Below are 60,948 nucleotides of genomic sequence, written 5' to 3'. Positions count from 1 at the left end.
TCGCCTTTGTCTTGAACACAACCCACCATTGAGCCTTATCTCTTTTCAGACTTGGGTAAGGTGCATAGTAGACTTGGTTTGCTTGGTAAGAAAGCACAAATGGATCGTACTTGGGGTATTTTTTGGTATGATTGACTTCTACAAGCTTGTATTGATCAATGTTCATACCCCTAGTGGAATCCATCCAACTGCACTTGAAAAGAACAGTCTTATAAGTCCGTAGGGCACCACTGAACTCCAACTCGATGATATCCTCTAGAAAACCAAAATAATCACCACCATCTTCATTGGATACGCTTACTCCATAATTCATTGTTGACTTATGTTTTCCATGGCCATAAGTTTGGAATTTGTATCCATTCACATAGAATTGGCTCCAAGTACGCACTCGCTTAGATGGGCCTATAGCCAAAGCAAACAATATTTCATCATTTGGCTTTTCTTGAATCACCTGCTCATATGGCATAATTATATTAATAAATTGAAATTAGTCGTGAAGTTATAGAAACAAAGTAAGAAAACGTGTTAGATGTCAAATGCGTATCATACTCACTTTCAACCTAAACCACTCGAGGAATTCAGCTTCATGTTTAATCCACACATCTTCTTTGCGAATAGTGGGTTGCATTTGAACAATGTGGTCCTCAAACCCCCTTCCATATAACCAGAGAAAGATTATTAATGAAGGTGGTCGACATTGGATACGATGTAAAATTCAATGAAATCTTAGTGAGTGTGATAATTTACAAATTTAATACCTCTCATATGGTTCAAGAATACCGCTATTTCCCAAAACATATAAATGAGCACGTTGTAGTTCTTTTTCATCCAAATAACGACGAACTCCACCAGTAGAAGCATGTCCATGATCAACCCTAAACAGTTCTGGAACACTATCATCCAAAGTGCTTTCAACATCCTCATGAACATTTCGACCTAAGTCCCGTGTTTTGGTATCCACTCCTTGTTGGAAGTAGTTAGAGCAAAAGTACCCTATCTCTTTCGTTAGATAAGCATTGCATATTGAACCTTCCACACGAGCCTTATTGCCAATTTTACGTTCCAAATGATTAAGGAACCTATAATAAAAAATATTGAATAAGTTATATGTTATGCAAACAACTATAGGTGTATAAACGAAAATGGCAGCTATGAGTTTGTAGGAGCTTAAACCTCTCAAACGGATACATCCAACGAATTGGACAGGACCACATAACCTAGCTTCATAAGGCAAGTGAACTGGTAAGTGTTCCATAGAGTTGAAGAACGCTGGTGGAAATATCTTCTCGAGCTTACAAAGAATTTCTGCAATGTTATGTTCCAATCTTTCCATATCACTCAATTTGATGGTGGAACAACAAAGATCGCGGAAGAAAAGACTAATCTTAGTAATAGATTTCCAAACATGGACCGGGAGCAATTCCTTCAAATCAACTGGCAACAATCTCTCCATGAAGACATGACAGTCGTGGCTCTTTAAACCATGAAGCTTACATGATTGTAAATCTACACATCCACTCAAATTAGAAGCATAACCATCGGGAAATTTCAAGTTCCTTACCCACTCGCATAACACTTTCTTTTGAGCCTTGTCGAGTAAGAATGGGGCTTTCGGCAAAGTGTCTTTGCCTCTCGCATCCTCCGTCACATGTAGTTGTGGTCGTTTGCAATATTTGGCAATGTCATTTCTAGATGCTACTGTGTCTGAAGTATGTTTTTTCACATCCATCACTGTGTGAATTAGTTGGTCAAAGAAATTCTTTTCAATATGCATCACATCGAGGTTGTGGCGGAGTAGAAGAGTCTTCCAGTACGGTAGCTCCCAAAGAACGCTTTGCTTAAACCAACCTAGTTTCTTCTTTTTCAAGCTTGCAAGTGCTTCTGGTCCATCTGTTGCCTTAGCAAAGTGTTGAACTTGTTGCCATAGCTCATCGCCGGACATTATGTGAGGTGGTGTCCCCTTTTCAACCTTGTTCTTACAAAAAGCAATTTTGTTGTTTCGAAAAGGATGTTCGGGAGGAAGAAATTGTCGGTGACAATCAAACCAAGACATTTTACCACCATGTTCAAGCCAAAAAGCTTTTGATTTGTCCAAGCAATATGGACATGCTTTTTTACCGGCTGTTGCCCATCCAGAAAGCATACCATAGGCTGGGAAATCACTTATAGTCCACAAGATTGCTGCACGCAAATTGAAGTTTTTTCTTTGCGAGATGTCGTAAGTTGTTGCACCAACATCCCACAGTTCTTTCAGTTCTTAAATTAACGGTTGCATATACACATCCAAGTTCCCCTTCGGATTTTTAGGACCAGGAACGAGCAAAGAAAGGAACATAAATGGTTTTTTCATGCACATCGATGGAGGCAAGTTATAAGGGGCCAGAATGACTGGCCAACATGAATACTGACCCCCCAAACTTGCCATTAGGAGCAAACCCATCGGTACACATACCAAGTCTCACATTTCTAGGTTCAGATGCGAAATCGGGGAAGGATCTATCCAAGTAAGTGCTTCCAAGCTTCACTATCACTAGGATGCGACATTGTGCCTTGGACTCTTGGATTTTTGGAATGCCAAGTCATTTCCTCCGCAACGTTCTTTGTTGCAAACAACCGTTGTAGCCTTGGAGTGATTGGAAAATAGATGAGTTCTTTTATTGGAACCAATGACCCCTTTGAAGTCCTCTTGTATCTATCCCTTTCGAACACTCTACACATATCCAACTCAGCATCAGCTTTCCAAAATAACATACAACCCTTTGGGCATGCATGGATCTTCTTGTGCGGAAGCTCAAGTCCGTTAAGAATCTTCTTTGTATCATAGAATGTTTTCCCCATCTTATTATTGTCGGGAATCGCTTCGTTCAGTAATGAAGCAAACCCATCAACGCACCTATGGGGCAAATTGTATTTCGACTTCAAAGATACAATTCGAGATGTGATATGTCCATTTTATATAGTGTTTTACCCCCGTCCCTTGGTCGTTATTAGTAGTGTTTTTGGCTCCTTCGGGCCACTTTTATTACTAATTTGTGTGTTCTAGTGTTTTCGTAGTTTTAGTTGTATTTTACAGGAAATTGCACTCTTGGAGCATTTTCCCGGGCTTTATTGGATCGACTACGGAAGCTAGAAGGACACGACCACTTTTGGAGCCCAAGATCGGTGAGAGCCGGTGATTAAGGGCTCGGTAATTGGGATCACGAGACATTTGGACCATGTATTCGAGACCCAAGAGGAAATATGGATTGGGCCGAGAAATCTAGCCCAATCGAAGTCCAAGCCTCGAAGAAGAAGACCGGGCCCGATCGGGTGAGCGTAGGCTCGATCGGGCGCGGCACATCAGTATAGGCGTTGTGAAAAAGGCGGGCCCGATCGGGCGGCCCTTCGCCCGATCGGGCGCGTGTTTTCTTAGTAGATGATTAACATAGTTTTAATTTGTTTTAGCGTAGGATTTTTGTACGGAATATAAATACTCCTCCGTAATACGTTTTTTATCATCTCTCTTCTTCCCTTATCTCCTCCCTCTTAGACTTTCTCTCTCTACTTAGTTTTCTCTCTCTTAAATTCTCTCTAAACCTTTGTTCTTAATTCTTTCTTTTAATTCCAGATTTATTTTGGTAACGATTTCTCTTTCCTTAATCTTAGTTATTTATTTTATTCCTTTGATCATGAGTTATTTTATTATTTTGATTAGTTTAGTTTTTAATATGTGTGAGTAGTTTAATTTCTAGAGTTTATGGGGATCTAATAAATAATATAAAGGGGTAAATTATTGATGATTGACTGTTATTGATTATTGGTATTACATGATAATTTCTTATTGGATTGTTTTAATGTTTTACAATTGCGGCTTGTAAAAGTATAGCAATATTAAATTGATGAATCGAGCAGATGTTAATTTGATATTAAAGGCTATTTTCAATGAGGACTTAGATCTAGTAAATTGCAAGAGCCTGTTAGATCTATGTTGATTAATAAATTGCGAGAGCCTGTTAATCATGTTATTTATGCAATGTCAACGATTGATTACTATGTTTTACCCTGGAGTATTATTTATTGGTGAACCTATACCCTAGATCCCTTTATATATTGTTTTCTCCCTACTCTTATTCCTTTGTAGTTTAGTCTCATACTTAATTATAAATATTGGTTACTTAAATAATTTAGATTATAATAATTAATTGGAAGTAAAAAGACTTGTTTCCCTGTGGAGATCGACCCTACTTCCCTATCTACCTTAGTTAGTGATTTAGGTATTTATTTTTGATTAGGGGATACGACTTTACCCTGTCAAAATTTGGCGCCGTTGCCGGGGAAAACGGTTTTATTTTTTATTTCTGATTGTTTTTGTAGTCTAGATTATTTCCCTTTTCGTCTCAGAGAGCGTTAGTTCTGTGAGACAAATCTCATATTTGCTTCTAGTTTTTGTTTATGCCCAGGTGTTCCAGATCAGGTTATATCCCATTCGATCCTGAGATCGAACGTTCCTTCCATAGACAGAAAAACTTCTACAAGCAAATCCTGGCGGATTTTGGTGATACTAACAATAATCACCGCAATCCTCCAACTGATTCTAGCGATTTAGAGACATCATCAGACACAGAATCAGAGATGGCGGCTCCAAAGAAGCTTAGTGATTATTCACAACCAAAGCTTACGGATTTTCCACATCTCACCCCTACTCCGGCTCTTGATGGGGTTCAATTTGAAATTAAACCTCAATTTATAACGATGATAGAGAGGAAGCAATTCAGTGGAGCCAAGGGTGAAGACCCGAATCTTCACATTGCCGACTATTGTCAATATTGCAACACCATCAGGCAAGCCGGGGTCACTCAAGACCAAATCAGGGAGATTCTTTTTCCCTTCTCTTTAACTGGAAAAGCTAAATTGTGGTTTAATGGCTTGAATAGAACTACACTTGGTATAACTGACTGGGAAACTCTTGTTTTGAATTTCTATAACAAGTATTATCCTGCAGAGAGAACAGCAGTACTACGAAGTGCGATTCAGAACTTTGCCCAAGAAGCCGATGAGTCTTTATATGAGGCTTGGGAGAGGTTTAAGGACTTACAAAGAGAATGCCCTCACCATAATTTAGCACAATGGCAGTTAATCCAAGCCTTTTATAACGGCATTGGAAATTCTTCTAGAATAATTTTAGACTCTGCAGCTAGTGGGAGATTTATGAATCTTGATGTTGATGATGCAGGTCAGGTTATTGAAGATATGGCGATACACAATTCCCAATATGGGAATCCCAGAGGATTTGCTAATAAGGGGAAACATAGTGTCGACTCTGTATCCTTTTTGCAAGCTCAACTGACCTCTATTTGCCAAAAATTAGATAATATGAGCACTGCTAATGTAGCTAATGTTTCTGCGATTAATAATAATTCTAATGAGGCTTTCTGTGAAAACTGTGGTATTGTAGGTCATTGGGAGCAGGATTGCAGGAGTTCCGTGGAGCAAGTTAATGCCTTCCAAGCTTATAGGCAGAATAACCCATACTCCAACACTTACAATCCTGGATATCGGAATCATCCATACCTTTCCTACCGGAGCACTAATATTCAAAATCCACCACCACAAGAACCACAGGTGCCACAGCAACAGCAGCAGGAATATTATCATCCCAATGCTAGCCAGAAGAATCACCCACAACAACCCCCCTCATCTTCCGACCCTTCTTTGGGGGAAATTAGAGCAATGTTGGTCAATATGCAAAAGCACATGGAGAGCAGGGATGCGACAATTGATCAAATTCTAGCGCATAATAAAATTGTAGATAATCAAATTGCGCAACTCTCCGCTACTCTACAAGCACGCCAACAGGGAGCCTTGCCGGCATAGCCAACTAGGCCTACGGATCAAGCATTTGCAATTACTCTAAGGAGTGGTTCAAACTATGAAGGGCCCTCTATGCCCAGAGTTGATGAACCTATTTTATTAAATACTGCTAATCTTGATTCCATTAAACCAAACAATGTAGTTGATAGCCCCGTAGGGCTAAAGGATAATACTAACATATCTAATTCTACATTGCAGGGTAAAACTCCAGAGATGGTGGCTACTCCAGACAAGAATAAGAATGTTCAAAATCCAATCATCAAACTTCCTTTCCCCAATCGTCAATTGAAGACAAACTTGGATAAGCAGTTTGGTAAGTTCCTGGAGGTGGTTAAAGATTTGAAGGTAACAGTTCCCTTTACTGAATTGATCACACAAATCCCCTCGTATGCAAAATTTATGAAAGAAATTTTGACGAGAAAAAGGTCTATTAGTGAGGTAGAGACAGTAGCTTTCACTGCAGAGTGTAGTGCCGTACTTCAAAATAAGTCTCCACCTAAATTAAAAGATCCGGGTAGTTTCTCTATCCCTTGTCATATTGGCAATCTCTTGATTGATAATGCATTATGTGATTTGGGTGCTAGTGTTAGCGTCATGCCATTATCTGTGTGTTCTAAGTTGAATATGGGTAAATTAAAAGCTACCAATATAACTCTGCAAATGGCCGACCGTTCTTTCAAATACCCCCTAGGTGTTTTAGAGGATGTTCCCGTCAGAGTAGGTAAATTTTATATACCTGTGGATTTTGTTGTTCTTGATATGGCTGAAGATATGCAAACCCCAATTATTTTGGGTAGACCATTCCTTAACACTGCAGGAGCAGTCATAGATGTTAGAAGTGGTAAGTTAACACTATCAGTAGGGGACGATAAAGTTGTTTTTAATCTGAATAATGCCCCCAAAAGCTCCATGACTGAGGAGAAATGTTTCAGTGTTAATGTGGCTGTAAATTATTCTAACAAGCCCCAAGCTCTTGAAAAAGATCCCTTGGAGGCAGTATCTTGTGTTGCATCCCTTTCAGATGAGATAGAAAAATGGCAGAAGGAAGTCGATGCAAGAGAAAGAGCACTCTACAATGTTGGTCTTGGTTTCGAGGATGACCAAGTGGAACCGATCGAGCCTGTTGTGCGACCCGAGCCTACAGTAAGTGTTCCGCCAGATCGAGTTGCAAGTGTTGAACGCAATGACAATTTGAAGCAACATTCGATCGAAGAAGGGTTTTTAGTGCGTAGCATTGAAGATCCCCCATTCCAAGTCAAGGAGGATCCACCAGATAAGGCAACTTGGCGTCCCACAGGTTATGTCAGGAAGCCGCATCGCAGCCTAAACATCGCTAGACCGGGTGAGAAACCACCCGATCAAGCGTTAGGCCAAGGGTCCTAGGAATTGTACTTGGTAAGAAGGTCGTGCAGGACCTAGATAAACCAGCGCTTTGCGGGAGGCAACCCGTATTTTTAATGCTTTTTAGACTAGTTTTTCTTTTCGTTTTCTTATGTGAGGAGAGATGAGGGAATTTAATGAGTTTTATGAGTGTTTGTACAGGTTTGAAGGAAAAGAGTTAGACAACTTTTTGAGAACAGAAGAAAATTAGCATTCCCCGATTTAGTCTCGGGCCCGACCGGGCGAAGCTCGCTCGACCGGGCGCGAGAGCATGGTTCAAAAATAAAGAAATTTCGCCCGACCGGGCGAGAGGCGCCCGACCGGGCGCGAAACTTGACGTTTACGGACTTAATTGTCCGCCCGATCGGGCAAGCCTCGCCCGACCGGGCGCGAGAAGGGAAGAATTTTGGCTTAAAATTCGCCCGACCGGGCGAAGTCCGCCCGATCGGGCGCGAGAAGAGAGCTGGAATCGAGCCTTAATTAGCCCGATCGGGCAGAGTCGCCCGATCGGGCGCGCTAGTGCAGTCGAAAACTCGAGCAAATTTCGCCCGATCGGGCGAGGTTGCCCGATCGGGCGCAAATCGAATGAAGGAAAAGATATATCGGGCAGAGCTCGCCCGATCGGGCGCGCGTACGCGTCAGCAAACTTAGTCAACTTCGACAGGCCATAACTTTTGCGTTTCTTATCCGATTTTTGCGTGTGACCTGTCGTTGGAAATCTCTTCAAGTCTAGTTTCCAATGCAATTGGAATCACTGTATTATCATTTATATATCAAAAGTTATGATCAGAATAGTGCACCTGACTCAAATTTGAACTTTTTCCCACTAACACTTTGTTTCTTTCTTGCCCAATTTTGTTCCAAAGAGATGCATTGCAATCCTCGAGGCTTTGGTGACATTGATGTGGTGATGATGAAGAGTAGTCACCTTGACTACTAGCTTCCCTTTAAGACAATGAGGACATTGTCTGATTTAGCTTGGGGGGAGGTTCTCGTGTTCATATGGTACATCTTTCACTCTCTCTCCTCTTTTATTTATTTTTATTTTTTTTTTAGTATAGATTTTATTACTTTCTTAGGTTAGTTTTGTTCCAATGAATTGTAAATCATACTTCCCTGTGCCCCGAACTTGAAAAAAAATATTGTTTTGATTCTTGGTTATTGATAATGAGCATTGTGGATTTGTTGGTCATGATTTGAAGTTTAATTGTTTGGAATCCTAAACATGCGTCAATTTTGTCCAACTATTTGTGAATATAGTGCTTGACTAGTTGATTTGGTTAGGAAATGTGTGATAGTTCTATAGTTCCTGGTATGTCAATGAATTTGAGTATTGGTTTGCAACTACTAGTAATATTTATATGATTCATTATTATGCACATTGTGGAGGACGAAGGCGTTTGTTCTTTTAGGTAGCCTCCAGATGATTGTAGATACATTTGTTCCCTTTTTGCTGCCCATGTTGTTGCCTTGACCCTTTTGTTGTTTATTAGCCACATTACAAGCCTATTTTGCCCCATTGGTTACTAGTCCCAAGCTTGGCTTGGGGGAGCTATTAGTGAGGGAGTTTGTAGTGTGCTTATTATCAGCACAATTTGGGTGGGATTTGAGAAGTTGTTTTGTTGTTATTCATGCTTATTTTTGATGAGTTTGAGAGTTATATTTTCTTGAAAAAATAAAGCATGATATTAAAAGAAAAAAATTGAGCCTCAATGAAAAAAAATTCAAGTTTGGAAAATAAGTTTGTTTATTCACTCTATTGCTCCATTATTATATCTTATGAGTGGAATTGTAAGTGTTGGGATTATTTATTATGATTGGAGTATATTTGGTTGATGTTAGAGTTGGTTATGTAGGAGATGTATGATCATTATTTATTTTGATCATGGGTTTTATTAGGATATGGCTCCTTTAAGCATAGCTTTTCTCTCACTTATGCCCAAATTTATCCTACCCTTTTCCCTAGCCTTACATTACAAGCTTTAAAGACCTTCTGACCTTTGTGCATAGAGTTGTATGAATGTGAAAGTGTTGTTTATCAATGCAAGTTATGATTTGACATATTTCGAGTCGACTAGTAGGTTGAGCTTACATTGTTCTTATACACACGAGAGTGTGAGTTGGGAGGGCATTGTTCACATAAAGGGGTTGGTTGGAGAGCGATCGAGTACATTCTTTACTCGCCACATAAATGAGAGTTGAGTGTGTGAGCACTAGTCTTGAATTCTATATGCTCTTGTGGTTTGCTCTACTTGACAATTGTTGGGGAGGAAGGGTGATTAGATGAATAAGATTGATTGATGTTGAAGCGTGTTCATTAGATTTGCCTTGAGTTGTTGGTTATTGATTTGACTATTAGGGTGAAGTATGTTTTATATGTTCATTGATGAGCTCTTTGCTTAGGGACAAGCAAAGGTTTGGCTTGGGGGAGTTTGATATGTCCATTTTATATAGTGTTTTACCCCCGTCCCTTGGTCGTTATTAGTAGTGTTTTTGGCTCCTTCGGGCCACTTTTATTACTAATTTGTGTGTTCTAGTGTTTTCGTAGTTTTAGTTGTATTTTACAGGAAATTGCACTCTTGGAGCATTTTCCCGGGCTTTATTGGATCGACTACGGAAGCTAGAAGGACACGACCACTTTTGGATCCCAAGATCGGTGAGAGCCGGTGATTAAGGGCTCGGTAATTGGGATCACGAGACATTTGGACCATGTATTCGAGACCCAAGAGGAAATATGGATTGGGCCGAGAAATCTAGCCCAATCGAAGTCCAAGCCTCGAAGAAGAAGACCGGGCCCGATCGGGTGAGCGTAGGCTCGATCGGGCGCGGCACATCAGTATAGGCGTTGTGAAAAAGGCGGGCCCGATCGGGCGGCCCTTCGCCTGATCGGGCGCGTGTTTTCTTAGTAGATGATTAACATAGTTTTAATTTGTTTTAGCGTAGGATTTTTGTACGGAATATAAATACTCCTCCGTAATACGTTTTTTATCATCTCTCTTCTTCCCTTATCTCCTCCCTCTTAGACTTTCTCTCTCTACTTAGTTTTCTCTCTCTTAAATTCTCTCTAAACCTTTGTTCTTAATTCTTTCTTTTAATTCCAGATTTATTTTGGTAACGATTTCTCTTTCCTTAATCTTAGTTATTTATTTTATTCCTTTGATCATGAGTTATTTTATTATTTTGATTAGTTTAGTTTTTAATATGTGTGAGTAGTTTAATTTCTAGGGTTTATGGGGATCTAATAAATAATATGAAGGGGTAAATTATTGATGATTGACTGTTATTGATTATTGGTATTACATGATAATTTCTTATTGGATTGTTTTAATGTTTTACAATTGCGGCTTGTAAAAGTATAGCAATATTAAATTGATGAATCGAGCAGATGTTAATTTGATATTAAAGGCTATTTTCAATGAGGACTTAGATCTAGTAAATTGCAAGAGCCTGTTAGATCTATGTTGATTAATAAATTGCGAGAGCCTGTTAATCATGTTATTTATGCAATGTCAATGATTGATTACTATGTTTTACCCTGGAGTATTATTTATTGGTGAACCTATACCCTAGATCCCTTTATATATTGTTTTCTCCCTACTCTTATTCCTTTGTAGTTTAGTCTCATACTTAATTATAAATATTGGTTACTTAAATAATTTAGATTATAATAATTAATTGGAAGTAAAAAGACTTGTTTCCCTGTGGAGATCGACCCTACTTCCCTATCTACCTTAGTTAGTGATTTAGGTATTTATTTTTAATTAGGGGATACGACTTTACCCTGTCAAGATGCCATCTCTAGAACAGACATGGAGCTACCTTCGTATAGTGGTTGCTCGGCAGCCTTTAAAAGCTCTTGAAATGCTTTTGCTTGAGCATTTGGCTCTTCGTCTGAACCACTAGTACTATCGTCACCTGGTGGTTCATGATTACTCCCAAGAGCATCGAGAACCATTTCACGGTAAGTATTTGGTTGCTCTACACTTGATGTAGGGAACCCTTCACCATGAGAAACCCAATCATAGTAATCAGGTATAAACCCCTTTTTGTACAAATGGAGTTTTACTGTGTTGGCATCATGAAGACGTCTATTCTTACATAACAGACAAGGGCATCTTACTTCATCTATGCCCGGGCTCTCAAGATGAGCTTCACAAAACCGTATGAAATGTTCAACACCATCCACAAACTCTGGCCTAAGTCTACGAGCATTACCGCCATCGTATCTATCGTACATCCACCAACGCTCTTTCCTTTTCATGGTGACAAATTCTACAACACTATGAAAAACAAATCACATTAATCATTCACACTGAACATGTATTCATTACAATAATGGCATACGATACAATTAGAATCGAAATGATATCCAAAGGTCCTTATCATGACTTGAACAGGAAAGCTGATTTCACATTCTTTATTAAGAGATTTAAACATATGTTATGTCACATGCTTCTAACTTGATAAATAATTATAATTTTTACAACATTTTTTCTAAGATACTTATTATTTATATTTTACAATATTGATTAAATTATTTATAACTTACACTAAAAAATTATATTTATACCATTTCAAAGTAAATTGATGTAACATTAATAAAATAATAGAAGCAATATGATTTGTATACTTAACAAAGATGGGAGTTTGATAACAAAAATAAAAAAATATAAAAATATTAAAAAATACAACCACATGTAACCCTTCATGAAAAAACAAAATAATTTCTAATAAAGCCATTGTAATTCAATAAGAATCATTATTTTTTAAAATGAAAACTAAAATTATCCAACACATTAGTTCACACCATCCAATAGTCCTACATTGGACATAAAGCAAAATAAATTTCTATTCCAACCAAAACACATCCAAGTTCTAGCCTACGCATAACCAAGCTATCAATACCAAACTAAAATTATCCAACACATGAGATCACAACTCCATAAACAACTAACATAAATATGAATCATATTGCACAAGTAAAAGAAGTAGATAAATAAGGGAAGAAAAACACACAGCGGAGGAGTTGACCAGAAAAGCAGAGGCGGCGACGAAGGTGTTCCTGGTATATGGTGGTGTTACACTTTTAGGCAGGGAAAAAATAAAAAAATTTAAAATGAAAAAAATACTACAGCCGACTTACCTAGTGGGGGCGATGGAAAAAGATAGAAAAAGGAGGAAGGTCAGGCAGAAGCGGAATCTGGCGACGATGGAGCTGCAAAGGGGGTTAATTTGTGACTCACAATTAGCTATTTCAAATTAAATAACGAAATTAAAAAAAAAAAATCAACCAAAAGGTCAAGACTGAGAACATAGCTTTAATCAAAAGTTCAAGAGTTAAATTTCACCATCTTTTGTGCAACGAGTGTATTTTATACAATAGAATAAATGGTTTAATTTTTAATTTAAGTCGATCTAGAGTTACTAAGCATGTGTATATTATACACCTGTTGTATAAGATTTATCGTTATTGCAAGTTGTATTTTGCTGTTTGTTGTCTTTGAAAAGGAGAAACTATATTATACCCCTGTTGTCAATTTTCAACTTGATAATCAAATGAAATTCGTCTGTTTTTTTCATTTAGTAATATGAGGTGATTAGTAAGACACGATATTTATATCTGGCATGCATATATGAAGACTTGTATGTATCATACATTTAATTTCTATTACCATATGTTATTTTCTATTTAACCCACGCCTCATAAAATCAATTAAATAAATTGAACTTACTTCATCTTGTCTTATTGTATTTATGGCTTTAAGTATAGAGATGTGGTTAGGGGAAGTCACTTGAGATGATATAAACTTGTTTATCACTATAAGCCTCGTGTACTTTAGAGTTTTACATGTGAAAATGCAGATAACCATCCACCAATTTTAAATGGAGAAAACTAATTTAAATGCTGAAAACTAATTTAAATGGCCAATGTAATTTTACATGTGAAAATGCACAAAACCATCTACTAAATTTAGAGTTTTGGCAAAAATTAACTAAATTTCAAAAAAAAAAAAAAAAAATAAACTCAACCACTTACCTGAGTATAATGGACGGAAAACGGAGGAGGCTAGGATTGAAGAGGAAACCGGCGACTTGATGCCTGCGAAGGAGTTGATTTGTGACCAAATTTAGGGTTTTTGCCCAAATTAACTAAATTTAAAAAAAAAAAAAAAAAAAGTAACCAAATTGCATGAATTACCTGGAGTAGGGTGGACAGCTAACGGAGGAGGCTAAGAGAGAAGAGGACACCGGCGACGGTAGGCCTGCGAAGGAGAAGTTTTTTACCTAAATTTTAGGGTTTTCGCTCAAATAAACTGAAATTCAAAAAAAAAAAAATTAACATCGACTTACCTGAGTACCGCCGTCGGAATACAAAGGAGGGAAGAGCAGGAGGGGAATCCGGCGACGGTGGGCCTGCGTGGTGTTGATTTGCGACCCTAAGTTAGGGTTTTCGCACAAAATAAAATTAAAAAAAAAAAAAAAATCAAAACGACATACCTGTGTAGCGTCGACGGACGGAGTGAGGTTGCCGGTGGGAACAGCAGCGGAGCAGCAAGAGCCTTATTGTCGGTCGCTGTTCGTGGTTCCCTTTCCCCCTTCTTCTCTGTTCTTATTTCCCTTTCCCCTTGTTTAACAAAAGCAAAATCGATTTTGTTTTATTTTGTTTTTAAAACTGTTACGACCGGTTCTACGACTGTCAGACCGGTCGTAATTATTTTTTTAAAAAAAAAATTCATATAATTGTAACGACCGTTATAACGGCCGCAATAATAAAAAAAACGGTCGCAATTAATGAAAATTACGACAGGCTATAAAACGGTCGTAATTAATATAAATTGCGACCGTTTTTACGACGGTCGCAATAAAACAGTCGCAATATTCCCGAATTTTAGTAGTGGGCCCAGGCCATTAGCAAAGAAGGTCCCAAGATCAAATCTTATTTGTTTGTTTTTTCCGTACATTGAATTTATTCATAGTACGTATAACCTATTAGCTAACAACATTTGGTTGGTTATATATTAGTTAAAAAAAAAAGTTATCAAAAAAATATAGTCGAAGCTGATTTATAATAATAAAACAGAAAAAAGTTTGAAACTGAAAACATATATAATATTATCTTGGAAATTTTACATTATTAAACCACCTTTTATAACACTTTAATTACAAGAAACCAACTTATAAAAAAAAATTTCGCAAAAACACACCTTAATCGTAAAATTTTTTGCAATCACACACCTTTTCCCGGAAAATACCCATTGACTTGGTTTTCAGGGGTTGACTCGACCATGAGACGCCCTAAAACCGCTAACCCTCCCTTTTCCCCAGCCACCCACTTCCAGTGGCCGGCGACCACCTCCCTCCTTCGTCGCCGACGACCTCATCCCCTCCCTTTCCCAATTCCCGTCCTTAAACCCAACCCTCAAGCCCTAAACCCAATTCTCGTACCTTCGTGAAGTGCAACATCCATGGCGGTTGACGAACAACGGAGTCTGGGCAATGAATCGAACGACGACGCTTTAGGAGGAAGAGGAGGAGAGAGAATTTGTGGGCGGCGCTTTAGGAAAGTGGGTAGTGGTGGTGGTGGATCTTGGGTTCGGTTGGTGAGAGTGAAGGAAGTGATGTTGGTTAGGTGGAAGAGGAGGAGAGAGAATTCGTGGGTTGGGGGAAAGGGAAGGGAGCAAGAACGCCGGCGCTAGGGTAGGGAGGTGGTCGCCTTCGCCGGCAGTGGGGTGGGGAATTTGGTTGGCCGCCGGAAAAGGGAGGGTTAGTGGTTTTAGGGTGTCACGTGCGAGGCACGTGGTCGAGTCAACCCCGGAATACAAGGTCAATGGGTTATTTCCGGGAAAAGGTGTGTGATTGCAAAAAAATTTACAATTAAGGTGTGTTTTTACGAAAAAAATTTTATAAGGTGGTTTCCTGCAATTAAAGGGTTATAAAAGGTGGTTTAATGCAAAATTTCCTATTATCTTAGTTAATATAAGTCTCGTCTTAAGGGATATATATAAGCATTAAATATACTCTTGAAAATTGTATAAAATTAGGAATTCATGACAAAAACACGTATAAATCAGTGTTATTAGTGTTTATATTTTGATGATTTCTTAACTTTTTACGATTTTCAAGTGTAAATTTAATGCTTATATGTATAACATTTTTCTTAATTTATGAGTTTTTTTTTTTTTTTTTTTCGGAGAAAATTAATTTATGTGTTGGTTGACTGTTGACTCTGAAGACTCAACTGATTAATTAGTCAGACGTAAGCAAAAAAAAAAAAAAAAAAAAAAAAAAAAAAAAAAAAAAGATTGATAAGTCAGACAAACAAAGAGAAAGAGAAAGAGGAGAACGAACGAAAGAGAAAAGCAATGGCTTCCCAGAAGATCAAAGTGAACAATCCAATCCTTGAGATGGACGGTAATTTCTTAAAATTCTATCTTGTTCTTCCTTTCTTATTATTTATTAATCCAATCTGCAAATTATTTGCATGTTTAGAATTATGCAAACATCTAATTAGATATTTGGGAGAAAATGAGGAAATAATATGTAATTCTTGTTGTTTCATTCATTTTTTGGTATGAAATGATAAAATCTTGGTAAAGATGATTAATTTGATCATATGAGCTTAATTAAATAACATGTGAAATAAGTTATTGAAACCAAACTGAACAAATTATGGTTTATTGTTGGAGAGTGATTGTTTGGGAATGATTTGCAGGAATTAATCAAACGGTGGTTATGGTTTATTGTTGGAGAGGGATTGTTTCTGCTGTTTCATAGATTGAACTTTGATGTATGCACCCTTATTGGCATATTACTTGGTAACAATTTACTGTGATTAAATTTTGATCCAATCCATTATACTACCTCCGTTACAGGTTATGTGCAACCATTAGACATTTTTCCCTCTCTGCTTTATGTCAAATCGTTGCACATAACCTATAACCTGTAACGGAGGTAATAATTTAAGGTCGGAATTTTAACATTGTATTGGTTCGATTAGCGCGAATTGGGAGAGTCAATTATGTATGCAGCCTCGTTGGCATACTGCTTCATATTTTTTTGCTGGCACTAAAAACATTTGAATTGGCAGACTAGGAAAGTTTAGAGGAAGCTACAATTACAGTATATATAATGAGTCAAATCAAACAAAAATTGTCTCCTAACTCTAGTTGAGATAAATATTACATATCTCATATGACTGATTTTCTTTGTGTATAAATCACATACGTTAGTCAAAGAGAAGCATATAGATAGTGTAAAAGTACAATGTTGCTTATTTTGCTAGCTTTTTGTAAAATGTTAGGATCATAGGCTTGGGCATTTATAGAATTAAGTTTTAAGCTTCTGAATTGTTGAATTTTTGATGTCATAGGTTTAGTTTTTGTTAATGGAATTTGGCAAAATTGGATTTAAATAAGTATGGAAGCCATCAATTTATGCTTACCCAGCATAAATTGTCGACTTTTTACTAGCTAAACCTGCATTTCCAAGCCTAAATTTGAGACCTTTTGATCCATTATTGCTTAGAAAGTTGTAATAGACCCTGTGAGACCTCCAGTGGTCCTCACCTACGCCGGTAGGAAGGAGCGCACTCAGAGGAACACTGATGGGCCTCTCATTGCAGCAGGGCAGCCAAATTCACCTACTCCAATCAGCACATGACAGATGGCAGCACATGATGGGAAAGAGAGCAGCACATGAGACAGAATCAGCAGCCAGTAGTAATCATTTAGGTATTTGCTTGTACATATAAAAAGGGGAGTGAGTATCGATGAGGTAGGCAATTTGTGAGTGAGCTTTTGTGGAGATTGGTAACCTAAAGTTACCCTAGGGGAGTGGCGGGCTGAACCCACCGTTTGTAAGTAACTTTTGGCTTGAGCGATTAATCAAAGATTCAATCTTTCTCCCTCAAATATTGTTATTTGTGTGTCTTAATTGTGAGCTGATCTGAATCCATTTCAAAAGTCTAAAATATGTTGGAATGGTATGCAAGGTTTACAAAATATTGCATCATTTGAGAACGATAAATTGGGTTGATTGTGTGTTGTGGATGATGATTGAGTCTATGGATGACTAATCAAATCTGGTGAATGAGGGGTTTATTTTCATTTACACCTTCACCATTGGAAAGTTTTTGGAGGCTTCTCAATCTACTCTCTGTCTTAGGCTATTCGTCTTTGTTTAAGTTTGAGTTTTAAGGCTATTCAAATTGATATACTAGGAATTTGTCTTGTCTTGTAAAGCAGCAAGTACTAGCATAAGTTATATTTGCGTCGCTTTGTAAGATTTGTTACTGTTTTCTTCATTTCTATACTCCCAATATAAAATGTCGTGGGCTATGTAGCCTCTAATATATTATGTGATTATTTCGGTTTATTTATGAGGAAAATCCATTCATTTGTTTTATTTTTAATTATATTCCTATGCATGTTCATATTGATACGTGTATATTAAAATGGAAGTAGGAATGACGAATTTCATCCTCGCTTAAATGTATTTCGGCTTTTGCATGATTCCTCTACATCGAATAATTCTCACTTATAAAAGGATCAGGGGTGCCCAAAGGTTTTCTATTTAAGGGTTTAGCTTTATGCCTTAATTTCAACTAGCCAGTTCAAAGGTTGGTGTTAATTTTTCAATCAAGGGCTAAAAATTGGGGTTACAAATAAATGTGATACCTTGCAAAGATTGATGGTAACGGTGTGCATTTAATGTGTGATTGATTTAGTTAATCATTAGATAAACAATGCAGCTAATGATGAATGTTTCATTTTGATTGAAGATTGGTTTTAGCTATAAATTAGTGTTATGCTACTTGATCTCTGTTTGTAGTATTGGAGTATTCAAATTGGTGTTGTAGCTTTAATGTTGAACTCTGGATTATTTTCTTTGTTAAACAATAACCAGAAAACATAAGACGAGAAGTGGAGTGAAAAAAAATAGTTTGAGAGAGATCTGGGGAGATAGCAATGAGTTTTAGGGAAGATGGGAGGAAGGGAAAGCGGTACAGTGAAGGAGGGAGCAAGTAAGAAGGGATTACTAAAAGTTACAAAAATCAGAAAATATGGGTGGGGAGAGAGAGGGAGTGAGAAAATAAGGGCCTGGAAAGATAAATAGATAGATTGATGGATATCAAGTAGAAAGAGGCCTTTTAAAATTTACGATCCATAAAAGAAGGAGTAACACAAGGAGATAAAGCCTTTAGAGGAAAAGGAAATGAGAAGGGGGGGGGGGGGGGGGGAGAGGAATGTATCTCTAATGTTTGATTGTGGTTTTTTTGTTTGGTTCTTTTATAAAGGCTGTGATCCTTGATTCCTTTGTGTATTGTTGGACTATGTTTGACGTGGTTCGGCCATTGTATAGTCTATTCCTCTTATTCAACTTATTTTGTTTTTTTGTCAAGGATCAAAGCATGTATTTCTTATTGTTTTGATGTTCATATGCTTGGTAAGATAATATTGGTTGGATCTTGCCTGCTACCTTGAGTCTCTTTAAACCATTGAACTTGTTTTGGGGGGTCTTATAGTTTGCGAATCAGACAGATTAGTGTGCTTTTTCTGCTTGTCATTTAGGACTTTTTTTTATGGTGTTTTGGACTTGGACACAATAAGTCATCCTCATTTGTTCAGTTGTTTGTATCCATCTTCACAAGCATATTAGTGCCTGTGAGTATCTCTGAGCATTATTTTCATCACTGTTTTTTTCTTAGTGTATTATATATTCCTTTGACCTAGCTACTAGATCTTTTACCGAGTTTTCCTTTTTGTTGATCTAATTCGGTGCTTAATATGAGCTAAGTTAGTTATAGTTGAAATGCAACTACTCTTGACATGGTCTGTGTTGGTGTGTTACCTAAGATCAGCATGGAGAAGATCCTCGAGCACTATGAAAGATATTAATATGCAGAGAGACCGCTGACTGCTCGTGGTCCTGATTCCCATGTATGCCAGTTACCTTCTTCCAAGCAAAATAGTTGAGATTTTACATTCAGATGTGCTTCAGCTAATAAATCATGCTTATTACTATTAGGTACGCTGGCTCTGGAGCATGCAAAGCTGAAGTCTAGGCTGGAAATTCTGCAGAAAAATCACAGGTAAAGTTTAAGAAACAAATGTTGCTCTCTACAGAAACCGTCCTATCAATGAAAATCTTAAGCTTTTTTTTTTTTTTTTTTTATCATTGCAGGCATTACATGGGAGAAGAACTTGATACCTTGAACCTGAAGGAACTTCAACATTTAGAGCATCAGCTTGACAGCACAAAGAAGGTAGTTTTCACCAGCATTAGCTTATCTTCGAAGTTCACCAAGTTACCTCTTTCGTTCTTTGTATCAATCTGATCAATGATTCCATGGTATATGACGGTTGTATTCCTCAAGCTGAATAAGAGGAAGGAAGGAAGGAGGGGAGGGTGGCGGCTGATGAAGTGATCAATTCATAGTCAAATTTCATATATCATGTCTTAGACCTAGGTCTAGGATCTTTATTTTGGAAACACATTGTGCAGTAAATTTAATACTTGGTTTTTATACTTTGCTCATTAACCTGCTAAACGCCTTTGTTTTTATGAACAACCTGATTCTTTAGGTTTGATATGTAGTTTTGGCATTGATGATGATCATTTGAAAAATTGCTGGATTTTTCTTTTGATTGCTGTTTTCATTGGAAATTAATTTAATCAATGTTATTTTGTCTTGAGTTTGAGTTAATTTGATGATGTTATTAGAATTTATAGTATGTAATATGCTCATTTATTTTGGAATTGGCGTTTTTGACATTGTTGTGTTTTGTTGTTCAGGACATACAGTAAGTGAGAACGGACACAAGCCGGAGGAGTAGATCAGGCAGGTGGTGAGGAAGACAATAAAGAGGTGGTTCCTCAAGAGGTTACTGAAACTGAACCTGTGGTTGCTGAGCGTGAGAAGAAAATTGATGCCAAATATGGTGATTCGGAAGACAAAGATGCAGAGGTACCTTCATCTGAGAATGTTCCGTTGGAAGGTGCAGAAACGACTGCCACTTAAGGTGCAGAACAAGGTGGTGTTGCGACTGAGCAACAATATTCTGATTCTGGTAATAAACGCATGACTTGGAGGATTAAGATTCCGAATAATAAGGTGACTTTGAGTAGCTTTTCTTTGTAGCGTTTATTTCTTACTCCGTATTATTTGACTGGACTGAGTGATCATGTTTTAGTATTACTGGAATGAGGTTGGTCATTATTTCTTAATTCTACCTAAAAGAGTATTCAACTTTGGTAGGATTTGTGTGTTTTGTTTGTTTAGGCCCCTCTTTTAGACCCCAAAAAAAAAAAAAAAAAAAAAAAAACAACCAACTTTGGTAGGATTTATTGAGACTTTGAGAATAGTTAATTGTTCAAAAAAAGAGTAGTTAACTTCTAAGATATTGGATTGTGCTATAGTTTGTCTCTTCCTTGACTCGGACACAAACAACCTATCTTCTGATTTTTCTTTCAAAGAGAAAGAACGTCCCATTTCAGCAGAATGAGCTCAAGCAGGGGCTAAGAAAGAGCATGCTAATGGCCACAACCACCACTGACCAATAGCTTAGACGGTGTTACTAGGTTACATCCTGTTGAATCTAGGGAGGTTCACACTACTACTGCAGAGTCAGAAAAGCCCATTTTTATTTGGGATGTAGCTATGTGGTTGTACGACTTGTACCACGTAGCTTAAGAAGCAGGAAACCATCTGACAACTTTTGATCGGTTTTTTTGGTACCTTTCACGTCAAACCGGCAGCAGCCACAATCAAACTTCATTGACCAGAAATATGTGCGCTCACACTTCAGAACTTCCTCATCTTTATCTTCTTCTTCCGGCCCTGCAATTTTACAGGCGAGGGAGGACAGGCTGAAATCAAAATCTGCCAACCCAGGGCATTCTAATAGAATGTAGAGGACAAATTTGGATGGGCTTGGTTTCGCAAACTTATGAATTATGCAGCCAGTTGGACCACGGGTGATGAATGGGTTGACCAAGTAAGCTTCCGGCGGCAAGGTAACTGAGAAAACACAAAAGAAATCAAGATAATTCAGTTGATTTCAAAAATATATCAGAAAGATAAAGTAGAATATCATATATTTAGGAGACTATCATATATTTAGAAGAATAGTTATTTGACATGATATTTTTTCATGTTGCATTGGTGCTCACATCATCATCCCCACACAATTATACCAAGCATAATAAGGCTTACATTCACAGCAGAGAATACTTGTGCAATAATCACATGACCCTAAAGAGACTGCAATCTAACATAAGGTAGGAGGGTCAAAAACCTTTAACTTTGGACTGACTTATAACTTTCACAACAAGATGTAAAGCTTTTTCAGTCATTAATCTAGTTATATTGATATAGTTCATTAACATCATAAGTTATGAATTTTCAGTCATGAATCTTGTAAGGGAATTCTAGGCAGTAGTTCCATGTCTTGTAAAGAAAACAGAGTTACCCACGTTTTCCAAGTCTTGCCCGATTTTGTTGATCAATCCAAGTAGTTCCATGATTTCCAAATGTAATATGGTCTTCGGGGCTGTTGACAGTATGTTGAGTTACTTGGTGTGTTTGGACTTGGACTTGACCCTTTGCATTATGTAGGATGAGTGTGACACAACCATCAACAACATAGTGATCAATATCAATATCACTTTGCTTTCTATTGAGGTCGATAACACAAGAGTATGTCCTCTCAAAATCAGACCATCCATGCATTTGATTTCGAGTCGCATTACCTGTCACCTTCAATTGTCTTTCATTTCCTTGAACAAAACTCAAATCATGTTTAGAAGCAATTCCGGGCATATCAACTCTAAGGTAGTAGTCCCTACCTTCCTCTTTCTCTTCCATCGAATAGATAGGCCTCTTGCTAACTTGGAATGGGTGAACCACTAAGCCTATACAAAGTATGAAATTCAAATCAGATTTTATGTAAAGGAAAGCAGAGAGATATTAGTGATAAATCAGATTTTGTGATATCTTGTATTCAGTTCAACTTATTTCAAGTCTTTGATACTTTTTCAGATAAACCAAATATAATATAGATCACATTATATGAGATAACACCAAAATTCAAATCAGATTGCTTTAATGAATCACACATTCATGTATCAACATTGATTCCATTGTTACTGTTTCATTCCTGTTACTATAAAGCTTACTATTGCAATTGTTATGCATTTTACAGCAATAAGACATGATGGTGTATGTAAACTGGATATGCATTTTACATTGGTTTCCTACAATAAGGAAACATTTTGGGAGAGACTTCCTACCTCTTTAAGAGTAGGAATTTGTATTGTATTACCCTGATTTGATCAATACTACGATCTGTTGCCTTAATTGTGTGTGTTCGACTTGATTAGAGCCTTGTCTAATCTGATTCACAGCACGTACTAACATACATATGCTAAAACTACTGGTACGAGACTACGAGTTATGCTGCTCATATCCTTCTCATCCATTCAATTCTGATACATGTGACAAGTTTAATCAACCTTCATTTTTATAAAGTTTGTGAGTAGTGATAATAGTGATGGTGGTGACACTTAGTGGTGTTATTATTAGACACTAATTAAAAAATCAACGATATAAATCATCAAACAATGATAATATTAACAGTTGCAATATCATCTTTAAATTTTAAAAAAATTTAGATCAGTCAGCTTGAATATAGCACATCGTATAATAACTCACAAAGGACAGTCGATGCATATTTATTAATCGTATATTACAGCCCATGTTCCTAACAGGAACCCATAGTATGATACATAACACATTGTCTTAGAAAAATTTCATAATACAATCGCAACAAATAAGCAGATTGCACAACCTTAGCACATACAACAAGCTATGTAATAAGAATCTGTAGGGGCTTAAGAAGAGAAACACAATCAAAATTTATAAACAGAATCAGCCAATTAAACATTACAAGAAGAATATGTAGTAGCACTATTATAGGGCTTAAGCTATGTAATAAGGTACCACAAAAAAAAGTGAGGAAACATTTTGGGAAAGACTTCCTACCTCTTAAAAGTAGGAATTTGTATCTATTGGATTACCCTGATTAGATCAATACTACGATCTGTTGCCTTAATTGTGTGTGTTCTACTTGATTAGAGCCTCGTCTAATCTGATACACAGCACATACTGATACTAACATATGCTAAAAACTACTGGTACGAGTTATATTGCTCAAATCCTTCTCATAAAAAGCTAGACATAGTAATGTTAAACACCATTCAGTTCTGATACATTTGACAAGTTTAATCAACTGCCAAAATAGCAAAAGCAACCGCGGCTGAAGCAGTAGCCACACTAATCACGATCACGACAACCAGTATAAGGATAGGATATACGTAGGCAAGAGGCAACACCACGGTTGCCACAGGAATTGTTGCATTTGCTTCTTGAACTACTACTTCCCATGCATCCATTTTTTTTTTCAAAGAATAACAACTTACTTTGGTATGAATGTATGATAGTATTGCTGTTACAGTATAGTATTCTATTTATAGTTAATAGTTAAAAATAATTATGAGTGAGTTACATGTACTGTAGTTCGTGGGTAATTTAACTTAATGTATTGTATATTTCTAATAATAAAAAGTTAGACATATTAATGTCAAACACCATTCAATTATGAAACATTTGACAAGTTTAATCAACATTTCAATATTAAATAGTCAAGAACAAAAAAACCACGAATAATCATAACCCCCATAAATGCAAAATTTGCAAATTCAATTTAACAACATACGAAGTAAAATTTAACAAAACCCATATAATTTTTTTTTTTTTTTGAGGAAACGATAGAGCAAAAGTAGAAACAAGAATTTGATAGAAATAAACCCACAATTCTTTTTTTTACTGAAAACAGAGGAGATGATGGAAGAAAGAGAGAAAAAAAAAAAAAAAGAAGAAGAAACAAATGCAGACATATTACAACCCATATAAAATTTTCAATCAAACCCAGAAATTTAATTGATTTTAGCATCACAAAATCAGAATTTTACAGGAAAACCCATATCTATATTTTATACGTTTTTCATTAAAGAAGAAAAAAAATGCAGACAAATTACAACCCATATAAAATTTTCAATCAAACCCAGAAATATAGTCGAAGTTACCATCACAAAATCAGAATTCTACAGGAAAACCCATATCTATATTTGGTGCATTTTTCGTTAAAATGTAAAGTTTACCATAACAAAAATGCAAAAAGGCAGAGGAAAAGTGATTCAAAAGTAACCCACAAAATAAATTAAGTATTAGTTCCAAGTACAAGACTACAAGTTGTAAGAAGAAGACAGAAGAAAGTACAAACCTGAGATTGTGTCATATGATGTTGATGGTGATGTGTCCATGATGATGTCTGAAGATGACGATGATGATGACGATTAGTGGACCGACTATGAAGTTGTGGAGAATGATGTGTCAGAAAATGTCTTGTTTTATTGAATTTTATGGAGTAGCAATGAAGTGGGAAGAATTTTCGATGAAGTGGGTACTGTAGTTGTAGTTTTAATAGCAAAAATTACTATAATGGGGTGTCTTTAAAAGTGTTGTTTGTCTTATTAAGAGTCTATGTTTTCTTGCAAAACAACCCTCAATTAAATGGAAATTATTTGAAATTTAAGGTGGTAAAACAAATTGTATTAATTTATCCGCAACAAACTAACTTCAATGAGTGAGTGTTCACATATTTTAAGGAAATTATTTAAGGGTACTTAAAACTAATTGTTCAAGTAATTAGTGGCAGAGTCAAGATTTTGTTAAATTATGTGAAATTAAGTTTAAGTAAGTATAAGTCTCGTCCACTAAGATAATTTTTATTTTTATTAAGAATTATCCTTTCTAATGTTTTCTTTTTTCTTACCCTTTAAAAAAAATATAAGTTTTATTTAGAAAATTTACTTGGATGTATTCTGTCATAGAATAATAAAGGTTGTGACGTATTGAATGCTCGTATTGCATTGTTCGAATATCTAGTGCAATTTGGTTGATTTTGCATAGCCTTGTTGTATATGTTGAAGTTGTATAGCAAAAGTTACTTTGTAAGCTAAATTTATTTATGATTACATATAATCTTCAAAATAACACATGGATTAGCCTAGCTTAGTAACTAGTACCTCGTATGTGTTAGGAAGCCTAAATAGCTTAGTAGATTAACGTATCTAAAGCTATAGGTCCTTTTTTTTTTAAGGATAAAGCTATAGGTCCTTACACAAATCACTATAAGAAAAAGTAGAATAAGTGACTTATTGAGACCAAATTTTTGCGACTACCCATGAAGTTGCTAAAATTTTGCGACTAACATAATTTGGAGACCATAATTTGATTACGAGTTTAAGACCAATATCACTCGCAAACATGAAAATCAGTCCACTAGTTTTTTTCCCCTCTAAATTGATTCGTAAACAAATACATATACAAACTTTAATATTTTTATTAATAATTATTGTAATACTCCTTATTACAATGCAATTTTATCTCAAAGAAAGTACTTTAATTTATCAAAGCTAAAATTAGAATTGATTGCAACATTTAAATGCATCGGAAGCAACAGCAACAACATTAATAGCAGTGACAACAACATTAACAGCATCAGCGGCGGAAACAGCAGTAGTGCGAGGCAGCAGCAACAAAGGCAGAAAGCAGCAGTGGTGAGGCAGCAGCAACAAAGGAAAGCAGCAGCAGTGGTGAGGCAGCAACAGTGGTGTTAGATAGGCAGCAGCAACAGTGGTGTTAGATAGGCAGCAGCAGCAGTGGTGTTGACCAGGCAGCAACACAAGCAGAAGCAGTTCAAATAGCAACAAAACTTCAGCAGTATTAAGAAGAAATAAGATGGGTCATCTGTAATAAATACTCCGTAAAAAATAAAAACCAATAGCTATTTAAAAAATGGAACAAAATGAATTCTTTGGAAGAAAATGGACAGGGATATACATTGAGATTATAGCAAGACTATTGCAGCAATTGCTTAATAGCCCCTGCCATGCTTCAAACCCTTCTTCTGTTTCAAAGACATCAGTGATTTCAGAAAGACAAGCATTAGATATACGAAGTAATCTATATAAGGAAGTCTTCCCCAAGTTCCAATGGAAAATCCTTAACTTGCTAGAAATTGACTTTTTTTGTTACACCTAATTTAATGTAATTAATCCATGTCACACTCAAACAATACCAGCACCATGACTAATTATGAAGTTATAAGGCACTAAATAGAGCAGCGTCTCTGCAGCTAAAATTAAACGAGGAGCGTAATCAGGCATGGATACAAAAGTAACAAAACAATGTTAACATATAAATGAACACCAAAATTTATAAAACAAACCGCTCATCACCATTTAATTTTGCTTCTGTGTGCACAACATTACAACAACCCTTGCCAACTGAAGCAAATTTTACAGGCCATACAATGCAGGAAACTCTACCATATGGCTGCTCCAAGTTCCATGCTCTTGAGAGAAAGAGACATATAACGTAATGGAGTAGTCCTTTCCAGCTAAATATAAAAATTATATCCTAGTCGTTACCTAGAAAAATATACAGAGTAAAGGATGTTAAGCGTCTTGTTCAGCCATCAACCTTGAGAGAGAGACATATAATGTAATAGAGTAGTCCTTTCCCGCTAAATATAAAAATTATATCTTAGCCGTCACCTAGAAAAATATACAGAGTAAAGGATGTTAAGTGTCTTGTTCAGCCATCAACCTTGAGAGAGAGACTATAATGTAATGGAGTAAGATACACAAGTTAACCTTTTAAAATTCTTAACTTCTACATGTAGCATTCAGATTGAACATCTAATCAATAAACTGGAAGTAATTTGAAGAACAATATGAAATGCTGTCAAAACTCAGTTTGTTTGTCGCTAATAGAGATACATGTAGCATTTAAGCATTGTAGTACTCGTAATTTTTAAAAGCTTTCTATAAAAACGACAATTGGGGGAGGAGCATATTCTGGCATAGAGTTAACGCTAACAATTTGAACAGTTGTAATGGAAAGCTTTTAAACCAAGGAAGCACCATGTTCACCAAGACATTGTCCCACCTAGACGTACATATATAGACTATAGCTTCAACATGTAATCCAGGGACTAAAATGTAGCATCGAGTCACTTGATTGATCAAGCTCCCACATTAAAGCACGCCCAAATTTCATATTTTTTTTTTTGCTAATACAGTGCTAGTATTATGATTTATGAGCAGTTAATTAGGTGCTTCGAACCAAAATACCAGAGAATTAACGAGCTTCAATGGAGACTTAAGAATACGAACCCTAAATTGACTATGTATACTGACAAGCTACATACCCTAGAATCCTAGATTGCATGATTGATATTCACGACACAGAAAAAGAAAATAATTCATAACCTCAAAAGCTGATTCAATGGAAAAGAAAGCACAAAAAGCTGCTTCAATGGAGGAAAAAGCTTAATTATGTTTGTTTTGGACTAGAGAGTGTATTTTACTACTTTGGTTATCCGCACGTATTAATTTAAAAATCCGACCATAGCTATCATGAAACACATGTTGCCACCTAAGTTTTCCTCACGTATTCAACCCGACTTGTTATTGACTTAATCCTAATTCTACCCGATCTATTACTAATCTGACCCGAAATTCAAACCGATAATGACCCGACATGATTGTAACCCGCAAAGTATTGACTTGTAGACTTGAACCCGAGAATGACCCGACTTGGAAATGACCCGACCTGATTATAACCCGCAAATAATTATTGACTTGCCAACTTGAACCCCAAGATGAACCCACTTGGATATGACCCGACCAGATTATAACCTGCAAATTATTGACTTGTTGACTTGAACCCGAGAATGACCCGACCTGATTATAGCCCACAACTCGAGAATAACCTGACTTATAACTCGCAAATTATTGACTTGAACCGAACCTGACATGAACCCGAGAATGACCCGACTTGATTATATATAACCCGCAAATTATTGACTTGAACCGAACCCGAGAATGATCTGACCTAATTATAACCCGCAACTAATTGACTTTAACCGAACCCGACTCAAACCCGAGAACGACTCTAGCTCGTTTTAACCCGTAAAAACCCGAATTTAACCCGACCTATTATTCACCCGACCCGATGCAACCTGGCCTTTTATTAACCCGACCCAAACCCAACCCAAACCCTGTAAGATGTATGACCCAACGTGACCCGACTTAAGCATGACCCAACCCGAACTTGACCCGGATAGATTACGACATTAACCCGTATTGACCTGACCCGAGTTGACCCGACCCAAACCCGACTCGTTTACCTGAATTGACATTTAAGGCCTTATTTAGTTCGCCTTATATTTGCTTATCTGAATGCTCTAATTTGGTCTTATCTGATCTGATCTGGTTTGATCTCATCTGATCTGATTATCTGATTTGACTAAACTTTGACCTTAAGTGTAGATAATCCATAAAGAAAAAATACATCAAGTGGAATCTTGTTAGATTCGTAATAATGTGTATTTTATTAATATGTAATTTTCATAATTTTTTTTCATTACGAAATTAAAGATAGTTAGCGATAAAAACTGCACATAAAACAATGATCTGATCTGAATTTATTTTTTCTGATCTGATCTAAACTTATTTTTTCTGAAATAAGTAAAATTATGGTGAAATAAACAAGGCTTAAATCCTTTACAAGTACAAGCAAATTTTCTTGATCAAGTGCACTAGTAAATAGCAATGATTGTTTGGAGCAATCCCACATCCCAAAGGTCCGGACGTTAAAACCATTGCCATTAACTTTTACCAGATTGGGCATAAATTCTAAAGTTCAAGATTCTACAATTGTGTTACACTTGTTTGGTAGATGAGTAATACTTGTAACTAGCAAGTCCAAAAACTCAGTTATGCAGAGAATGAAGAAAGAAAGCACATCCAGCAAATGGGTATTGAACAAGCACAAAATCTCGTTCGAAAAGTTCATCATATATAAAACATCTACATCTATATAAGACAGCTTTTGATGGACTAGACCTCAAGAAAATAAGATCATCTATATAAGACAGCTTTTGATGGACTAGACCATCTTAACCAATAATAATTGATGTTATTTATACATATAAATATAACTACAAATGACATACATCAATTAAAAAGGAAATACAAGATAAGCAGTTTGAAAAAACAAATTAAGAGGAAAAAATCATCATACCTCAAACAATAGAATGTTACGAGTAAAAATTATCTTTCTATACTCTTTATTAATTACTCCCTCCGTTTTTATACTTGCTTCATTTCTCTTGGACACACATGTCGATCTTAATCTTTGATCACTAATATCTTTAATTATCAATAGGTATAACTTCTAACAATTGAAAATTAATAATTATTCATTGAGAAGATTCCAACAAGTACCTACACGACTATATTTTTTCTTATGTATAAATCACAAACATTAGTCAAAGTAGGATAAATGAATAGTACAAAAAATAGAAATGGAGCAAGTATTTAAAAACGGAAGGAGTAGTAACATTGTATTTAAGATTTATGCATAATCGATGAGACGATGATAATATATATTTCATAAAAAAACAATTTAATCAAAGTGGTAATTCGGTGCAACGCCCTGGCCGCATACTAGTTAGTTGAATTAATAAGGGAAAATTTGTCAATTGCAGACATTTAAAGTTAGTATTTTGCAAATTGTAACCATTTAAAAAAAAAGATTGCAAATTGCAACCCAAAAGTTCTTATAAATTGTAAATTGCAGCCTGATTCAACTTTTTCATCGGTTTACGTGTCGAAAAAATTTCGATTAAGGTTTTAGGGGCTATATATTCGAGTTCTCAAGGGTCCGAATTGAGCTCGGAATTAGTAAAAAAATAACGTAAGTGCTACATTCGGTCCTTTATTGATTGTTTGCTTATACACGTTATGAACTTTATATAATTTTTTTTAAAGAATGTACTTTATATAATTAGAAACTTAAATAATATACAATATGATGCTTAAAGTAATAATTCGGACATCGCTAGGGCTACACACTAACACACTAGTTTTATCCTATAATGATCTTGGTTTAAATGTCCAACACAAGCTTAGCCTAGTACATATATATACACGTCCCTAATATACACGTCTTTCTCTAATATGTTCGGTACAATAGTATCAACCTTTATATTTTTCTTTATTTATTGGTTAACCTTTGATTATACTTCATCTGTTTTTAAATATTTGCTCCATTTCTTTTTTTGGAAAGCTTTTACAATACTTAAATCATTTCTCACACTTAATGGACCCAACATAGTACTCTCTCTCCTCCTATTCTTCCACTACTTTTGCTTTTTACAATTTTTTATTCTCTCAACTACCTCACTACCTCCATATTTTAATACTTTCTCCAATTTCTCCTAAAACTCCGTGCATGGAGAAATGGAGCAAGTATTTAAAAATGGAGGGAGTATCTATGTAAATGTCATAATTTCTCATAAATGTCCTACAGAGTTATATATGCGTAGTACAATATTGTACATTTTGTTTAAGAGCAAGATTAGCCCTAAATCTTAACATTATACATGACATCAGCAAATCACCTTTAAATTGTCTTAAGACAATCTTAAAACAAGAATTCACAAAATTTATGCACTTATGAAGCAAAGTCTTAACAAAGTCTTGAATGGGGTCTTGAAAATTCAAGATCCAACTTAAAACTCATCTTAATATTGTACACTGTATTTTGCCTACATACAATTATATGTGTATCAAAGCACAACTTTTTTTTTCTTAAAAATATTATTGTTAACAATAATTTGATTAATTTTATTGAAAATAAATGTAAAGTGTAAATTTAATTGCAATTGACTTATGTATTTATTTTTATTGGTAAAATTGTTTGTGAATTTTAATATAAATAGGGGATCCAACGCGCGCATGGCGCGATATGGCTAGTTCTTCTAAAAGGTTTTATGTGGTTGGTGTTATATTTTATAGCCGTTTGCATGGTTTTTTTTTTTTTTTTACTTTGTTGTAACTATTTACATACTCTGTATATAGCTTAGCTTAGCTAATTAAATCCTAATGTTCTTGTTTATGTCATAAACCACAAATGATAAATAAGAAGTTCCACACACATTTGAGCATGAAATACTAATGTCGTTAAGTGCTTGTACCTACATATTATATTGTAAACAATCTAAAAATATATAGTGTAAATTACGATCATAAAAATGACTCTTCTTTAACTTCTTTTTAAGAGTGAGAAATAACCCAGCCAAAAATGAAGTATCCTTGGAAGTAATATCTAATATTTTAAGCCACTAACACAGATTAAATACAATACTAAAATTTTTTATAACACTTTATACATATAAGAGTTTACAGTTCTTCGCTAGAAACCGCTCTTAAACACCTACTTTAGATCATCTCCTTGCTTGCAATCTTAACATCTCTAAATTAAAGAAACAACATTCTCATATCAAACTATTGACTTGAGTCCACGATTGGAGGTTAAGAAAGGGCTAGAGGTTCATTTATTTCACAACAAATATAGATATTGTACACGAAAAGGCCAGGAGATGGTTTTGTCATAATACTTGTTATAGTTGTTTATGCTAAATTTCGTCAAGTAGGATTTGATGTGGGATACGGGCTACGGATCAACTAAATTAAAATAAGGAACATTAGATGCGGAAAGTAAATGACTGAAAAATAAAGAAAGAGAGGGGAGACATGATATGGTGACGCGGAAAACCCCAATGAAGGTGGGTAAAAACCGCGGGTGGCAATGAGGCCACCAATCCACTATAGTACGGGCATAAAGCCAATATTTACAAGTACAATATGTGTATATTAATTAATAACAATAAAGCATATATAGAAGTAAAAGTAATCAGCTAGTATGTGGTCTTTGTAGTATGATCAGGGGGATTGATTGGTTGTAGTCTTGTGTGTAGAATTATATCCTTGCAAGATTACATAAGAGATTAAAATATAGTAGCGAGGTGGGAGTATTTATAGTGGAATGTCTATGTAGCGATAGGTCAAAGGGTTTGCTCTACATATTGTAGTTCTTGGGATTATCAGGAAGGTTTGAGATGAATAGAGTATATTTTGTAATGGGATTAATCATGGATGAGTGGAGTGGAATCTAAAGGATTATATAGGGAAACGCTATACGTGGGTAATGGCTTCAAATTAAAGGATTAAATATAGTAGCTTGGTTATGCATTTTGGTAATAGAAGATCTAGATGGATGGAAATACGAGTGTGAAAGAGCAGTATATGATATGGCTAGAGGGAGATTACATACGCCGGATTGAACTCTTCATGGGAAGAGGGCTTTCCTATTTATAGAACTTCAAAGTAGCAGCATCGTGGTTGTGAGATACTTCGGGTGGTTGTTGCATGATTTCCTCCACCACTTCCTCAAATAGTGGGAGTAGCGGTTATCCCTTTTACTTGGTCTCCAATGAACTTGGACTTGCTTAGAGTGTAGATACGTAATAACAACCTTGAAGAATTATTCTTGTTGACCCATTGTCCCTCCTTGATTCTAGGAAGCACTCGTAACTATCTTGACCCGGTCTTGTAGCGTCGATCGTTGACTATCATTATCGGTCAACCATTGTACAAAATTACCCCATAACAATAGTCACAGACCCATTTGCAATTTTCAGACAAACTAAATCCTATATATCAACAAAAATATCACTACCACAAAAAAGGCTTTATAGAACGGTTAAAATAAGCTTTATAGAACGCCTCAAGACCGTTTTTCTGCTAAGCGATGTATAAAGTATATAGAACGATTCATGGAAGCGTTCTATTCACTCAACTATAGAGAACGATCATCACACCCAATCGTTCTCTATTCCCTAACTAAAATAAGAAAATAAAGAAGAAATAAAGAACAGTTAGTGTACTTCACCGTTCTATATAGCATTACTAAAGAGAACGGTCAAGTAAGATAACCGTTCTCTAATCCTTATTTTTTTAAAAAAAAAAACACTAATATACGGTATTTTATACAAAAATACCGTATTTTAATTTCTTGCTGTAATAATTAGGAAACAAATTAAATAACGAATTACATTAATATTAAATTTAAAATTTTAAAATAATAATTGAATATATCAAAAATAAAAAAAAAAATATTTACAATAAATTTAACATGAAAATAAAACATGACAAGAGGTACAAATTAAACAAAAATATTGACAATCAATCGTTCTTATTTCTTCTTTTCCTGGTGTTCCCCCTTTCCTTGATAGTTGTAATCTACAAAACAAATCTAATATGTATATATAAAGGGGAGTTTTTTCATGAGTTTTTAGAGAGCCACATAGGAACTAATTTTCTTAGTGTGCCATGTAGGATTATAAATTTTAGTAGTAGCCAATTAAATAAGAGATTATTAAAATCTTTTATAATTAAATAATTCAAATGCCATGTAAGCAAAATTGGCGAATGATATTTTAAAATTTAAATTATAATTAAATGATTCAAATTCCACGTAAGCAAAATTGGCAAATATCATTTTTAAATTTAAATTAATTAAATATAAAATATTATCTTTTGATATTAAAAACTTTATTAAATATATAACCAATTTTAAGCACATTAATTAAAAAAATTTATTTTCAAAAATTCAAACAAACCGTGCATTGCACGAGCTTCATCTAGTATAAGATATAGGTGAACATTTATTTGAATAAAAATAATTCCAACATAAAAAAAGTTCTACTACAAAATTCTTTATATGTTTTTTAGTTTAAAAGCAAAAGCACAGTTATATAAAAGACTATATGGAAAATTATTCTAAAAAAAAAAGACTATATGGAAAAAATGCAAAAAACCAAGGGAGAAATCAATTAGAGAATGAATTACACATTCATACAAAATTAAAGAGCATGATACTAAAATTCGCAATAACATAACAAAAAAAATAAAATAAACATTTAACTCAAAGCAGATCTAATATTATAAAAAGTCAAAAGGAGAGAATTTAGACTACTAAAAACGAGTAATAATTGGTCTCCAACATCAAACACAATACCAGAAATCATATCTAGTAAAATGAATTATGAAACACAACCATTAAAAAGGCAAAATTAGATACCTTTGATTTACTTTGCCTCATTCATACTCGTAGCAAGCTCAACATAGTAGGAATGCACACTCATTGCAAGCAACAAATGATTCACTATTTCCATCACATTTTATTTCATCTCGACAAATTTGACATAGATGTCCACTCAATTAATTCTCATGTATGTCACCTGTAATTACATCAAAATTACAATGGAGAAAGGATTATTAACTCATATCTAGATACCCACTAAAATCCAGAAAAACCAAGTTAAATATATCCTAGAATTTTTGAGTCAAAATTGTTACAAGTTCAATAATCTATGAGCTAAAATGAAAACAAAATTAGAAAGGAAAAAAAAAAAAACAAAACTTTATTAAAGGAGAGGACGGGCAGCTTCTTGTAGTGGTTGTACAGAGGGTGAAATGTGATGGGCGTGTGGTGTTGGCAGCTAGATGGGGAGTCTTGATTGCACAACAACTTGATTGGACATACTCACATTGAGCTTGATTGCTTCCGTTTGATGGGGTAGAACAAGTGTTCTTGGATTCATTCTGTAAGGCGTGCAAACCTTAGCGGAAATTTATGTAACATAATTGATAATTCTCTTTGATTAATAATATCATCACTTTCGTTCTCAAAAAGGAAAAAAAAAATCAATTAACCTAACCTACATGTCCTACAAATTACAGATAGAAAGTTACAATCAAGAACATAAATCAGTTCAATTAACTGCATATGTAGTCGAATTAAATTTATATTCCGAATTCTAGTAAAACCCATTACTCTATAACCAAAACAAAGTTCGTGAATGTTTAAGAAACTGCCTATATCATCATTTCATCAACATTATTGATAAGAACGAACTCGTTTCGATTGTGACAACCAACAACTAGCCGTCCATTTTACCATTTATTGCCATTTTTGCTTGTCCTCCGAAAATTCGAGAAATGTATCAATCAAGGGCTCTAAATTTGACCTAGGTTCGATCAATTTTTCTTAGATCTATTTAATTGCTATGAAATAAATTGGATTATTATTTAAGTGTAATTTGAGAAGACGATAACTGCAATTCATTTTTGGAGTAAAAAAAAATGAAAATTCAGAATGAAAATAAAAGGTGTAACATTGATATAGGCGAATGAAGAATTTCAATGGCCTTTGATTAAATTTTTAGGGCAAAATTCTAATCCCTCTATTAAATAATAATAATAATAATAATAATAATAATAATAATAATAATACTCAAAACAGTGTTGTCAAGTGCACCGTTGTATATTGTTTAACATAAGTTATTAACAAATTATTTATTTTTGCTATAAACTAATAGAGAACAGTCAACTATAAGAGTCGTTCTATATTCATTAACTCATAAAACGCCTCTTCTACAATATTGTTGTAGAGAACGCCTATCTTTGTTAACCGTTCTATATTTTGCGTTTTTTAATCTAATTTTTGTAGAAGTGTATCATGTCCTCGATCTTGGTGTTTATTAGAGATTGATTTCCAATAATGTATTGCAACTATATATCACCACTTACTAACAAACAACAACATTTTAACAAAGGACGTGATTTAATGTATGAGATTTAATTAAAAGCATGGATAATGGAGCTCAATCATGCCTAAGTGTCCTGAAACATGAGAATAATTTGATGCAATATAATAAACCTAAAAAGGCCATTCTTTAGTAACATACTCATATTCACCAAAAACTGAAAAAAAAAAATCCTAATTTAATTCAAATTTTGATCAAAATTTAGCCACATACATCATAACTTGGGTATGGATTCAAGCAGTATACATAATATGTAAATATATAGCATCATAATAAATTCAAGCAGTTGCAAACTTGCAATGGATACATCTGACAAATTCCATTTTTTAACATTGGAGTGAATTTCGTTGCTAACTTGATCCCATTATCAAACTACCAATAAAGTAATAATAAGAATCCAAATTTTTCTTCACCTTCTCATCTACACAATATAGAAAACACAACAATACCAAATAATCCAATCATAAGGTACTATATAATTCAATCTTATAGTTTATTTTGTATGGTAATTGGTTTATGAACCTACCTTATCACGACATTATGCACCTGCTATCAATTACACTACAACATTAACAAAGCCTTAGTAATTCTGAACCTATCTATTATGTATCAATCATACTCAAATAAAATAATTCCAACCAAAAAAGACCCTCCCTTTTCCTATAATGGAATTCTGAACATAATCAATCAATGTCGAATTCAACAAACAATTAATTGAAGACGAATTTCAAGCTCAAAATATGTATTCCTCAAAACATTTAATCCATATCTATAGGGAAAAATCATACACGAATTCCTCAGATCATGAAATCAAAATCAATTTATCAACACATTCAATTCGTCATTTCAAAACATTCCTCTGAAATTACAATCATATACCATAAAAATGACCAAAAATTACAAATAATTAGTTCAACTATACCAAAGAAAAAAAATCACAAATTTTCAACCTAGAAGAAAGAGAAATAAATTACCAGCACAAGTCATATAAGCAATGGAAGCATATACTCCATGTTTAATCAAGCATGGTGGAACCTTGAAAGAAGATGTGCCATCAAGCTAAGGAGTTAGACATTATATTGGAGGAAGAGAAAACAAAAAATCATGATTAAGACTTTAGAGAAGATGAACTAGTCAGAGTAATATAAAGGAGAGATAAAGATCATGTGTAACACCCCAATAATTCTCTCTTTAAACCTGTGAGAAACCTGTAAATAACCTGAACAAATCCAAGAGAATTACTGGAGTGCTACCGCCACGTGTTCAAACGTTAAGGCTATTACAGAAGTTAGCAGCGGAAAACCAAAACAGTTTAAATAAACCTCAAAGCAAAGTATTACAAGTTGGAACCTTTAAGGCCCTTATTCAAAACCCAAAAGCATAAGTAAGTAATTAAAATTCAGTGTTAAAACAAACTTAAACCAAAAGAAATGGTGTCAAGTGGAAACGAGTTAAATAAAATCAAACTTGCAAGAAATGCGAAAATAAGCAACCAACTCTCTACTCAAGATCCCACAACCCTGATGAATGCTGCATGTGAGAGAACCTGTGGTTATTCTGCTCCCCAATATTACAAGTGTAAAAATTGGATCGTCACAGGGTCATTTGAAGGCGAAGGCCATGACCAAGAAGGACACACACAAAAGCACGCAATCAGCAAAGCTGAGTACATACAAGCTGCAAGTAAAATAAGGAAATACTTAACATGCTACTAATAAACAATCATACGCATAAGTAGATCACAAACTCAACACACGACTCGATTATTTAATTTATTAAGACTCCACTAGCTAATAGTAGCTAACTCATTTCAATTTATTCTTTGGATTTAGCAATAGACAAGGTTGTCCAACCCATGTCCCATTTGGAACATCAATAAAGAAAAACCCCATGCCTTCTTTCGGAAACATCAATAAACATCCAACGACCACGGGCGCGACTCCGTGACCGTAGTTAGTATGAGATCTCACCTAACTCCTAGTTTTATAAAAAAAAGTATTTGAAATAAGAGACTCATAGATCAGACGGCCTCGAGAAAAGTACACGGCTAATACCCCATGTACCCCAACCCCTGATTGTCATTACTCCAGAAGTGCACCAATCCAGAGTTTTATTGCTCATCCATCTTGCACTTTACGTGATTTACAAGTTTAGACTTGGTGATGACTCACATGCATAACAATTCAATCAATCCAATATCAATTCAATCAAGTAAAACAACTTTTCAATTTCAATTCTTGATTTATTAGTGGCAAGCAACATTTATTATTTATTCCTTTACTACCTCGGTGTATAAACACCTTGAGTGCATAAGGCACCCCAAACTCTTAACCTTGTCTTATAAGACATGAACCATTCCTTTACTCATCCTAATTCATTAAATCATGAATGAGTAATAATTGAATCATTTCACCAATCACATACCTTTGCCTCTAAGCATACCTTGCATAATTAGTACATAACCAATAATTGCAATAATAAATAATGCACATCAAATGAATTTCACAATGTATAACCAAACAATTTAACCCAATCATCCCTAGACATGGTACTAAGTTCTCGATCCATCCTTAAACATGCACCTAAAAGCAAGGTTTTGTAACTTGTACGTACCTTGAGTAAACAATTCGATTGGCCACTTTAAAGACTAGAAATCACCTTCTACAAAGTCCTCTCCTAAACCAAATAATAAAGAATAAATCAATACCAAAGCAATTAAAATTACAGCAATACTAAAGTATTTAAAAACCTCTCAAACCATTAAAATAAAGTCCTTAAATTAATCCAATTAGCCAAAACTAATAGTACAACATCCCAACTACAAGTTTAGGTGTTAAAATCATGAAAATATAGTGTTTAATAATAAATTACAGCAACTTTAAAGTGGTAAAATAAATCTGAAAATTTGGTTTAAGCATATAAAATAATCCCATAAGCATAATTATTTGAAAAAGCCATCATATAGTAATTTAGAGTGTTAAAACCCCAAAAATACATCAATTCAACGCAATTAGAGGCTTCAAAATAGAAGATACAAAATCTGAAAATTTAATAATAATCAAAATAATTGAACTTAAACATAATTTACATATAATATAGTTAGATAACTTAATTAGTACGTTTTAAACCCTAAAACCATGAAAAATCAACACTTTAATACCCTAAATTCATACATAACCAAATCTGAAAATTTATATAATAATTTAAACATACAAAAACCCATAAATTTATAATCTTTTATAATCTAAACATACTATCAAACTATAATAATAAGAATTCATAAACAAAATTTAATAAAGATCAAAACTTTAATTAAATAAAACAAGAATAAGAGAAGGAGAAATAAGGGAAGGAGAAGGGAAGAAGGCAACTGTTGGCTGGGCTGCTGGTGGTCGGCAGCAGGCAGGCGGCGGCGGCAGTGGCGGCAGTCCGGTGGTGCTGCTGGCGGCAGCACTGTAGCAGCAGGTAAGAGTTTTTTTTTTTTTTTCTTCTTCTTCTCTTCGTGAAAGGCAGTAGGAAGTAGGAGAGTGTTTCTTTTTTTTTTTTACGTGAGATTTGAGGGAGGAGAGCTATAAGGGTTTTTATTTTGGGCTTTTTAATCTCCTAATTAAATTAGGATTGGTATTCCTAAATAGGCTAGGATTATTAATAAATATAAAAAAAAAACACTACTTTATTTTAAAAAAAACTTCCATAAAATAATTTATTTAATAAAATTACCATAAATATAATTATAAGAATAACATATAATTAAATTATAATTAAATTAAAATTTGGGGGATTACATCATGTTTGAGACTTTAGAGAAGATGAACCACTTAGAGTAGCATAAATGAGAGATAAGGAAAAGGTACTAAAAGTTCAAAACTTTAAATGAGGGTAAAAATGTAAATAAACTTTTTTAGGGGTATAAATGGAATCACACTGTTCATAAGAGTTTGTTTGCACTTTTTATAAGGTAGGGAGGGATGCATTCCTTAATTTGCTACCTTTTGTTGCATTTTAATCTAAAGTATTCTATTAATTGCTATTATACAAATTTAAATTATACAAAATGTAAATATTATGGCGCTATAGAATTTTCGATGTATATATGTCACAATATTTATGTAATTTTATTATTATTTATAATTTTGTACATAGTGGTTTGATATTATTTTTCAGCTATGTAACATGTGTAACTTATGACACCATTACAAATTTATACTATTAAAATATCAAATATAAAAAAGGAAAATAAAAGGCAGGATACTTAAGAGCAGAATAACTTGTGTGGACTTGGTTCACAATAATATTATTGTGGACCTGAGGTTCTACACTTGCGCAACTGACTTTGTATTGAACATAGTGACCCTAATATTAAATATAGTAACCTTTAATAAAATTTGTGCGATTTTTAATACTATTGCAAACCTGAAGTATGACGTTATAACCCTAATTTTAAGGCCTGTTCTCTTACGTTGAAATTCAGTTCAGTTCAATTCAGCTCAGCTCAGCTCAGTTCAGTTCAGTTTAGTTCAACTCAGCTAAGTTCAGTTCAGTTCAGTTCAGCTCAATTCAGTTCAGTTCAGTTCAGCTGAGTTCAGTCAATGAGAACATACCCTTAGTCTATTGACCTATATTATTCATATTGGGTAGTATGTTAAATTTTTCATTAAAAAGTTAATCTCTTGTGATCTTTATAAAAATACAATCACTTTTATTTTAACATAATTACCATTATTTAACATGGTAACCTTTTTTTTTTATTAATAAAACGACCATAGTAACTCTACTATCAATGGTCCACAATAATTAATGTGAATCAGATCTATTTAAGAGCTTGTAACTTAAGAGAGCTTAAATAAGTATGAGGAATCTTGTCAAATAAATAAATAAATAAATAAATAAATGAGTGTGAGGAATGAAGATCTAAATTTAGTTAAATCTTAAAGAGGCTTAACATAACTATAAATTATAATGTGTCATGGGAAAAAAAAAATCTTAAAATAAAACAGGACTAATCTTGCTCTAAGAGCAACTCTAATGGTTGTAACTAGAGACTAGCTTGCAATATTAAATAATCTCTAGCTATTAGCTTAACCATTGGAGCTAGAAAATGCAATTAGTTTGGAAAAAAAACTTGCTAAAATAAAACAAGTTAGAATAAATAAAATAAATTATCAACGTAAATTAAGGAGATATGATCCATTTAATTAGTACGTTAGCCATTAGAGCTAAAATGACAATTACCTTAAAACCTTATATGACATGACAAACTAATTTGACAATTAACTTGCCATTAGAGTTGCTCAAATTATCTTCTCTCTTATTTTTAATCCTACTCCTAATAAACTTGTTATTATTCTTGATGATGCCACGTTATAACAATGAATAAAATTACACCACGTCCCAACAATTACACGTTTAACATGGTATTTTAGGTTGGAGGGTAGATCTCTAAATTATTAAGAAGTGTCAAAATACCGACAAATCAAATCAAAATCAATGGCGCTTCTTCTTCAGCAAAATCAACCTCTTTTCATGCTCCCTTAAATTTCACACAATTTTAGGAGCATTATTTTTTACTTCTTTACCTACTTAAATTTTTATTTATTTTTTTCAATTTTCAGCTTTAAGTTTGTTGTACAAATTTGAATTTTTATTTTATTTTTTATTTTTATAGTTTTATATATTTTCCCCCAAATTAGATTTCTCATATTTTTAGGGTTTTTTTTTCCTATCTCCCCCATATTTTGTTATTCTTCGGAGATTTGGGGGATTTTGTTTACTGTTTTGATCGAGAGAGATCTGCTGAATTTGGGGCTATAGATACAATCAATTTTGAAATTTGAATTGCAATTTTGGGGTGTGATTCGATCTGTTCAGACGATTTTGTTTGGGCGGACTGGATCAGAATCAAATTACCAACAAATCTAATCAGATTTATTTTGATTGCGCTAATTTTGGGTGAAAATTAAAGGGTTTTGAAGGGGTTGGAATTTTGAATGTGCGTTGTGTAATGCTGAATTAAAGGGGCGGATTTTATTCTGGAGATGGCATCTGCTCAAGTTTTATCTAAACCAGCTGTTTCGTCCCGGAAAAAGAAGGATTTGGAAGCTGGTAGACGCTTGGTATGGCCTCAATTTTGGGTTATGATTGTTTAATTTAAGCTATTTTATTTTCTAGATTGTTTCTTTTGTTGTTGTTAATTTGTGTGTACGAAACTTTAGAGGGATTTGAACCCGGGAACTAATTTTAGCATGACCGCAATTTTGATCAGTAGGCTAAGTTGTTGTTGGGAAGAGATGTGTACTTTGAATCATTAGTTCGAGCTCTGAAATTTCACGGATATTGTCAAGTTTTTGACTTGGAGAAGATGACTTATTGTTTTAATCTGTTGGTTTTTTATTTGTTTGAGCTTGAAAATTTTATTGATAATGTTGGATTCTGATCCTTTAAGAGTGTGCATACTTTGGGATTTCTTTGCTTTGAGCTTCCAATTAGAGTAACTTTCTTTTATTCAGTGTTTGAGTGTGGAACAGTGTAAATTCTGATTAGTGTGGCATCAACTTTGCTGGTATATTGGTGAAACTGTGATGTACATACTTACATGCTTAGTTGATGAACCTTTCGGATTTAGTTTTGTGCCTTCAGTAGTTCTTTTGGGGAGTGTAATAATGAACCTTTGCTATTAGGTTTAGAATCAAAATCAGATCGGATTATCGACCTTATAGCCAAATTGGAGGAACATCAAACATGAGAATAACACTAGATTGTTAAATTGATTTGGATGCTGAAGTCTTATTTAAATCTGTTTGCTATCATACAGAAGTATAAATTTGGTATGATTGAATCTTTTTCTAGCTTCATTCCTGTTTGAATTTTGCTATTGGTTAAGTCTATGTCCTTTAACAACTGCCATCAGGCTCACCACTACATGTGTACCTCGTCACCCCATTTGTGGTGAATGGGGAGGCCAAGATGTATGTAATATAGTACTAACTACTAAGTAGTGAATGCTCACTAGCTGTTTCTAGATAAACAACAGATTCAAGTATACTACACTGGAACTTTGTGAGTAAATGTTAGAATATTGGTTGGTTATGATAATAATATTATAGAATGCGACAGATCTAGGGCTTTTGAACCAGGAACAAAACTTATCTCTTCTTTGTTCACTCTGCCTTCTACTCTCTTTCAATTTCACTTATGGCTCCCTGCCACAACCCATAAACCACTATGGTGCAGCCGCGCAGATGGAAGTCCATCATTAGTCTCTTTTTCTTTCTCTTCCTTATTTGGCAGTATCATTTTATGCTGTCAGAGCATATGACTGGACATTAAATCTGCTCGTATGTAAACCTGCATGACATGCACAGGAAGTGTTATCAATGCAGCCTCTTTACCTAATTATCTGGGCATTGTGTGGTTGTTATATTGCACTTGTCTTTTTTACTTTGTGCGGAAGTATAGATTTCTTTCTTTCGTTTTAGTAGAGGAGAAAAATGGGGGGAAAAGAACGAGGGACTTAGGGAGCTATATCATTCCAGAAATTCATGCTTCAGAAAGCACCTCTTAGTTTATAAGGATACTGAGGACTTTGTAGATCACATAAAATAGCGACTTTGGGTTGACAACACCAAATATGTCTCTCCTACCTTCTTTCTCCTCCTCGTGACTTCTGTCTCCCTTTGCATGGCACAATAGTGAAGCGGTGAACGGGGGTAAGAGGAATGATCTTGTTTATGCTCCGAGAAATAACTGGGAAAATTTTGTGTGTTGTGCTAGATTCAAATTGTGTTGTTATTGTTACTTTCTAAACATTATGTGCTAATCAATCTCATTATATTCTATTTAGGTTGTGTAACTTTATGTATGTAATTGTGTTTTGTATCGAGGACGATCTGCTCAAAGTTTTGTTCTAATATATGTTTCTTTTAGCTGGAAGAGTTCAAAAAGAAGAGAGGAGCTTCCAAAAAGCAAGCATCAAGTATCCAACCTCGTACAGATGATGATACACCACCTACGAAACAAACTTCAGGATATGGACAAGCGTCGTCTGACAATTCTGGCAATGCTCATACAGACAGTAGTTCCGATGCAGTAACTGGAGCTTCTGTTTATACTAAACACAGTGACAAATCATATGTTTTCACTCGATATAATGGGTCTGATTCGGTTCCTCATGCACACATTGATACCCAAAGTGATAATTCTTGCTCACCTGATTTGCTTCAGAAGCTTCCAAAACAAGCGGGAAATAGTCATGAGGTTCCAGCTTCAAACTACCAAGCGGGTTCTGACTTCTCACAACAAACAGATGACAGTATTGGAAGCTTTGGGACGGGTACAGGAAGTGGAAGATTTGCAGATGCAATATCATCTAGCAGACCCAGTGCTTCTCAAGTTTATAATAGTAGTGATTCTCACTCAAAATTCTATGGATATGATAATGACTTTAGTTCTTCTGCAAGCTTTGCTAATACTATCGGAAGCACCAATGATATTGCTGCAAAAGTCTCTACCGAGGGCCAAGTCACCAGTGTTTTACATCAGGAGTCTGGTCAGTGGAGTTTTTTAAGCAAGAACGTAGCCTGACAATTAAATAGTGATGGGTTTTATGATTGTTTCATGTAACATGTTTTGCTATTATTGCAGATTCTGTTCGCTCACGTTTGGATTTGCCAGAATCTGCATCAGAGTTTGGTCATAGCTTTCTGAAGTCGAAGAATCATTTTGGGTTGGAGGAAAGACAACCTAGTAATGTGGTGGGGAATTTGGCAGGTTATGAAAATCAATGGCCATCTGAAACACGTTCCATAGGTTTCAACTCTAACACCAGCAGTTTATTTAATGGCCCCTCGCATTCAGTTGTGGCTGAACCATATCCCAGAAGATCTCGTCCTTCTTTCCTTGATTCTCTTAACATTGTTAAAGATTCTTCTGCATCTAGCCGCCCTTTTGTTGAGAATGACAAGTTCATGAATGCAAAGGTTCCTAGTAGCAATATTGCTGAATCGTCTGCAATTCATGATCCTTCTACAGCATATGCTCCTGTTGAACCCCTTTCAACATCAGTTTATTCTAATCCAAGTGATGGTTTCTTCAGCGATGTGTCAAAGGGGCACAAATCATTTGAGCACAACCTGGAGAGTAAGCTAGAATTCACTTCCCAGAAACAAAATGAAGATTTTGCTGCATTGGAGCAGGTATCTCTTTTTCTCCAATGTGTAGAATTACCTTTACAGTTTCTTGGCCATGGAGTATGCATCTTTTTCCATATGTAAAATCTCTTCTGCTTTTCTCTCATTTTCACTGACAAGTCACGTTTGTTTGAATTGGAAAAGTTACTTGCTCACTTGCTCTATACATCATATCAGAGTTTCCCTCCCGTCTAGAGTCACGATATGCATTACAACGTTACAATATCTGTGCTAAATCTTCTAATATACCAGTTTGTAAAAAATTCAATATGCATATATGTATTTGATCACAAATCACCTTATACTTGGCTGTGTGGCTCTTGTTGATTCTTTTTCGAATGGAATTATAATTTGAAGTGCCTGGAGTATCCTTAGGAAGCTGCATGTAAATTATATTTCAGGCATGTTAACTCAGTAGTTTTTTTCAATAACTCCTTAGTTGTACTTAACGACTTTCTAGCCATGATGACCATGGATCTATGACCTGAAATGCTTGATTTAGTACTCACTTAGGAGCATGTATATGTTTGAAGCTCTTTATGACTGAATTTCACTGAAACCTTTTTAATATTCCGTATGGTGAAAGTAATAAATAATGTGGTTTTCCGTTGAAGAAATATGTAGGTAGGGTTGTCTATAGTGATATTGTTTTTGATATTTTGTTAGCAAAGGTGATGTGGTAGTGTGCCCTGGTTACTTTCAAAAAGGACTTTCCAACTGCTATAGTTGTAGGTTGGATACTTACTTGGGGGAGGATTGTATTTTTAAGGCGTTACTAAATGTGGCACCTTCATTCAAGAATCAAGATATGCATTTTAGTTTATGTGTGAGATTGGGTTAGAAGAAGATTCGCTGTGACATGCTTCTTGTGCTTTGAATGCAGATCTACATCTACTAGTAATTTTACTTATATACTATTTCCTTTGCCTTCTCTTGCAGCACATTGAAGATTTGACGCAAGAGAAGTTTTCTCTGCAACGTACATTAGAGGCCTCTAAAACTTTGACAGAGTCATTAGCTGCTGAGAATTCTTCTTTGACAGAGAGCTATAATCAGCAGGTCGGTGTCTCCTCTGTTAACTTTAACTATTTCATATGACTTACTCGATTGGATACATGGTTAGTAAATTTTCTTGGTTTTTTTGGGTTAACACTTCACGTCTCAAGATTCACCAAATGGTTAATCTATGTGTATAACATTTGATCTATATCTGTTTCAGATATATGGATCCTATTATTATGAATTTGTGGTAAATGAGAGTTCTGTGGTATTTTGAGAACCTCTTTTAATGCTGGTAGAGCTATCAAATTCAGCATTTTCTAATTCCTCGCTTATTAGTCATTTAGTCCCCAGATAAAATAGTATTAATTGCGCCAGTCAAAATTCCTCTATGCTCTGTCACATGTTGTGTAGGGTGGCCTTTTTTGATGTAATGGAGGTTACTCTTGTTGACTTTCTGTTTTGTATAGTTTTTATTTTTTTTGGTTTGTTTCCTTTAGTACTACTGTGCATTAAGCTCTCTGATAATTGTCGACTAAACTATTTATCCTACTTTCAGGCAAGCATTGTGAGCCAGTTAAAGGCTGAGATGGAAAGATTGCAGGATGATATAAAGTCCCGGCTGGTTAGTGTCATTATCCTTGTCTATCTATGACAATAACTTATTGCTTATTGGTGAAGCCTGCTGATGGCCTGTAATGTGGAGTTTATGGGGGTGTTAAATTGTCCCCTAATAGTAGCCTGTTTTCGTTTTGTCTTCTTATTATGTCTTAAAAAGTTAAAATATATGTCAAGCTTCTGAAATTTAAAGCATGTAATTTGCAATAACTCTCAATGGCAAATTGCATTTAGTCAAAAGCAAAATAAGGGGAAACGTTGCAGTATATAATGTTCCTTATTTGTTGAACTCTTTAGATATGACCATATTTATAGGATGGAAGGATTAGTATTCTTCATAGACCTCATCTTTATTTAAAACCACAATATAATTTTTATGCTGACTTTGATGCGAATGGCATATAACGGAGTTTGCAATGTATAAGATGAAGTGCTTATGACAAAGAACATTAAAATAAACTTTTAGGGCTCGTTTGGTTGAATGTAGGAATTGCAAATTCCTTGGAAAATTGATTTCCCATGAAATTGAACTTCCTAGGAAATTCTAAAAATTGTTTGCTTAACTAAGGGAAGTGGAAATTCCCTTGGGAAGTTCCACTTACCTAGGTCCCCCTAGGTAATTAACTTCCCCCATTTTGTGGGAAATAGAAATTCATGGGAATTTCAATTCCTAGGATTTCCAAATTCAAAAAATTTCAATTCCTAGGATTTCCAAATTCCCATGTTTTTCTTTGGCAACCAAACAACCCCTTAATTACAAAGGAAAATGAATCAAGTAACATCATCTCTATGATAAATAAATGTTTATTTTATTTTCCTAAAGCTCACATTTTCAATCCAATATTTTGGCTTTTTTTAATTCTGTCATCTTGGTGCAGTAGGTTGAGCTTGAGGCTATCAAGTCTGAATATGTGAACGCACAACTTGAGTGCGATGCTGCTGATGAGCGCGCAAAACTTTTGGCTTCTGAAGTTATTAGCTTGGAAGAGAAGGTGATTTTCATTACATCATTATCTGAATTTCTGATGGGGAAAGAGAAAAGGGGTGGGGGGGCAGGGGCATACATTTTGACCAACATAGGGAGCTTTGTTAGAAATACGTGGCTTTATAAACTCAATTTTTTTGGTTCGCTATATTATTTAATGAGATAGGTGTGAATTTTGTAACATGATATGGGTGTAGTATTTCAGACCGTATATTTCTTGACCAAAGTCTTGGGAGGGGACATTGTTAGAAATACAACATTACTTTATAATCTCGTTTCTTTGTTAGAAATTTGCTGCCCATAATATTCGATGACATTTTTGTGAATTTTTTTAACATTATATGGGTTGACATTGAGCTGATGTACATCCTTTTAACATTGATCCATGTTTTTAAAGAATACTTCAATATGGGTCCGGCATTGACTTTTGATATGTGTTTGGCTTCAGTGTGTCAATTTTTTTAATGCTGATATGTGTAGTTATTTTTTGTGTCTTAATTTTATCTTGTAGGCCCTTAGATTAAGATCTAATGAGCTGAAGTTGGAGAGGGAGTTGGAAAACTCAAATGCTGAAGTTGCTTCCTACAAGTACGGATTTCTCCTCCTCAGTAGCTCTAAAAGCCATAGCTTCTACTGTTTCTTGCTTCCGTATTGATTCTGTTTTGTATTACTTTCTATTACCGGGTTATCTTTCAAGGCACACAGCCTATTTCTAGATGTAAGTTTATGGGGTAGGCAGCGTTGCAGCCTACATCTGCATGCAGTGAATATCATTCTTAATAAAGGTGGTAGAACACATGTAACTTTGTTACTGTGTCTAAATTAGCTTCCAGTATCTGTGAATAATCCATCCATATACTTATGGCCTTAATATAGTAGCGTGCTTCCTGATTATTGATTTATTGTAGTAATCCATGACAAAACGTGTGTTGTTATTAAATTTAGTTTGCAGATCTTGTATAAGCAAAATTATCTTTCCTGAATTTTTAAATTTGACTATACCTTCACAATTTCTGGATAAGAATCATATCTCACATTCTCATGTGTATATTTGCATATTTTTCCATTGGTCATCCTTGACCTTCGATAGATGTTTTTAATGTCCTTACTTTAAATGTTCCAAAGTTATGTTGAAAGATACTGATTCTGAAAAATTGCATTTTGTGCTGTTCCACTATTCTATACTCCCTCCGTCCCTTTATTAGATGCCTATTTCTGGTATTTATTACTCACATAATAAAAAGAAGTAGGCATCTAATTTAGGGACGGAGAAAGTAATGTAACAAATAGTGGTCAATTTGCAATTAGAACGGCCCCTATATCATTACATTACATTAACAAAGGAAGTTTAAATTGTAAATGGAAATGAAAGGATACTTTTTGATATAATATATATATTAATTATGTGTTGCTATGTTATTGTTTTGAAGAATAACTGATGAGTGATTATAGTTAAAGATCAGTAAAGTTGTAGTTCTGTTAACTACATTATGTATTCTTTATTTGAAAAATTATTAATTAAACCTTGCTGTGATGGATTCTATTTCTTATGCTTTGTTGTTGTGTGTTTTTAATGTACCTTATGATTATCTTGTTCAGTTGGAGTCAAGTGTTCGACATGAGAATTGGTTTTACTTAAATTTGTAAATAAGTCATGCTTGATTTTATAGATTTGAGTGTAATTTGTCTATAGGTTCATTTCTATGGGAGATTTTAATTGTCTTGCGGGTATTTACCTCCGTTTATTATTAGTTGACATGTTTTGAATATAGCACTATTAACATAAGTTACTTTGATTACATTTTGTGATTTATACTTGAGAAAAACTGTCACGTGAGCCGTGAGGTCTAGTTGGATTTGTCTCAATGTATATTTTCTGAATATCTACTTGTCTCAAGCTCTTTTTTGAAAGCCCTCCTCCGGCTCCTTAATAATTCAAGAAAAAGAAAAATGCTATTGTAATTTTGTCTATTGATTATTGAAGATATTATCATTTTAGAACATGTGGTAAATGTGTCTAAAGAAACTTCAACTAATATGAAACGGAGGAAGTGTATATTTTTCTCGGCCCTCCTTTTGTATAGGTTGATCACTAGACATCTCCTTGTTAGTCCCTGTATTTATGATTTTTTATTTCCTACACACAAATTCAGGGTCCCATGTTAAAAGCTACAATTTTTACGATGGAAATGGTGCTTTCTGAGATAGAACTTTACTTCTTACGATTTATTAATTTTGGTGGGACTATTTTTTTTTCCCTATTGCAAATGTTGTTCAATGCTTTTTGCTTGTGCATATCATGCATGTGGCAATCCTTTATTATTAATGACTTTTCTGGTTTTGAACATGATGTTAAATCTTTCTGATTATCATCTCTGTACTGTAGCTCCCTAATTCTTTATTTTAATAAATGTATAATTAAGTGTCATTTTTTCCAATCGTAATGTTTTAAGTATGGTGGGCCATGCAGGAAGAAAATGTCTAGCCTTGACAGAGAACGTCGAGATTTGCTGCAGACTATTGATGCCTTACAGGAAGGTATGTAGTTTAAGTTATACAGATCTTTTCATAAAATATAGAAGTATCTCATACAGTTGCTGCAGACTATTGATGCATTTGTTGCTAAATAAGTGCTACTTATGACTTCTTGGAGGGTAATAAGTTGATTTTTAATCCTTTATGTATGCAACATAATTAAACTTCTGAGTAGTTACAGACTGACAGTGCATTTTAATTTTGTTGTTAATATTTTTTTTTTTTTTTTTAAAGTAGCAAAGTGTGATATTCCATTTTTTCTAATAGCTATCATAATTCGTAACTGCTGTTGCTTGAAATTGCTTGCATTTTTCTTTGCAACTTGAAATTTGATCTATTTGCTTGCTAATTGTTTGGCTTGGACTTCCTCTTGACTGTAAACATTCTAATTTTGCAGAGAAAAAGCTGCTTCAGTCTAAATTAAGGACAGCTTCAGCTAGTAAAATTTCTATTGAGTCTAGTAAGGGGCATGAGAAAAAAGATGCTTCAACTTCTACCAATGATTTAGGTATTTGTGATCCCAAAATTCTCATCTCTCTTAGTCACCAATTTTTAAAAGCAGGTGTTATTGTGCTTGTAATTTACACTACGCTCCCCATATCGGGTTTGATTATTCCTTTAGCCCACTTTTTATTGCCATATATCTTTAGTATTGCATGCCCAATTATTTAATGGATGGAAAAATTATATGCTTGTGATTGATGGCTTATCGGCTTATCCTGCCACTGTTGTAGGTGAAACTGCTGGAGATAGCTCTGAACAAGCTTCATCCAACATGCAAGTGGTTGACAATGCAGACAACTTGCTGCTTTTACAAAATAATTTAGCTGGTAATGATGATTTTGCTATGAGTATCCCTCCAGACCAAATGCAAATGATACAAAATATCAATTCACTAATTAGCGAGGTAGCTGATCACTTCTGCTCATGTATTGTTTGATGGTATGTATCTTTTTAGTAACTAAATGTAGAAGTTTTGGCTGCAGATAATATCAGAAAAGGAGGAATTGATGCAAGCTTTGATTACTGAAGTTTCAACAAGTACTAAGCTGAAGGTAGTTATTATTTTGTCTGGCCTATCTGCCTATGTATATACTACGTATTACTTCCATATCTTTTTAGTTGCAATTTACTACTTTGACTATTAATCTCTTTTATGAATGAATGAGACCCACCCGAACCTAATTCCTTCTTAAGCAAGATCAACCAATTATGAGTACACAGTAGAAGAACTAGTTTTTTTTTTTTTTTTTTTTTTTTTTAATTTTTTGGGAATTAAATTTACGTAATTGAAATTTTTAATCTTTATAACTAATTCAAATTTTGAATTAAGGTAGTTACAAATAAAAATCAGGATGAATTGTCTTAGATTTAAAAATAAAATAAAAACCTCCGTCCCAAAATGGTTCAAACATTTACCCGGATAGAGATTTAGGTGATAAGTTGTTGATATGTTATACTACATCCGTTTTTTTTAGTTGACACGTAATCCTTTTTGGAAAATTTCTTTTTAGTTGACACGTTTCTCTTTTTGGTAATTTTTGTATGTGAAAATGTGAATTTTATCCTCCCCAATTTCCCCAATCCATCTTCACTCTCCTCCCTTTAGCAAAGACTGATTTCTCACGCCTCCATTATCTTCCCCACTCCACCTCCATCATCAAATTCATCACCATGAAACGATCACCATCACAGCAACCACCACTGCCACTTCTCTCTCTCCTCTCTTCCTTGTAACATACCCAATTTTCTAAAGAATAACCCCCATTAATGGCCCAAAGCTTCTCCTTGCTTCTCGTAACTCCGCCAAACCATGACCGCGACACCACTTAGCCACTAAAACCTCACCAACCATGACGCCGCCTCCCAAAACCACCTATGCTATTGAGGATAGTACTTTCAATTGTATATAAAAATATGAAATTTTCATCTGTTAGCTAATTAATTTGTGCCTTTTTGTTTTAATTGGTAAAAGTAGGAAAGGAAAAAAAAAATAGAAGGTGAAATAATCAAGAATGAATGTGCAGACCGTGAGTATAGGAGGAAAGAAAATGATGGTGAATGGTGATGATGAGAGAGAGGTAGTACTCCTAGGTGGTACTTGGTAAGAGTGGGTGGGTAGTATAAGGGTATTTTTGTCTTTGACCTTCTTTCTCACTTCTAAATATGTGCGCCAAAATACAACGTGTCAGCTAAATAGAAATGGAGGAAGTATGAGATAGTAGGTTATTATTTTATTGGAAATTTAGTCTTTTTTAAATTATTTTTTTTTTGAATTATAAGAGAAGGTAGGGCATAAGTTGTTGGCAGTGGAAAAAAGATGTATTAAAATAATAGTGGGGTCTCTCTCAAATAGGAATTGTCACGTTTGACGGATAATAAAAGGAAATCATTTGAATTATTCTGGGATTTAGGGAGGTTTTTAAAGTATCATATAATATTGGAGTAAAAATAAAGGGTAAAAACTTCAAAGAATATTGCCACGTATCCATTGTGCTTAGTAGTATGTATATTAGATATGATGATTGTTTGTGAAGTATGACCTTGAAATAGCAAATTTTTCCAAGTGAAATCTATTAATCAACTAAAAAACCCTTAACAAACTGTAGCGTCATAGTAAGTCTTTGTAAATTAGTTAATGTGAAGTGGCACCGCACAACAGACTATTGACTTGGGTCCAGCATGTATTGTGACATGCATTATTGACTTAATTGCAATCCTGCACCCTTACTGTCACATTATTTGTGTTCATAAATGTTACTTTTGATATGAAGGAATTGAACAAGGAGCTATCTCAGAAGCTTGAAGTTCAGACTCAGCGACTGGAGCTGTTGATGTCCCAAAGCATGGCAAGTGAGAATATTGCTGCCAAGCAGCCTACTGCTTCTAATGTACGGGAAACTGTTGCATATGCAGATGAAGGCGACGAGGTACCTTTTTTGCTCTTTATTTATTTGTTTTATGAAGGGGGAGTCATTGGCTTGGGAAGCTTGAGTCATACTGTGAATGCTTCTTTAATGTCCCTATTGTGGTGATACACTGATACCTACATATTTTGTGAAATTAGATGATTGCTGAGTTTATGGGGATGTTTATGATGGTGAATTTCACTGACTTTTTTGAGCTCTTAATTCAGCAGATATCTCAAAACTGGTTTATAAAATTGACTTTTCATAATTGGCTAATAAATAAACAATCAAAATATAAAAGGAGATCAAAACTTAGAAAAATAAGTTCAAGTGGCAAATAATGAGGAATTTTCGAGTAAGGCTGTATCGAGTGGTATCAGATTTTACTCTTAGTTTTGCCAAATGATTCTCTTCTGCAAAAGGGCATGGACTCCATAGTGTAAATTTGCTTGCTTAACATTTACTAAAGCTTTTCACTTGTATAAATAAACTAATCATTAATTGTGTGTTCCTACTGCTGAACATTGATAAGAGTAATTATCCTGACCTGTTACTTCTTCCATCAGGTGGTGGAGCGAGTGCTAGGATGGATAATGAAGCTATTTCCTGGAGGACCGTCAAAGCGAAGAACCAGCAGACTCTAAGTTGAGTATAAAGCTTGGATCATTCATTGTCCTTACTTCATATTCGCATTTTGAGGGCTAGAGTATAGAGGATAAATATTGTATATCATGTGTGACATTTTGTTTATTCTTTTCAGTTAAGGAAGCATTTGAAAATGAGCAATTTCTTAGATAATTAGATTGTTTGGGAAATTTATTTACACAATTTATTTGACACAAGACAATAATTCCATTTCTTTGTACTTTATATTTCTTATAAAGGCTAGTTTCTTTTTATCTGATGCATGGTGGAAAATGTGGTCACCACCAGATATACTGAAGGACAATTCTATTATGTATGAGCGTTTCTTGATAGAAGATGTACACACGTTTTGACTGCCTTATGCTGTTCCTTTCCCATTTTATATCTTTGAAAACTCTCGAAAGCCGTGAAGTATTATTTCTTGTCTTTTTTATGAATGCATATTGCCCAGTGCATACGTACATTTAAATGGGTAGATACCCTGTATATGTGACTTGTTTGGCCTAGGCTGGGTTGATGTTGGATCATTTGAGATCATGTCATTTTTTGGGACATTTTCTCGGGAGGAAATCGAACTATGAAGAGCCAAAGCATTAGTTTTGAATGAACTTTTTGTGCAAAGGCAAAAGGCATCTAATGATGCTTGCTTTATTTGTAAGTGTGTATGAGTAGACTATAAATACAGTTATTTTTCTTTATCTAAGATTATAAGAGTTGAAAAAAATACAAGTTATCATCTTGATAAATAGCTCATGTTTATTAAAATGGCAAACTTGTAAATACACAGTGCGTTGTTCATGGTAGTTACGCTAATACTAGTAGTGGTCTACCAAGAATAGTGTACATTTTTGGTAAAATCGATAATGCCTAATGGTGTTAGTAGTTCTATTATGAACACTACATTGTTCATTGTTTGAATAGAATTTATTATAACTGAAGTACTGAACACTTCATGAGCAATTTCAATAATGGTGGTCAAAGCACTTGAAGGGGGTTAACAATAGCTGACTTGAAATGAGGTCTAGACTTATTGTTACTTTTCACATACACACTTTAACAATACCAACACCGCACAATACATCATGTATACAATTAACATAATGTATCACGGTCGAAAAACCAACCGTCCCAATGACAATTCAACTCTCCCTTAAACCTCCAACGTTGTATGTTTAGGGTTCGATTTTCGCTAAACATAATTACATTACACCTTAGGTATTCGTCAAATAAACATAATTTAGGCATTGTCCATAAATACGAGTGGTAGTTTCTAGAAAATATTACTGATGGTGATCAAAATTACTTGATCACATTAACTTATTTTTTATTACCATAAGAAATACTAGTTAGTGAGCCACCCTTCTTTCTTTGGTAGAAAATTACTTGGAAATGTCCCAAAAACTTATAAGGTATTTCAGTATTTATCAAATAAACACTATGTAGGCATTGTTCATAAATACATGTGATAGTTATCAGAAAGAGACAAATTATTTATTGTGGTTATGAATCTGCCACCTCAGATAGCCCACTTTTTTCTTATATTTGACCACTATAAAAAAGATCTTTCATTGAAACATTTCATCGGGTATATATAAATGTAAAATTGCTAGCTATCATTTAGCTACCTAGAATTAGTGACAGAAGACAAGATATTATGTACATGCATTTTGTATATAATTGTCAAATTTTGTGAACATTTATCTCACTTTACCTCATAACAAAACATACAATATTTTTTTCTCTCTTTTGTCACAACTCACAATGAACAATTTCATCTTCACAACATAATTTAATCTTAATTTAAAATTTGAACAGTTTACTCATTGAAAAACACTATTAATCTTAATTTAAAATTTGAACCGTTTACTCATTGAAAAACACTATTAATGCTTGTAATGCTCTCCAGTGTATAATTAAATCCTTGTAGAGAGAGGCATACAATGACAAACATTCTACAACTAACCCTTCAAACACAATCAAGAACAAGAAAGAAAGAAAAATGGCGCTTATTCTAAAACCCAGTCCCACCTTTCCTTCTTCTTCCACCACCCAATTTCAAACCTTGTTCAAACCCCATAAATCACCATTTTTGAACCTTCCAAATGCATTTTCTTGCTCCAATTCTTTCCTCCCACCCAACAAGGTCAGCTTCTTCACTATTATGTTATTAATATACTTAAATTGCAAGTATAATTTCAATTTTCATGGATTATTTTCTTACTATAATATTGTTATGCATTTGATTGATTTGAAATTTTGTTTGTGTTTTGTTATAGTTTAAGCGGCCATATACGAGTGTGATGATTGTGCCAACGGGAGTCGGAGCTGCCATTGGTGGTTACGCCGGTGATGCTTTACCGGTTGCGCGTGCGCTTGCGTCTGTTGTTGATTGCCTCATATCTCATCCGAATGTAATAATTCTATCTTTCGAGTTTTCGGTTATTTTATCGTCTTTGTTTAGTAAGGGATAATATGATGTGTTTAGTTTTAGGATAAATTGTGAAAATGGCATTACATAGAATTAGACATGGGTAGTATGTTGATGTGGTTTTGGGGTTAGTGATGACATGATATACTTAGAATTTTGGAAAGTTATCAACTTGTTAATGATTTGACTCGTAGCTTACAAACCCCAACCCAACCCGACTCAACTTGCATGTTTAGTGTTATCTTAGTCATGATTTAAACACTGTAAGTAAGAGCCTTATGTTCACCCTATTTTCATTTATTTTAGGTGTATTAAGTTTAGATAAGTTCAATTAAGTTCAAATAAGTTCAATTTAAGAAAAATAAGTTTTGATAAGAGTTATTCAAGTACAAATTAATTACAACTAAAATAAGTTTTAATGAGTTCAGATAAGTGAAAATCAAGTGAATAGAATACACCCTAATTATGAGTTGAAATGGTTGAAACATCTGAATTTTGGTGAAGTTATGAATTGAGAAGGCCATATTATGTTGTACGGAGTATCATAGAAGGTTGTTTTTTCATTACAATCATCGGTCACCCTTGGGTATTTAACTATTGAGCCCTTTTCATTGATCTGTTTGTCGTATATGGTCCAATATAAAAAAGTACTAATCTGAAGCAAGAAGATAAAAAGAAGAGGAACTATGCCTTTATTGAGTTGGAGATTTTTCCATCAAAGAAAGTTTTAACATGCACTCATAGTTTATTTAAAGTAAAACTTATCATCTTTTGGAATTTGGAATTTGACAATGCAAATGGACAATCATGTGCATAATTAATAATTTATGTAGGGGCGGTGGCCCTCTGACCGGTTTTAGTACAATGGATGATGTGGTAGACTCTGCTCCAAGAAATTTGATATATGTCTACAGGTTCTAAATGCAGCCATGCTTTACTGGCCCGTTCCAAATATATTATATGTGGAAGGTTATGCTCTGGACCAGTTTGCTGAAGGCTTATGGGCGCTTGAGCCAGTTCACCAAAATAAGGTGTGCATCTAATACCTATCATCTTTGATTTTTCTAAGTACTGACGCTCTTGTTTAAAGTACGCTAGCAAAGTTCCTGTGCTCACTTTATAAATAGCTTCTATCGCAACATTTTTAATTCATGCTACTTTTTTGGATGTAATCAGGTTGGACTAGTTTTGGACGCTGGCATAGAAATGGATCTCCGTATGCGCCATTTGCAGGTTGCTGATGCTGCAAGAGCTTCCCTTGGATTGCCTGTTCTAGAATATGTTGTCACAGACAAGCCTCTTGAGGTATGATAATCTACAAAGAAAGTGAAATGGGTTGAATTGTTTGTAAGAACTGTGCCTTAAACAAGTATATTAAATGAGTGGGAACAGAAATGTGGATATGGTGAGAAAAAGGTATAATTGGCACAATGGAGTGGGTTAAGACTTTTTCCTTATACTTGTCTTTCGCTTTTCTTCTCTTGATTTGCCAATTTCCCTTTAGTAACTCATTGTATTATCCATAGTTTCATCTTGTCTTGTTCTTTAATAAGTTGGTAAGTGTGGTCTACAGTTTTTTGTAGAGATTGTTTATTGGGATCTTTCACACGGCTTGTGAAACATCAGGTATTGTCAGACACACTGTTATGCAATGATATTGACATGTCACATAAGCAAGCAGCTAAAGCTGTCTACACTCTACAGTCTGATTGTCTGGAAAATTATTCCCACAACTATTGTCCTTTTATCAAGTTATCTAATTTAAGAACATTCCTCGCTAGTGTTCTTAATCCTTTGTTCATCTTCCTTATCTCCCTAATCACCTTAAAATTAAAATTGAAGTTCCTTGTGAGAAATATTATTCCCCATTTCACAATAGAGGATAACTAAGATTTTAGGGCATCAATCTAGTATTTAAATAAGTAAAAGAGCAATTTACTATTACATCATTATGTTAAATCTATATTAAAGACTATAGATAGAGGAAATAAATATATTGATTTTAGACAGGGACTTACATTGTTATATGTGGATAAAATAAAGACATGAAAAGGAGGGGAGTCGTTATTTCATTAAGCTATTTCTTGCATACAGAGTTATGTCATTTTGTCTCTCTTTCTATTTGTTATGAACAATCTACGAGGCACATGCTTTGTTTTTATAAACTCTATTTAGTTAGAAATGACATGTAACAAATTTTCCTACTATGTACCATGATCCTTTTATCTGCTAGAGTATAAACTGTTTGTTATATAGGTAGAAAAATGGATAGATCCAAAGACTGGGCAGTCAACTGGGAGGGTAAAGCATCCTGACTCTCTGCTACGAGCTGTACGGAGTTTGGTAGATCGATCACAAGTGAACGCTGTTGCTGTTGTTGGCCGCTTTCCTGATGAAGATGAAGACAGCATGCATGATTATCGTCAAGGAATTGTATGGTTCTGCATCTAAGTCCTTGTTTGCGATTTATTTTTATAAATTTAATTACATCTAAGGCTACTTACCATGTATCATCAAAATACTGCTATTGCTGTACCTCACATATGGGGTTCTTGATGATGACTTGTTGTGCATTTGGGAAATCGATCATGTTTGAAGTCTTTGATTGACTGTAAAGAGGATAGACTGTTGATTAGAAAATGAAAAGTACAAAAGATATTTGTCTGACAATTTCCTCTACTATAATCTTAAGCACAAAAGTTAAATTTTCGCGATCCTTTTAGCTCTGCTAAATGGATTAAGTTATAGCATGTGCATCCACAGAGAATTTAAACTTGTATCTCAATATTTGCAGAGAAATCCTTTGAGATAGCTGATTGGCCTCTCTGAATTGTGCAGGGAGTTGATACCTTGGCTGGAGTAGAGGCTATTATAAGTCATCTAGTTGTGAAAGAATTCCAAATTCCTTGCGCACATGCTCCAGCTCTAATACCTGTTCCATTAAACCAATCACTTTCTCCCAAATCGGCTGCTGAAGAGGTGATTGATTTTCTCCAAGTTTACAGTCCTTTTAGTCGCATATGGATCCAACAGATTTCATTCATGTCTTTGATGTCCAACTTTTTTTATGGTGTTGGCACTGCAACTTATTTTTGTTTTTATTGCCCTTCATGATTTTTTTGATAAACTTCTTTGGTTTCCTGTTGAACAGATTGGATACACATTCTTGCCATGTGTGCTTGCCGGGCTTAGTAATGCTCCACAGTATGTGGTTACTGGCTCAGATGTAATGGAGAAAGGCTGCATTTTTGCAAATGATGTTGATAGCGTCATCCTTCCCATAGATGCTTGTGCTGGAAGTGGTGTTCTTTCTTTTGCAAGAAAGAAAAGAAACAAGGCATGAACTGAACGAGATTATGTTTTTCATTCTCACCCATATACAAGGATCTTTCATTACTTGTGGAGTGCCACTGAGTTAATGCCATATTTCTGTTGATATTGACTGCTTGTCATTTTAGAAATAATTGATTTGATATTTTGTGTGTGATTTTCTGACTATAACTTTATGCAGCCTCTAATAATTGCTGTCGAAGAGAATACAACTGTTCTCAGTGACACACCTGACAGTCTTCAACTTGAAACGGTATGCACTATGCAGTTCATTGTTTGCAAATCATTACGCTTCATTTATCTTTCCACTTCAAGGTACTTTTAGTAGGACCTTTCATATAATTCTGATATAACAATATTATGCTTTTTAACAGCTGAAAATTTTTAAACTTTGTTTATTACAAGAAAAGTACATGTTGTAAATGAGATTGCTTCAGTACTTTGAATCTGCCAGTTTAAAATTAGGAATGATAGTGCTTTGACAATCTGCCAGTGTAGCTACAAGTACCTCTAAATCTTTTTCTATTCTCACATTCGCATCAATAGAACTCTCCCTTTCTTTAACTACTTGAGTTCTATTACTGTATAGCTTTACTATGTTCGCCTAAAAAAAAAAAAATTTAACCACCAACTATACTTCAATTTTACTGACTCATGGGCTCTCTGCAGGTGAATGTTTCAAATTACTGGGAAGCTATAGGAGTTGTTGCAGCTCACAAGGCAGGAATTGATCCATACTCTCTTCGAAAAAACAGAATTAACAACATTCCATGCAGATCATCCTGGTCACTGAATGGTTCGGTTGTCCATGCTTGATCAATCTCCATCTCTCAGTCTCTGTGCTGCTGTCTTACTCACCCCTGCTCTCCTTTCCCTCTAAAGGATTGGGTGTTTGCCATCATTGAAGTCCTTACCAGGTAGCAAAAATGAGGTGCTTCAAGCTTGCACCCTGAGATGCTTACCGCTGGTGGTAGCATGGCAAGCATTTGGAGTGAAGAACCAAGGAGTCAAGGACTAATTATACTACAGGCTATGCTGGTCAATGTCCTTTTCAGATGCGGCTTTGTTGAAAAATGCAAGTGCTCAACATCCTCTTCATCTTAACATGTACTACACTGTAGTTTGTATTAGCACTGATTATGTTTTTTGTCCGCCAATTTCTTCCTTGGTCAATGCATGTATAGTGTTAGGTTGATTCTGCTCTGCATACTTGGGTATTGAATTGCTTCCTGCACTGCCCCAAAAAGCAATTTGGGCAATGTCAAGGCATTTAATCACAATGCACATATTTGTGAACTTTAAATGACTCTTCCAGTTATATAGCCTGATCAACGATGTTAGAAAATTTCTAGGACGCTGCTCAGAAGATCAGAAAGAGTCCAAGGATACTGATTTTTGCTGGGATTGTTCAATTAATGATTCCTATAATGTGAAAACC

At 34.7% G+C, this 60,948-nt stretch overlaps 2 protein-coding genes, 1 long non-coding RNA gene and 1 other non-coding gene across 7 annotated transcripts in view; 3 read left to right on the top strand and 1 right to left on the bottom strand.

Annotated features, from left to right (window-relative positions):
* Positions 1-4,992: 4,992 nt before the first annotated feature.
* LOC145633364 (small nucleolar RNA R71) lies at positions 4,993-5,099 on the bottom strand. The gene has a single exon (XR_014112694.1). It is a non-coding gene; the product is annotated as a small nucleolar RNA R71 (small nucleolar RNA).
* A 10,432-nt stretch (positions 5,100-15,531) lies between these two features.
* Positions 15,532-20,487, top strand: LOC145630508 (uncharacterized). 4 transcript variants are annotated; one of them, XR_014112069.1, is made up of 6 exons: positions 15,548-15,642; positions 15,944-16,018; positions 19,091-19,169; positions 19,258-19,321; positions 19,414-19,495; positions 20,026-20,487. It is a non-coding gene; the product is annotated as an uncharacterized LOC145630508 (long non-coding RNA). The 4 variants fall into 4 exon arrangements; XR_014112067.1 differs by lacking the exon at positions 15,944-16,018 and having other exon boundaries at positions 15,532-15,642; XR_014112068.1 differs by lacking the exon at positions 15,944-16,018 and having other exon boundaries at positions 15,542-15,642; positions 19,086-19,169.
* Positions 20,488-41,323: 20,836 nt separating this feature from the next.
* LOC145631971 (protein BLISTER-like) lies at positions 41,324-54,111 on the top strand. The gene is made up of 13 exons (XM_081684213.1): positions 41,324-41,989; positions 43,800-44,421; positions 44,517-45,067; positions 46,001-46,120; positions 46,620-46,685; positions 47,560-47,670; positions 48,175-48,251; positions 50,134-50,201; positions 50,596-50,706; positions 50,933-51,105; positions 51,185-51,253; positions 52,973-53,128; positions 53,674-54,111. Exons 1-13 carry the CDS (start codon positions 41,912-41,914, stop codon positions 53,749-53,751), a joined length of 2,280 nt encoding a protein of 759 aa, XP_081540339.1. The 5' UTR covers positions 41,324-41,911; the 3' UTR covers positions 53,752-54,111.
* A 1,542-nt stretch (positions 54,112-55,653) lies between these two features.
* Positions 55,654-60,948, top strand: part of LOC145630507 (uncharacterized) — a 5,316-nt gene continuing 21 nt past the window's right edge. Inside the window, exons 1-9 of the mRNA XM_081682769.1 lie at positions 55,654-55,895; positions 56,029-56,163; positions 57,095-57,211; positions 57,357-57,485; positions 58,437-58,613; positions 59,019-59,159; positions 59,332-59,517; positions 59,692-59,763; positions 60,180-60,948. The exon at positions 60,180-60,948 is cut by the window's right edge and continues 21 nt beyond it. Of these exons, the coding sequence (XP_081538895.1) occupies positions 55,752-55,895; positions 56,029-56,163; positions 57,095-57,211; positions 57,357-57,485; positions 58,437-58,613; positions 59,019-59,159; positions 59,332-59,517; positions 59,692-59,763; positions 60,180-60,326 (1,248 nt within the window). The 5' untranslated portion in view covers positions 55,654-55,751 and the 3' untranslated portion in view covers positions 60,327-60,948. The remainder of the gene's footprint in view (positions 55,896-56,028; positions 56,164-57,094; positions 57,212-57,356; positions 57,486-58,436; positions 58,614-59,018; positions 59,160-59,331; positions 59,518-59,691; positions 59,764-60,179) is intronic.

This window comes from Chenopodium album, chromosome 5, assembly GCF_948465745.1.
Source record: "Chenopodium album chromosome 5, dcCheAlbu1.1, whole genome shotgun sequence".
Lineage (NCBI taxonomy): Eukaryota > Viridiplantae > Streptophyta > Magnoliopsida > Caryophyllales > Amaranthaceae > Chenopodium > Chenopodium album.
The sequence above is the reverse complement of the archived record's forward strand: the minus strand, read 5'-3'. Positions and strand labels throughout refer to the sequence as shown.

Bases quoted from the DNA above. Each gene is read 5' to 3' on its own strand.
- LOC145631971 (XM_081684213.1), top strand. From the start codon at position 41,912: ATGGCATCTGCTCAAGTTTTATCTAAACCAGCTGTTTCGTCCCGGAAA. The intron at 47,671-48,174 runs GTGATTTTCATT...TTTATCTTGTAG, and splicing joins TTATTAGCTTGGAAGAGAAG to GCCCTTAGATTAAGATCTAA. The intron at 51,254-52,972 runs GTAGTTATTATT...TTTGATATGAAG, and splicing joins CAACAAGTACTAAGCTGAAG to GAATTGAACAAGGAGCTATC.